This window comes from Mixophyes fleayi, chromosome 3 (genome assembly GCF_038048845.1).
Source record: "Mixophyes fleayi isolate aMixFle1 chromosome 3, aMixFle1.hap1, whole genome shotgun sequence".
Classification (NCBI taxonomy): domain Eukaryota; kingdom Metazoa; phylum Chordata; class Amphibia; order Anura; family Limnodynastidae; genus Mixophyes; species Mixophyes fleayi.
The window spans coordinates 138,862,941-138,935,029 of NC_134404.1; the positions used below are offsets into that span (position 1 = coordinate 138,862,941).

At 40.9% G+C, this 72,089-nt stretch overlaps 1 protein-coding gene across 2 annotated transcripts; it reads right to left on the reverse strand.

The window, feature by feature from the left end:
* Positions 1 to 7,764: 7,764 nt before the first annotated feature.
* Positions 7,765 to 39,324, reverse strand: EPHB3 (EPH receptor B3). Of its 2 annotated transcripts, none has more exons than XM_075202461.1 (16): positions 38,822 to 39,324; positions 20,230 to 20,294; positions 19,124 to 19,796; positions 18,762 to 18,917; positions 17,794 to 18,123; positions 17,495 to 17,619; positions 17,134 to 17,296; positions 16,167 to 16,272; positions 15,968 to 16,020; positions 13,540 to 13,662; positions 13,099 to 13,346; positions 11,611 to 11,826; positions 9,975 to 10,124; positions 9,664 to 9,857; positions 9,197 to 9,352; positions 7,765 to 9,042 (listed from the first exon to the last, which is right to left on the reverse strand). In XM_075202461.1, the coding sequence occupies exons 1-16, from the start codon at positions 38,874 to 38,876 to the stop codon at positions 8,934 to 8,936; spliced, it is 2,922 nt and encodes a 973-aa protein (XP_075058562.1). In that variant the 5' UTR covers positions 38,877 to 39,324; the 3' UTR covers positions 7,765 to 8,933. The 2 variants fall into 2 exon arrangements, with proteins under 2 accessions (XP_075058562.1, XP_075058561.1); XM_075202460.1 differs by having other exon boundaries at positions 15,968 to 16,023.
* Between the last annotated feature and the right edge of the window lie 32,765 nt (positions 39,325 to 72,089).

Genomic DNA, 72,089 nt, shown 5'->3' on the forward strand with positions numbered 1-72,089 from the left:
GTGGACTGAGAATCAGGTACCAAAGACTTTCCAGACCTGGTTGCAGGCATTCCTAACAATGGCTAGTATTAATGGGGACCTATAGAAATGTTCATTATCTAAGTATATACAAACTATATTAGAGATTATAGGGTACTGGCATGGTGGTATAATGATACAACATTTAGCCAGAGGAAGGAAGTGCACCCAGCTATGCCATGGCATTGCATAGATTTGGATATATGACCATCGTTGATGATCTATATGTATCTCAACCTGTAGTTATTACTCTAAAATGCACAAATTCATTAAAATACAACAACCACCTCTTCCCAAGTGAAGTAAACTAGACTACTTCAGTTTATTGAAATAAGACTTTTGATCAGGGGAAGTATCCGATGTCTTCCTTTTGTGACACACAACTATTCAATAATAAATTACTGTAAATGCATGGGTGAAAACAATGTTGAATACTCCAGGCACTGTTGCCTGGATTATTTGAAAGAACAAAAAAAGAAGAAAAAAAAAGAAAAGAGCCACCCCACTCTCTTCTTGGAGAATGGGGTAGCTTTTTGTATTGGTTTGGGACTGCGTTCATGTCTATTATCAAACCCCTTACCCCACAATTTTTCTTAAGTTGCATACAAAGTGACATGGGAACTCTCTGAATATGTGCTTTGCAGGGGACAAAATATCTAAGGTAGCAAAGCAATGAAATAGTTAACGGTCAGAGTATTAAAAGGGCAGGCTGAGAGAATAATGTGTCTGGTAAGGGCAGTTTTTTTTTTTTTTTGTAAAATGCTAATTAAAACAGTGAATTATCGACAGATTAACCCCACAGATCCTGTTTTTGTTGTTCTTTTGTCTTCTAATCCATGCTAGTTTAGTGGAGGGAGCAGTCACAAGATCTACAGACTTTTGACAGTGCCCAAGTCTTCCCATGAGGAATTTCACATGTTCGTTATTAGATGTACCCCCTAAACATGCAACAGAATGATACCCCCTAAACCACCTTCAAATAAAACCAGCAAAACAAGTCTCCGCCTAAAATATATCGTGCACAGACAGCAGTAAGTATATTGGGCAGATATACAGGACTAATGATAAGTGTAATAATTTAAATTATTTTGAAGACATGCATTTTGACAGCTTGTCTATTTTAACATGCCTGCCATTACTTTCTTGTATTCTCATCTTTGATAGATTTTATCCATAACAAAAAAAGACAAACAAAGCTCAGCATTTTTAACAGTGCTGTGTACAGTTTTGTACATAACAACCCTGACTTTCTAGTTTCATCATTGGAGCTGCCACTGGTAAGCTAGGCATGCTTATTCTTTACCCAACATTTGCCTTTCTACTCATTCTCTACAGTCATCCCTTATCCCTGGTTCCATCTAACCCCTGCAGTAGCTAACTTGCTGTCTCCTTGCAGCTCCTCTCCAGTGACAGGGCTGTGACGTTATTAATTATATTACATTAGCGGTGCTGCAGGGAGCCTCTCTGCCTAGGAGCCGGGTACCTGGAGCAAATGACAGCCGCTGTGGGGCCCCGACATGTTGGGAATGGAGGCAGACAGGTTGCTTACAAGGTTGTCCGTTGCCATATCCTTAATTACATGCAGAGGTCTCTCTCCACAACACCTCACATCTCAAGAGCAGCTGCTGCCTAGAAATGGCACCTGCTACCTCCCTTAATTCACTGTGGAGGCCCCCTCCTCTAATAAATTTGTTTGAGACTAGGGCTGGTGGGGCCCCACTCTGCTGTTGGGCCCCATACTGCTGTACTCCCCTGATGGTGGCCCTGGCAGTTTACACCGTAATGACCAGGCAGCATTGTGTAACGTTGGTTTTACTGGGCATAACTTTGTTTGGAGGGGGTTTCATATTTAGAGGCATATTGTATTACATGGTTTTTATTTTATGCACATTAGTCTCTAATGTTTCATATTTTACATAATTCTCCCCATTGTTTGTTTAATGCAATTAGCACAACCCCGCTAAAAAATCCTCTAAAATGTATTTGCCTAGTTTCCCAGATTATGTAATAAATATATATACTTTTGTCTAGGTTTGATAATCAAGAGCAACTGTATGATTCCCCCCCCCCCCCCCCGATATAAAATTTTTCAAAAACACTAATAAGATCCAATGTACATAGTACAACAATTCCTATTAGTTCCATCTTGCATGGATACATCAGCAATGTTTTGCATTGGAGGCCTGATTCAGGCCCCTCATGATATTAATAGGGCCCATTCTGATGTTACATGGATTTCAGATTACAAATTAAAAAGTACATAGCACTTGGCATTTGACACATTTTGAACGCTGTAATGACCATGGGGATAGGACCCACTCTTTATTGCTCCTGGGCCAACCAACCGACCTTTCAGCAATAAGGGGACATGGCTTACAAACAATTAGGGCCATGCACCCCCATTTATGTGCAGCAATTAGAGACATTGTCTGCTTTTTGATACCCTTACTTTCTTGCCCTAATCCAGTGTATCTACCTCTCCAGAAGACACTGCCGTTAGCAGGATGGCTCCCAGCTGCCGTTGTTTACAGGCATGCAGACTCTGCAGCTATATGTGAATGTCTCAATCCATCCAGTCTTGTTCAGAAGTGTTCTATGTTCAATTAAATAGGACTGGACTGGCTGAATCCTCCTGCAGTGCTGTAGTTAGCAGCATGTGACCCAGCAATTTGCTACTAAATAGGATGGACGGAGATGGGGAGAATATAAAGAAGTGGAGTTTTCCCCAAAACTGTATACTCCCCCCTCCACTGGAACAAGCTCCCTCCCTCCGTCAGAACTTCCCCCAATCTGTCCAGTTTCTAACGGTGTTTAAAAACCCACCTTTTTCTTAAAGCCTTTCAGTCTCCTACTTAACTTCCTACCTGCTCTTCTGACTCTTCCCCTTCATTCCCCTCCCCCTCTCTATTCCTCCCTCTCTCCCCTGTGTCTCTGTCAGTCTACCCCACCCCTTAGATTGTACGCTCCTTTGAGCAGGGTCTTCTCTCCTCCTGTCTTCTCCACTTTCAACTCTCCTCGCCAGCTTCCCTGCTTCCTCCTCGAGGACCCTCTTCCCCCGCCCCCTCCTCTTCCCCCTGAGGGTCTCCCTCTCATCCGTGCCCTCCCTCCTAGGTGCCGTTGTTGGCAGACCATCCCCTCTCCTCTTCCCCCCCCCTCTAGCTGTGCCCTGAGCTCACTGAGTTATTGTGATTATTGTTTACTGTACTGTCTCACCTCGTATTGTAATTTCGTTTGTCCCTGTACGGCGCCGCGGACACCTAGTGGCGCCCTATAAATAAAAAATAATAATAATAATAATAATAATAATAATAATAATAAATAATATACTCCTTTAAATTAGAAGATGCTTTTACAGTGAACATTAGAAAAGATTATTGGTGCAGTCTTTTCAACCACAGTACTGCGTACAATTGTCCAAATACACATCAATGTCAGACAAACACCATAACTTAGCTATAATTCTGCCCGGTATAACTTCTTCAGCTATTGCAGAGGGTATTGTTGCTATGGTACCCGGCAATGCCATCCAGTCATTACAGAGGCTCCCGTTCTGCTCTGGTGAGCATGCGAAGGGGCCAGTGCATGCAGTGTTACACCCCATTTGGGCTTTCTGTTCCACAAAGGACATATCATCCATTACTTTTGGATGTTATGTCCCTGGCATTAACCTAGTGATACAAGGCTTTCAGCACACAGGTATCAAATGCAGCACCCTCTATTTGGCAAATCTAAGCACCCGTGTGTCACTAGCCTCTGTGATTGATTGCCATGGAAAATAATTCCAGCAACCAGCATTTGTTGAAGACCACAATGATTGTGTCAGAAGTATAATCTGTTATTTATTGCTGAAAAGTTGCCAATCTTTCAAATATATTTCGATATCCATCTAGATTAGGATCACAATGAAATTTAAAAGATCTGTGCAAAGGCCAAAACACACAAGTATTATTTAAGGTAAAGTCTAACATTGAGAGATGCCTTCAGGTTGTTCTGAAGTAAGACTAAAATGCTGATGTTGACTGATTGCAACTGAAAAACTTGTGTATATTTTAGTTTAGTTCACCTGCTTGCATTTAGGTTCTGCTCATAAGTATTCTATTGTTTATACTAACAAGAGGACTGAATTTATTCTTGATTCTTGGTGTTTGGCTTGCGTTTGATAACATTTTTCCCCAGAGGGGTTTTGGTATGCATTCTTGAAAGCCTTTCTGTCTTGCAATAGGTTGTGAACTTTTCTTACAGCATCTAACATTTGTGCTTCAGATGCTCGAGAGGTTTGAAAGTCTACACTACTTGTGCACCTTGAACTGCATAATCTTTGTTTATTGTACTATTTTAATACCTTACAATACAGTAAACATTTAAATCAGATTTCTTTATTTAAAAACAAAAAAACAACCCCATATGCAAGCATTAGTTTAATAGTTTAACTAATCAACTAAACTCTCAGCACCTTTTTAGAGGGGCCTCCTTGACATACTTATAAAGTGTCAATACCATGCACACCCAAACACCACTGGCTGTAGTGGTGTAAGCATGCCAAATTATGTGCTAACGAGATGACTGATGAATTGTAGAATATGAATATATATATATATATATATATATATATATATATATATATATATATATATATATATATATATATATATATATATATATATATATATATATATATATATATATATATATATATATATATAGAGAGAGAGAGAGAGATAGAGATATAGTGACACGATGATCTAAAGTCGTCCCAAAGTGCGGCTCATCGTTTCATTTGGTTGGTCGTATGTTGTGTATGCACTTATGCTCATGATCTCCATAGAGTTTACAGGGTCATGTTCTTTTCAGGCGATGCTACCGATGAATGTCCACGTGAATAAATGTAGAGTATTGTAGAAAGAATAATTCATTTGTTTGTTCAGAGACAGAATGTCATAGAAGCTAACAAAATTCGTTAGGACTTATGGATAGCTATAACGAGGCGGTTTTAATCAGTGTGACAATGTGACAATAATGAGGCATATTCAATTAGGTTTCCTGCCCGCAGTGACTGGAAACCTAATTGAATATGCCCTAATGAATGAATGAATATTGTGCTGTCATTCTCTGAAGACCAGAGGACCAGATGAAGAGCACAGATCTGAAAAGTAAAGCAGTATCAGTGTGTATACATGAATCGTCAGACTGATCAGACTTTTCAGTCGTAGGTTCAATCGTTAGAGATAACACGTCGGTCGGATAATTCTTCAGTGTGTACCTAGCCTTAGATAGACATTAGGACCGTATATTTACAACACCTTCCAGTGTACTGACACTCACCTTAAACAAAACAAAAAAAACATCAAAAAGGAAAAATAAAAAATTGTGTTTCACAGCTTTGGCAACCAATAGCACCTGAAAGCCTGATAATTAAGGGGGAAAAAAAGCTTCTAGAGACAGGGTGGTCTTTACAGATTAAGTCCAGTCAAGCTGAGCCAACTGATGTGTAATATTGCTGCTGTAAATAACAGCTCTATTCATTCCATGCAGTACTCCAGAAACTTAAATTGCAGCCTTGACAATAGTTGCAGGAGAACTAGGATAAACTAATCACATGCCTTACCCATGTAGACTTATTCGTGTCGAGTAAGCAGTTTCATGACCCACTAAACACTGGAACAGAAAACGAAGACATTACGTTAATAATGTGTTCTACATGACAGCCCATTATAAATACCTGACATCTGAGTACAACACAAGTGTCCTGTCGGGTTGAAGTCAAGCAAACCACTTTCTCTAAAAACGCTACTGGAATTTGCCCTAACAGCTATCCCGGAGAAATATATGAAAGGACTGGAATCAGGAGGTACTTCAGAAAGAGGTTATGGCTCAGTGATTAAATGTGCCTGCTGTAACAAAAAACATGACACTGGGACATTCAGGGATTCAATTCAGAGTCTCCAAAATGTCATGACCTTTGTGTCTCAAGTAACATAAGACTCACTGATGCCAAAACACACTGTCCAATATCATGCTCGGCACATAACTCAAAAATAAAATACAAAATATTAAAGAAAAAAAAAAATTAACAAAAACCCCAAAGGATGACAAGGCCAAAATAGTTACCCAGCTGCCAGTAACAGTTTCAAAAGAGACTGGGGGGGGGGTAACACCGAAGGAGCACAATTGTCTCTATTGTATAAAGCACATATAGTTTAACAATACATTGTGGTTGCGGAATGATGCCTATATCAACCAGCTTCAGTTTTGACACATTAGTATATTAAAAAGGTTTATCATTTTATCCCCCAACATAAGTATATCAGGATAACTGCTGTGATTTCAAAGCCAAAAGGTTTAAACTTAAAATAGGACTTAAAACTTGAAAATATATAAAAGCAATTCCTCACTGCTAGAAGGAAGGCCATGTGGCGTTAAATGAGGATACATTATTTTTCTTGTGAAAATAGTGTATAAACGATACTTTGTTTTGTTCTGTATAAATCACAGCACCTTACTATAGGAACAAAATTTTGCAAAATATAGCACTGGCAGTCAAGATGTTAAAACATAAGTATAAACCTGGGTCCTTTTAGTTATTTGGATACTCGGCTGCTCCCAGTCCTTATATGTACAAAAAACACTATTGTTAGACTTTTTTCATGTACAGACAAGCAATATCAAGTAGACACTGGTACGATTTAAAAAAAGCAAACCTCTTACCTGTAAAACTGGCGAGGTCATTGCATGGGAACATGTTACACACATACTATAAAAAGATAATTGTCTGAACTGAAGATACTATATGGGCATACACCTTTGGATATATGTTTTGTCAATGTTGCTAACTTTGGCATATTATTTGACTTCCCATAAGGTAAGTAATGGCGCTTGTCCCATAAACGAGACCATACCACAATTCCTATCAATAAGAATATAACCGTGCAGCTATTGTTTTTCAATCAATTTTTTTTAATCAATTTCCATTACTTTGAAAATGTCATTTACTGTGTAAATGGACTAAAGTGAAACTGTAGAAACATTTCAATCAAATATAGTTAGTAAAAAGATGGCAAAAAATAAATAAAACCTTTAAATATTCTACATGCTCCAACCCAAATCTTGTGCATAATTTAAAGATCTACCATTCCGTTTATATTCCCACTCCCCTATCCGCCATATAACATCATGAACGGTTTTGGCTAGTCTCCCAGTGTTAGTCTCTCACAGTCAGTTGACAGCTTTTCCTTATTCCTTACCAAAAACACTCACCTTTCCTAGACAAGCTTGTTGACAATACAGTGCTCAAATCTTCCTCTGACAGGAGTAATTGAAGCTCACAGTGTGCTTAAGAAAGTGCATGTTCCCAACACGCAAAATACTGAAATTACTTGTCTGATTCACTGAATCTCGTCCAGATTTGAATGAATGTATGTATTAAACTCAACCTTTATTTGACCTCATACATGCAGCAATGAAATCTGTCAAAGCTGTTGCAGGCTTCTGGTTAGAGTACAAAATGTTGTCTGAGAAAAATGGGTTTACTTTAAGGTGCACCCACCACCTATACACCGTGGAGGCAAACGTCTTTATGTAGCCAATCAAATAATTTAGAACTGGCGAGTCATGATATTGGTCAGAATGTTTCTCTGTGATGCCACGGATGCTACTGAACAGCCCTTTGTCAAGCAAAACACGACCCCCCCACTCCAAGTCAAACATGGGACATTCTTACAGTTCAGACACATGAGAAAAGAAACAGGATTCAAGTATTTTCCTTAAATAATTTAATTGAAAAAGTATTTCTTAAAAAAACAACATCAATTATAAAATGTAAAGTTATGATGACATTTTCCACTCTGAATACATCCCCATATCATTGAAAGTGTGAGTACACTTACAAAACGAACAGCGTAACATGGTTGCAGGATGGGGTCGGATCGGCAAAACATGAAGCGAGTTACGAGTTTAAAAGAACCAAGACAGAAAATAAAAACAAAACAAGTATGTGTATTTGGGGAGAGGCAAAGAGGCTAGAGATGGCAGATGCCAGTAAAGATGGAAGAAATAGGATGAAGAGAGTCAGGCAGAATAAAAGGGGATAAAAATAGAAGTGACGGAGTTGTACAGCACTACTTCCTTACCTATGAGGCACAAGAGTTTCTGAACAGACACAATGGCCTTTATAAAGGTAAAACATGTAGCCAAGGAGTGTATTGTATTAGTTAACAGAACAGATTAATAACTATGGGCCAATATGTCCAAATCACAGAAACCCACACAGAAAGGTCTCTTTACAACCTCACTTCTGTAGGGTGTGAGCAGGCACTCTATATTCTGCATGCAGGTATAAACTTTATTAAAACAAAAAAAACCAAAAAAACAAACAAAAAGGAGGGGAGAATTGGGGATAATGGACGTCTGCTGTCGATACATACAGAATAAAACAAAATAGCTAGCTCTGCAACCCTGCACCTTTGTTATGGTCATAGAGGTTTTGAAGTAAGTGGAAGACACTTTAAATATATTGCCTTTCTTGTACTCTCATTGGACCCTCTACTTACTCTTACACTGCTCATAATTACACATACACCATACATTCATACTCCACACTCTTCACATTCATGCTTTTCATTCTCATACGCACATTATTCACAAAAAAAACATTGAGATTGATGCCCCTACCAAAAAAAAAAAAAATGGAGAAAGTAGGAGTGTAATATACAATCTAACCTGCCTACAGCAGCAGATCACTATGAAGTGCAAGTAATCAGCAAGCAGAGGGCTGAGAGTTCTTTTGTGCAAAGGGACTGTGACTCCACTCAAAACCTCACTATCCAGGTTGTCTTGTGCTCCCTTGAGCTCCCGTAGAGCCCTATGAAGTCCATATTATTTCTTCAATATGAAGAGCTTTGTCACATGGTGTAGTGATCTCACACCTGAACTGGAAGAGTTTGGCTCATTTGCAGCCTCATGTCTTGGACACTATGGAGAAGCTTCTTTTGATGACCAGCTAGCGTCACCCCGATACGGAGCAAATCCCTAAAAAAAAAAAAAAAAAAAAAGGGTAAACAAGATTTAAAATGTTCTTACAACTCTTCTAGTTACATAATAAATTCTTAGCTAAAGCCAGGAATGCCATTCCTAGCAAAATATCCCTAACACCCTAGCTGTCCATGTCTACCTGGATACTTACTCAGCTGTCATTTGAGCAACCAAGTGGAAAGAGGTAAATCCAGCACTCAGAAATTTATCTTGATACTGGCCCATCTTGATGGCCTCCAACCAGTCACCCACAGTGGGAAAAGTTGTGTAATCTGGTACCGTACGGTCTAGAAGTTGCTGGGAAACACTAACAGAAACAATACACTGTCAGAACAAAGTCCAATGAGAGGCAATATATATATATATATATATATATATATATATATATATATATATATATATATATATATATATATATATATATATATATATATATATATATATATATGCGCGAGAGAGAGCAATGCAAAAAACGACTAGTGGTAGTAAGAGACAGAGGGATTACAGTTATGGGCAATGGGGAAAGAAAGAGGATTATCAATAAAAAAACAGCAAGCAAGGGCCAGGTATTGTACAGGTATCATTTCTACAATGTACAAATGCTGTATGCAGACTAACCCTGCTTGTGCTGGACTGGTCACTTTCAGACTTGCTGCATTGCGTATCAACTTGTCCAAAGAGCTGACAATCTGTGAAAATTTAGGCCTTAAGTTGCGATCACGGAGCCAGCAGTCGAGCATGAGCTGGTGCAGAGCAGATGGGCAATCCATTGGAGGTGGCAGACGATAGTCCTGCTCTACAGCATTAATTACCTACAAAAAGGAAACATGTTTACATTAGATTATGGATTCTCTGCGGTATTGTATCCACTTAAGGGCCTAACTCAACTTTGTCACTGATCAGGCAGCTTTTACCAGGGCTCCACTTACATCTTGATTTGACATGTCCCAGTATGGTCGCTCACCATACGACATCACTTCCCACATGACAATGCCATAACTCCAAACATCACTTGCAGACGTGAATTTTCGATAAGAGATTGCTTCTGGAGCAGTCCAGCGAATTGGAATTTTCCCTCCCTGTTTAGAAAAGAAGACACATTTAAAAAAATTTAAAGGGACACTAGTACCAAAACAATATAAACACAGCTATTTTTTTAGAATTGAACTTAACCTTAATTTTGGCTTTACTACGCTTGTTTCAGCTAAAAATGAAATAGTGATATATTCATTGTATGCATTCTTACACCACTTACATTTTTAAACTTCAGTACCCTGTAGTACAGTCTCACTTTAGGCTGATGTGAATCAATAGGAATAAATTAAAATTGTTTACTTTAAACTTGTAGTTGCAATAGAGCAGTCCGGGAAGGGGGGAGGGGGGGGGGGGACATCATGTAGTTGATAAAAATGAAATGGGCAAGGTTACAAAGTTTGGGCTAACAGAGTAGGAACCAATCCAGAGATTGAATGGTTGCACTGGTCTGCACAGCCTGGGAGTGCTATATGTATCCACTCAAAGTCATCCAGATTGTTTTCTCCATGCAGTGGGACAACATTACACAGTGCTTTGAAAGGTGTCTATTGACACACATGGCATGACTTGCCGCAGAAGTGTTTTCTGTGCCACAATCACCAGCACCTGCAAATAGCGAGTACAGTAAAGGAGCCTTCAGCCAGCAAAACACAGAAGGTGCACTCATCAGTAATCTGTATGTCCTCTCTTGTGTATGACCAATGGAAATATTTGTCTCAAGCCATCATAGATGCTACAACACAAAGACCTATTGTTCCTCTTATATACCAAGCACAATAGCTGGAGTGTACCCAAATAATACTGCTAGTGACACAAAGATAATGTACACCTGTGGCCTCATTAAATAAAACGATAAGAACATGGGTAACTAAAGTACAGAAAGGAAAAAAAGATTAAAAAAAAGGAAAGGAGAAAAAAAAAGAAAAAATGAGGCAAATAAAAAGTATTTAAATAATAAATATGATGTTGAATAGTAAACAAACCTGGAGGCAAAGCAACGAAGGCAGGCAAGCTAATGGAAAGGTTTAATCACGTTAACTTAATGATCCATGTGAGTGGTGCCGACGTCCCAGCATACTCAGCACTCCGACATGGATCTTGTAAGTTCAACAAATAGATTTAATATTTATATTAGGTAGTTATAGTGACAGATGAGGATAGAATTTGGCCTGGGGTGTTTAGATTTTAGTAGGGTCCTGGACACAATCCAGACAATAAACTTGTTCAGAAACTAAAAAGGTTACAGTGAAAAAAAAAATAATTGTACAAGTTGGCACCCAGGAAGAAGGTAAATAAAATGTGCAATGGTTCATGGAAATTGGTGGCACAGAGAAGAATACGAGTGCTTACATACGCTTAGAAAAAGCCAAGACAGCCTCCTGTGGCTTCGTTAAATACATTTCTGTGATGCTTTCTGCATTCCCATCTGCACACAGCACTTTTCTCACACCCATCCACACATACCCCATGACATGTCCTTTTCACAATGGGACCTATGTCCACATCAATTCTTTCACAAACATTTCTTACCAAAGAGCTGGTGTAAGTGGGGTCAGATCGGCTGTTTTCCAGGAATCTGGACAGACCAAAGTCAGACACCTTACAGACAAGGTTGCTGTTCACAAGGATGTTACGAGCAGCAAGATCACGATGAACATAGTTCATCTCTGCCAAATACTTCATTCCTGACGCAATGCCACGTAGTATTCCCACTAGCTGGATAACGGTGAACTGTCCATCATTCATCTAATCAGAAGGAAATAACTATTAGGTTTAAATACTAACATTATAGAAAAATAGTTTTTTTTTTTATAAAGACAAACTTAAAGATGATACTTTTCTATAGAAATTTTACACCTTCCCAAAACTTATGTTTTCCCCCCCCCCCCTCTCCCCCTACAGGTCCCCTCAATCCCTAGTGCATTTTAATGGATCATTCCTTTGATTTTACACTACCTTTTCCAACATCTTACTGATACAGAATGTTGTGTTGTCAAATAGCGTTTTAATAGTGCAAAGGTTACAAAATATATACATATGGTGTATATGAATGGATGAATATCTGCTCAGATTCAGTTAAGGTCAAGTTTGATTATTCCACCCACGCAACATTAAACCTATGTTACTGAGAAGATGTGATTTTTTGGGAAATCATGTGTAAAAAAATTTATTTACAGGAACAAATATTTAACAAAATAATACACCATGGTAAATTGCAAACTATTGTGTGTTTCTATTTTTCTTGAAGTTTGGGGGGCTTAGACATTTTCCTCCTTATACACTTTCCACAATTTACAACCATAGTTCTTATTAGATGTACTTAATGCAAAGCATTTTTATATAGGGCATACTTTATATTTAATGGTCATGTACATTCTAGCAAGTTTTCAACAAATACAATCTTGTCCTACTACATGGCTATGCAAGCCCTCCTCCATCATTATCATTCCTGATATCATCCTTTCCTTTACAAACAAGGAGACAATGACATGTATTCCACTGAGGCAGTCCTAGAATATATTTGTATGCACTTTCCAAAGCACATTATCATGCGCATACGCTGCATACTAGACTACATTCAAATGAGAGGTGTTCTGCTGCACACACTGAATATGTTCAGTTACACCATAACAATGCAGGAGTAGACTGCAACTCAGATCATTGTTTAACTAAATGACTCCAGAATATGTCCATAAGCCAGAAGAGTAGCCAGAGGAAAACACAGTCACTGTTTACCTTTTTAAATTAAGATGTGTTACTATGACTCCCAAATACATTTATATGTATAATTCACTGTGCAGAGGACAGTTTTACAGTTGTCTTGACAGGAAAGAATATAAATGACTTATTTGATCATACTAGCACTTTAACCTTAATGTTTCCATTCTTCATATCTTCTAGTTCTCCACATAACCACCCACACACTGTCCCAAAGTCGGCAGTTCCCTATACAATCTTATTTGGGAAATGAATGCAAGTCACTCCTCCTTCTATATGCATGCATTATAATTAATTCACCCTTAAGAAAGAATCAAGTGCTCCGTTCTCCATAAACTCTGTTAGGATCATCACTGGTCGACTCCTGGTCACAACTCCCTCTAGTCGTATGATGTTTGGATGATCGAACTGTCCCATAATGCTCGCTTCCCCCAGAAAGTCACGTCTTTGCTGTTCTGTATAGCCTGCTTTTAGTGTCTTGATTGCCACCAGCTGCTCCCGACGTCCCGCCTGCTTCAGTCTTCCACGACAAACCTCCCCAAACTCACCTAGAAATGAGGCGATAAGAAATCAATCTGCCCATTCTTCTCTGTATTGTAATAGATCACATTTCACTTATTATATTCACGATAAGGTTATGTCTGCACTATGCGCTTCTACATCTCTCACTGCATCATTAAGTGAAAAACTAGAAGCATCTGACTTTAACTGATATGCAGTGAATGTGTTTAGGAGACAAACCTGCACCAATCACTTCTTCAATCTTCACACACGAAATGTCAATTTCTTTAGCAAAGTCTCGCACAGCTTCATTAGGATCCTCATAAGTAAATGGATCAATGTAAAGCTTCATGCCAGGAACCACTGTGAGAACAAGAAGTATCAAGTATCTTTGTCACTCTACACTGTCTTTAATAGCAGAACTACAAAATCATCCGTAAAAAAGACACTCAAGAAAGTCTTACTGGAAACCATAAAAGCCAAAAACGTTAACAAAAACAAAATTATAATAAAATAATACTACATGCAAATCGCTATTTAATAAAGTGTTGTATGGACAAATGTACATCAATGGTTACCGAGTTTTCCTTATTTATGAAAAAGGTTACAATAAGTTAGCTTAAATTGAATAAAACATGAATCTGCTATTGTACTTTCGCCCTAGATTTGCACTAAGGGCCATCTATTAAGTAAATCAGATAGATGTGTTTGCTGCAGACAAGACAGGCTTGTTCCCAAGCATTGTCCATGGCAAGGCTTTTGAATGAAAGAGCAATTTTGTGTTACCAAGAAACCGTCTTATGGCCTTTATATGGTTAAAAAAAAAAAAATCCATTCTTGTGGACTAATTTTATTTAAAAGGTCTGTATATCTACATTCATACATTTTTTGGAGTGCCAAATGATTTCTTGTGTCATCTTTTCATGAAGAGGAGAAATAATATACATTCTAAGTAGATTAGGTACATAAACCTGGACAGTTAAAATAATGCCCAGTTTTCGTGTATATATAACATTTGGCCGCAATGAGTAGTACACAGAGAGCATGGTTTTTATTTTCCAACAAAATCTTTTGTATAAACTGTGGTGTATTCAAGTCCAACCATCAACATGTAGTCAGACCAAAACCTGGAGCTCAAAGTGAGTGGGCACAATCGCAATCGTTACTATTAAAGTGAAATCTAAGAGTACTGGACCTATAAAATGATCACTGAATGTAGAGAAAAGGAGTGTCGCAGTATCTAGCACCAATCAAGTGTCCTGGGTGTGAAAGCAATATATGAAGACTAATGTAGAGTTACTCAGATAACAAAACATAGAAGTCTACAGATGGCATCAAGTTAAAAAAAAGCAGGAAAGACAACAAGGTACCTGGTTTGCAACCAGTAACTGGTGCAAGCAGAAAGGTGGTATTATTTACAGTTCCTAATAACAAGCCAACATGGAGACCACACACAATACAAGAGGAGTGGCACTTACAATGAGGGGAGAGGTGCAGCCACTCAAGTGGGAAAGTAGAAGTAGTATTTATGGGCAATAGTTGAGAAGAAATTATGTGATTTAAAACTACCAAATAACTGTACAGCACTGTGGAAGGTCTTCTGGACATAGCGCACTGCCAAAACCACATGTCGCTCACAACTGCTAATCACTGTAATGACTGGTTGTACACGATTTGTAACCAACCAATACACAGAATGTTGGCAATATTTAACAGAAACACTCCCAAATATATGGAAACATTTTAGAATATTTGGATTTCACATAAAACTATTAATGGGAAAGGTATTTCTCAATGTATATCAGTCTTCCTGTCTTTTGAGGAAATTGCTGATGTTCTAAGTTTTGAACTCTTTGGAATGGCTAATACCAGAGAATAGATTGTCATCAGCCGCATTGCAAATGTTAATATGTCAAGCATCTAAATATGTTCTGTCACCATATAGGAAGCAATGGGTGACCACAAAACATTAAGATATGGCCGGTGACCTGAACTGACAGAGCATTTCAATCAGTCCATGTATGTAGCCACCTTTACACAAACATCTGTGAATGTTACCACATACCGTATAATAAATTTTAGGTATAAAAGCATCTAAAGTTTTATGCAAATCATACTGTAAAGGGTCTAGAAGTGTTGGATTGTGAATATGTCATGAGGTATACCACAAAAAAGCAGTGACCATCACAATCCTATGCTATTGTTGATAAGCTATAATACAGCAGAACAAGAGAAAACCATATGGAACAGGTAATAAATGGAGAGAGCATGTAAAATATAGGCAGCAGATGCGATTATTTACAAGCTGGGAGAGACACAACTAGTAAAGTCGTTTTAACAACTGCCAATTACTACTGAGCACCACAGGATGTCAATTACAAAGTGCTAAGCAATGCATAGTGAGAGGAGACAATGTGCAGCCACCCAGAACAAGCAGGTCAGCAGTAACTACCAGAAGGTAGGTCATCACATGCTACACCCAGTCAGACTATCATAATGTCCAAACAGAAAGGGAGATTTAAAATCACAGGTTAATATGAGGGCACCAGGCGAAAAAACACTTCAAGCTACAATCACACCATCTGTGTGTGATAAAAAGAAGAAGGTAATCTCAGAAAAGATTAACACCAATCTATGCCAATTCTCTTGTTTAGTAAGCTATACTCACTGTATTGCTGCAGTTTCTCTGTGTATTCAGATTCCGGATCATTCCTCTGCTTTCTGCTGAAAAAAAGGATCAACAAAGATCAGTCAAAATTCTGAACACTATTCACTCTCATAACAAACTATAGGTCTGCAAATGATAGCTGTGCCACACCCAGTTTACTTAACCCTTTATAACCTCTCCACCCCAGCATACCACTCACCTGAAACAAACAATTACAATAACGACTACTGCAATTATAAAAATCAGCCCAGCGGTCACAGAGCCAACAACCATCGGGACCTGCTCCTGAAGACTGCTCCGATCCCCTGTGGGGGAAATAGGGAAGGAAAAAAGGGAGGAGGGGAAATGAGGGATCAGTGGGCACAGGAAAAATGGGGAAGTGAGAAATTACAGGGATAGAGGGTGTGGAATCTGTGGGCAGAGGGGATACCAGGAGTAAGGATTGTTTGTCAACAGGGTGAATAAAGGAACTGAGAGGCAAGAGGGGAAATAGCAATCAGAGGATGGAGGGAGAAGGCAAGAAGCTGTGAGCACAGGATGGGTAAGAGCAGCAGATCTGATGTGCATGTATAGGTAGGGAGTTCTATTCAAGAATATGAAAATCACTTGAAGGGTGAGAGTAGGCAGCATGAAGTCAGAGGGCAATGCAGCTCTCACAAAAAACATGGAGGACCATAAAAGAGGAGTTTTGCAAACGATACATTATATGAACACTGGAAGGGAATACACTTATGTGGACAGGTGTACTGAGAGTTCAGTAAACACAGTATGGTACCAACATGCAGCTTGGCATGAGGGGTAGTAGTCTAAAGCTTCCACAAATAGAACTATGGGATATGCTGAGTGATTGTTCATCTGGTTATGGTCATCCACATGCAATAGATTGTGGCGGACAACCTCTTTAGGAGTAAAGCTGGCATAGCAGAAGATGGGTTAAACAAATAAGCAGACTACTATGGTCCAGTGAATAATTGCCACAGATATGGGTGGGACATTGTGGGTAGTATTGAGTTACCAATACAAACTGAATGCTTAAAGGACATCATTAAGTAGTGTAGGGACAACAAGTGAGCAGGCTAGCCAAGGTCACAGGAAAAGTTTTGGTGATGTTAAGGATGATTGATTTGTGAAAAAGATCAGTAGTTAATGAAGGGAAATTCACGCACCGTCTTCAGCTATGGTCGGGAACTCTCGTGGCTCACTGTATGCTCCATATCCAGCCACTGTACGAGCACGAACTTGAACCACATACACAGTGTCTGGAAACAAGCCCTCCATGCGCACACCGTTGCGCTGACTGGTCACTGTGTTTCCTGCACCACTGTGACCCTGAGCGGGACAAATACAAGGAAATATAAGGCACATAAGCTTATAAATGGATGACAGCCACAACAAACAAAAAGATATAGGCAAGTGCAGATATTTGAAAAAAGGAAACCTGAAAGAAAAGAGGAAAGCTCCGGGATGAGATTGAAAGTTGACAAACAGGACTTAAATGAATGGTGAATAGTTGATTGCTATGCTCACCTTTGCATAATACTTTATCTCATAATCCAAAATGATGCCATTGGGCCTCTCAGGGGGACCCCAAGACAGCGTCAGAGAACTTGCTGAGCTGCCGTGAGCTTGCACAATAGGAACCGATGAAGGAGCTGAAGAGAAAGTGTACAGACATTTACTGTAAATTCAATATGCTTTCCTTTCCCTGACCAAACTGATAAGTGTACAAGTGCACCCAAGCTATTTCCACTTCTGACCACCTTCTTATGCTATCCCTATCACATTTTCTCCTGAATGTTTCAATGTTTTGTTCCCCTCTCACTCACCTGCTTGGTTGGTTGTTATATTTACAGAATAATAATTTGGAGGGTGGAGGCTCTTGCTAGAAACCCCATTAATAGCCTGAATTTCAAAGCTGTACTTCGTATGTGCTTGGAGATGACTGACAGAGACACGTCGCAGCTTGACCCCAAGTTGACGTGGCCAAAACTGAACGTTATCATCGCAGCGAGAGCATGTTTGTTCCGAGCACTTTTTACAGATCACATTATATGAAGTATCTTTTCGACCACCTAAAACGGAAGGTTCTCCCCACTCTAGGATAACGGAGGTCTCATTCACATTGGAAATCACATGTCGTGGTCCTGAAGGCACAGCTGAAAGCAAGAAGAAGAGATTAAGTATTGCAAGGACAGCAGAAACCACTCCCCATAACCTAGTTCCTATTCCAGCTTTACACCACAGTTTATCTCCTCAATATCATGTGCCCTTTACCGTCTATGGCTATTACACCTCAGTCTTGTGTAACAGGTAATTGTTTGGGTTAATATATTTAAAATGGCACAATAGTGTGAATGTTATAACAGCAAATAGTGAGGTGTAAGTATGTTTGTATTGGTTGTACACAGAGATCTCGATATACTGGACCATGCACTAGGCATGGATTATCAATGAAAATTATGATATTAGTAGAACTAACAAAGCCCTCTCCATTTAGATTGTGGGCCCAATAATAAGGTTGACATTTCAAGAATTAGAAGAAGTGAATGTAGAGTCTGCCCACTGGAGCAGATGTATGTACAAGAGAAGCAGGAAATAAGATTAACAATATACATGGTTCCAAACTCTGAGCAAGCTGAATTGGGAGTTTTAACAGACTTAAAATTCTTATGGTTATGACACTAAGAACAATGACAAGTCAAGGTGTTCGATCGATTCATTGTCTCTGTTTTAGGCCAAATTCACATTTCCAACTTCTCGCCACACTTTGACCGATGGTTTTGTGCTCTCTTACATGTGCATGGCATATCAGGGGACTCGTTGTCAGCTCTGTAGAAGCCACTGTAGCAGGCACAGACAGTCGCTGCAGAAGTATTGGCTTTGCTGTTTGCTGGACAGGGAATGCATGGTTCCACCCCTTGCTCTAGCTTGTACGTGTTACTGCTACAGGCTGGCAAAGAAAAACAAAAATGTTAAAGCTTAAAAAATAAAATATGGGGAGTTAATACTACTAAAATGAGGGAAAAGGGAAAGAGAAAATGACACAAAATTACATTTGCTACTTGAAAAGTTTTCTGCTGTATTTTCTTTGTACAGATCAGCAGCCCTGAAAACACTCCCCTTCAGACATCTGAACAGATCCATATTCTGAATTACCTTGGCACTGTGTCTCCTTTGCAGTTGCTTCATAACCAGGCTTACAGGTGCAGGATCCCACAGGTACCATCCATTCCCCATCTCCATTGCAGTATAGCCTGAGCGGGACAGAAACTTCCACGGCATTAGGCACACAGACACCGGGTGCAATAACCAACGAAGTGGGTTCAGCACCTGTCAGAGTCTCTGGGAAACTTGCAAATCCTGCTAAAGTGCGCGGGCATTTCTTATAGAAAACACGCAATGAAATTAAAGAAACACAGGCACCCAGGTCCTGAAACGCCAAGTAAAAGCCAGCACGGGACAGGGGTCCAAAGCTCCGAACTTTGGTGTTGGCACGTGCAGAGTCACGGCTTTTGAAAGTCTCATCGGGTGCAATAGTGTCCACTTTAATGTATGGGTTCTCCATCCAAAAGGGACTGTTAGCAGATGCAGAGTCTGTATCAGACTCATAGTAAAATAAATTAAATGTCTCTTTGCAGGAGCCTGGAATGTTTGGAAGGCTATTACAGTCTCGTACAGTGAACTTCAACTCGACATAGACACGTTGTACATTCTGTCGAGGGATGAACTGTGTTCGTAGCCAGTTATTCTGATTCAGCATCTGCACATTACACACCTGATAAGTCCGTATCGGGTTTAATGCATCGTCATATCCACTCACTTCTTCCCACTACAAAAGAACAAAATATATTTTTAATTACTACCTTATTTTGTGTTACTACCAGAACTTCTGGGTTGCCAATACTTAGCACCTCAAGGCTCCGGAAACACCAACACTGTACTTGACATTTCTGCCATGCAGAGAGCTCAGGGAAGTTTGAAAATAAACTTAACACGCAGAGGATTCAGCCCATTGGACAAGCAGGGATACCAACTATTTGGTGCCCAGAGTTTACATTCACACTTCTCCCAGCCTCAAAAAATTGTATTTTAAAGCATTAGATAGGACAAGTGCCTCTTACTTAAGGTGAAGTTCATCCTTAAAGAAAAAGATAATACTTTGACAAACCAGAAACAAATAAGGAATTTAAAGGAAATAGAAAAAACAGGCGATTAAGGAGGACAGAACGGTGAAAGGAGAAAAAGGGGATGGTGTTGCTTACTCCAGATTCAGGATGTGTAACCCATGCCAGCTCTGATGTTGTCCATCGAGTGTCCAAGAGAGTCTCTGCACAAGTAAAAACAGATCCCATAAGCAAAGGGTAAACTGGTCAGGTATTGATAAAAAACTTAATTTTTCAGAAATTTCTCATTCATAAGACGACTGACATTTTCTCAAAGCACAGACACAAGACATACAAGTTGTCCAGTGCCACATTATAGTTCAGTTTCCTAAATACATACATGAATAAATAAAATACATCACCACTTGGGAGTGTAGAGCATGTACCAGACTGCTGAATCTCACATTCTATATTAAAGAGGTATATAGGGCACACATCTGCTCCAGCTTTAACCTTGCTGGATGGATATCAGAAGCCGGACAAACCTCACATACTGCTGTAAGTAGAGTAGACTTATGGTGCAACATTTTCACCTACTTTGAAGGCCCACATCATGAAGACAAAGGCCAGCCTTCTATAATCAGTTTGACAACAATGAGAATAGCAACATAAAAAGGATAATTCAGAGTTCGGTTAGATCTGTTGCTGCTGCTACTGTACACACCTTGCACAGCAGTCTGTCTCACTGGGTGATATCCATTGCTCCATTTGCAAAGCTCAGACTACCTAGCCCTGGGCAGCAGACGCTGCATTTGAGGCACTAATATTTCTTGGTAAAATGTAACTACAATGACACTACAATCTACCATCAACTGATGCCTATAATTTTTTTTTAATTATTATTATTATTAATAAAGAACAAAGAAGGGCCATTTTTCTCTCTCTTTTTTTTTTAAAATAAATATTAAACCCCTTTAAAGAAGATCACTTGGAGGCTCTCTCACTGTTCGCATGCCCTTATGCAGCTATAGAAGTGCATTTCCATATTACATGGACAATATACTTCAACATTTCCCAGACACCAGTTGCTAATGATAGTGTAGGAGTGTAGACCATTGGTTCTCAAACTAACCACAAATAAGTCTCAGCTATACCAAAGAATCATTGTATTCTCCACAGGGTGTACAAATATCAGTTTTATTCACAGCCTACAAATGGTAAAATGCTATGCATACGGTAGCGCAATCTTGATCATGGTACATAAATGTATTTAAATACCAAAACAAAAGCGCTGAATGCACACAGAAATGTATCATACATTACATGTGTTTTATTTAAGCTGCATGTTTATGATCTTACAGATTTCCCATGGAACTCTTCTCCCCTCCTCAATTTTACTTCCTCTTATCATGTTTTTGTGCTGAAAAGAAAGCCTCAATTGAAATGATGGGAATACTCACATGTTGCAACCACAGTTTTATCCCCCAACACACCACAACACCAGAGACAAGCATCAAAACAATTATATCCTGGTTACAATGTTGTGTGTGTATACATATTTACTGTATATTAATATTAAGACCACCACATTCACCTTTAAGCAAAATAAATAAATCCCTTCAGCAAGGAGCAAAAAAATAAATAAAATAAAACTACATATTCATGAAACCAATCTAAAATCCATACAGTCTATAAATATGATGAATTCAGAGTTTCGTATTACTTTGGTGTCTACAATATGATGTGCCGAAGTACTGGGCGAAAAAAACAGACATACAATCTCAGCTTTATAGCACAACTACTGACCAATAAATCAGCAAATGTAGCTGCCTTGCCAATCCAAGTGAAAAAAATAAAAACAGTTTTTAACCACTAAATAATAATACAGACCTGCAAAATAAATCTTTCTGCTAACACAAAAATAAATAAACACACAAATTATACTACAGACTGTTAACTTAACACTGCTACTAAACTTAACACCAACATAACAATATAGTTATATTTAAGATTGTATAGAATATAAAATATTTTGGAAATTTGTTTTCTGTTAATGCAATGCTAGTAAACACGAAATAAAAAACAAGCAATAATCATCAGATAAAGACCTGGATTTTCAAAAGTGGTATGACTCATCACTTGTGTGATTTTACGCTGATTCCGTGCATTTTAAAAGCATGATAAATAAGACAAAAACTCAGCTGAACAGGACAAACACATAAGTCTATGGTACCAGTTCCATATCTGGGAACGTTGCATGTTTTTGTATGAGACCTAGCAGCTGTGGTGTACATTAAAGCCCAATTCAAAGAGGTTTGTAAAATTGTCAGTCGGAAGAAAAAAATAAAAGTCAATTTCAAGCCAAATATATCTAGAAAACAAAACATGTTTTGCAAAATAATACACACTGGATAAGAACATTACATTTCTTGTTATATATTATCTTTCCAAATACACAGAAGTTCTACTTGCATACTGTGCAGGGTCAGAAAAGAATGTTGATGCCCAATTTGTTTTGCTATTTTTTTTGTTTGTGAAGAATAGCCTTTTGGATCATTTATTTTTAATATGGAGTCTTTAAAAACAGAAAATTCTTTATAGTGTTTCTCATGTTACACAAAAAAAAAAAAAAAAAGATAATATTTGCCTCTGAATTTAATGGCTTTGTTTCTTCGTATTTAACAGATTCTAAAGAAGAATTTTTAGAAAAATCAAACAATTTTTAACACTTTACATTTAATGGAAAATAAAATTGTGTAATAGACGTTTCACTCTGGACAGTTAAAGAATTCAAATACTTTGTTTTCTAAAGCTCACTCTTCCAAGAGTACCTAAAGCAACAGGGGGCCACAAGTTGGACCAGCTGCTTGGAGATCATTTTCTGATTTCTAGATACTAGTCAGCGAAACAAATGCAGATGTAATCTTGCATATGAAGGAACTATGGCCAAAGACATGACAGGGAGCCAATATTTGATCCAGGATAGCTGTACTCTACTTATGCCTCCCCGTGTTTGTGTTTTGAGCCTCGTATACATGAGCGCCAATAGGGTGTCCATAGTGTGCTGCCCTGAGGGTGCTTTCAACGCAGTGCAAAAACAGGTGTGCAAGGCCTAACAAGGTCCCCAATTCCATCCCATGTGATGGAGCAGAGGGAGGGCCATTTCTACCCTATTGGCATCCATTGTCTAAAAAAAATCCTGAGAATCTGAGATTAGGTAGAACATTATTATTTCTCTCATGTTCCAGCCATTTACCAAAACAGGAAAATCAATGGTACTCCAATCTTTGGAAGTATCATTATTCATGCCCTCAGTGAGTCATTTCACAGAGAGTTTAGACCAGCTGCCAAGACTACATTTCTCCGCTACAAAGTCACTTTACCGCTTTAGAGAGACCGTGTTATGCAGATTTCAACATTCTGCCCCTTTGACTTTAATTAACATTTGCATTAGCTTTGACTATTCAAAAACCCAAGTAAAAAGGACACATCCAGTAATGTCGGATGTAAAAGGAAAGCCGCTTTTCCTCCCTGGTGACTTATGAAAATCAAGCAAGGAAAGTTAACCTTTAGCCCATACCAAAAAGGAAATGCACTTTAAAAGGGAAATTATCATAAAAAAATATTTGCGCATTTAAGGACAGCAATTTGCAGTGATGCCCTATGACATGCATTTTCCTTAAAATATATTCTTAAAAGAAAAACTTGTATTTGTGAAAGTTCAGTAGCATGGTACACAGATTTGCAGAGTTAACACACACCATAGGCATCTATGGAGGCGGCATACGTTGCTTCTCAAGGGAGTGCTCCATTTACAGTCATTTAGGGTTAGCAGGGTTAGGGAAGATTATATGAAGTATAGTCCTGGTGATGACATTATTAAACCTTTATTTATATAGCGCCAACATATTATACTTAACAGAGAAATTTTAATCATTCCCATCAGTCCTTGCCCCAGTGAAGTTTACAGTCTACATTCTCTACCACACATTGTAGGAAGGAGCCCCACACACACACACACACACACACACACACACACATTCAGACTTCGAGCCTTGGTTGGAATGGAATCCATGGCCCCAGTATTGGGGGGGGGGGGGGGGGGCAGGAGCAACCTCTGCTCCACCAAATTATATTATTGATGCATTTCAGCAACATTAAAGTTTTAAACAGAGACCTCTATCCCAATAATAGGTACAACAGCATGCCCCTGCTATCCTACTTACATTACTGGGAATATTAGCAGGACTTTATACATCTTGTTTCTGCAACTACAGACGGGAAAAGGAGCTTCCCTTAATGGTGGGGATCCCGTTGGGGGACGCCAGTCATTGATTACTTGGGAATGGGCTTTGTTTACTCTAACTAGGTGGGCGTTCGCCTTTAAAAGGACACAGACTCCATTTACAAACAGGCTGTATATTTCTACATGAGCTCAATATAACACATGCAGTATTAATAGTATTAAGTAGAAACTGTCAAACCTAATTAAGTACTTTGAAAAAGAATAAAAGCAGTTTTAAACCAAGAAAAATAAAATGTACAGGACGCTTATGAGGCAGCATCAAGTAATCTGAAGATATGAAAAGACAAGTTGTGGTCAAAAAGATTTGTCAGCAAGCTAAATTTTATTTAGCTCCTATTGAGTATGTCAGCAGCTGACACAAATATCATAAAATTAGTATTTGTTGCCATTTAAATCAGACGTTAAATTGAACAATTACTTTTTCTTGTGCTAACCAAGAGCTATACTATCAGATGTTTATTATACCTCCATAAACAACTTGCTCACATCAATGTGTAGCGTCCGTAAACCTGGACATACTATGTATTGGTCTATGTATTGTTATATGCTATCTACCGACATGAGCATCAACTACTGCAGGAGGACACCAAATGTGATATTTAGAGGCACTCCCTAATGAGTACGTATTTACCTCTCTAGCTCAGTTAATGCAATGAGGAAACATAGTTGCATGTAGCTATTGCAAGTTAGTGAAATTTCCCTCCACTTATACAAATACCATAATTGAAACAAAGTTGGATCCCTAAGCAAAGGCTGAGATTTCTGTACAGTGAAATATGGACTTCCCAGTAATTTACCCCATGCAGGGCCGGATTAACCCAAGGGCTAACTGGGCTACAGCCCAGGGGCCTCAGGCATCCAGGGGGCCCTTGAAAGTACTCAAAAGCATTATTGATCGGTCGGGGGCACCCCCAGCACGATCAATGCTGCTGAGCACTTTCACTGCTGCCCTTCCCTGCCGCGCTGTAGTCTCCTTACTGAGGAGATCTCGTGAGTCTCACTCTCACGAGATTTCCTCAGTAAAGAGCGTACAGCACGCCGGGGAAGGACCGCAATGCCAGAAGGAGAAGGAGGTAAGTGCCTTGGGGGTGGCTCGGATCACGGGGGGGGGGGGGGGGGGGGGGGGGGGGGGGGGAGGGGTGGGGGGCCCTCACGGGGGAATGGAGGCCCCCTTAGCCCAGGGGCCTCCATTCCCTTAATCCGGCCCTGACCACATGTGGCACAGTACAGTCAGCCAGACATCTGCATGCAATACATACATTTACAAAATTGCAGGGTTGTCAAGAATCCCATTGTTTGTATTTATATATATTTGGAACACTTAGCACTATAAACATGTGCAAATAAAACGTATCTTTGCCTGTGAGGGTATTTTGGGATCAATGTTTATCTGTCACCATTTTAGAAGAAATAACACAAAAAAGATAAATGAAGGGTGGGTCTACAGAATTGAGAGAGAATTGTTACTTAAGATGTTTACTGTAGCAATATTACAATCCAAATAGCAGTAAGATGAATTGTATACAAAATGATGTAAGTGTGTTGGACTATTTTTTTCCCCTGCACAAATTGTCATTAGTAGCCTCAGAAGAAAGATATATCACAAGACAAACATGAACACTGACGACACCAATGCAAACTTAGCAGACCAATTATGATTTCTAGCAGACTGGCCCAGCACTACATCATGTAAACAAGTGCAGCCAAATTGTTATAAACTACCAAAAACTGATCACTCTCAAATAGAAAATTAGTCACATAAATGAGATTATTAGCTCCTGCACTCTACATTGTGACACTTGTGAACTAGATATGTATAACTTAGCACTACCTATGTAAAACCCCAAAAATACATTCCAACCATTCATAATCAGAGCGATGTTTCAGTTTTGTAAAGGCATTGGTTTCCCTGGGAATAAACTTATTATTGCGTGTGTAAATATATTCTTCCTAAAAATACTTTTAGGCAATCTGTGCAACAATACAAATGTATGTACCTGTAAATCTTACTGGCTAGATCTTCCAGTGTAGTGATACCAATTCAATACTACTACTACCCTTTATTTATATAACTTTAACATTAAAATGTTCTGTAAGGCACTTTGCAAAATAATTCACATCAATCCCTGCCCCAAAGGAAGATAGAACAAACTCAGTAGAACACAACCACATACTAATAATATCTATTGGTCTGTTTCCTCCCTCAGTCCAAAAACAAACACATGAAGAACATAAAAACTCCACCATAAGTTTCCTTTTCGGAATTATACCCATGTTTTAGCAACTTCACTCCCTGAAAGGTATACTGTCACTATACACAGATGGCATTTTTTGTAGCTTTGGGATCACATGCATTCTGCGTGACATTCAGGCATTTTTTAGGAAGCTGGGAAAAGAACATGTGGCCATTTTTTTTTCTTTATGTCAGAGCAGGGGGTACCTGACCCGCCACCAACTATACACAATAGATCACTTGTAATTATTAACTAATGCTGGCATACATGACTGATTAAACCAGAAATGCAGAGGTAGCTGGATCAGCTCTCCCCTGCTTAAACATGGCTGTTCCTAGGCTGAAAGATGTCAGGATTCTATGGCCCAATCAGGAAGTACTATACCCACACTGATCCTGAATGAATGTAGAACATGATCAGATGCCTGAAACCCAAATAAAAAAAATAAAAAAAAACAGTTCCCAAGCACAGCTCTGGAACTGAAGCACTAGAAAGGAGGAGGGGCCTCCAAACTGTAGCCATTTACCCCTGCAGTTTATATACTGTAGGGATATAGGAAGTGGTTAAAGAATAAAACTTAATATGTTTTGGTTCATTTTACCCATTCATGTATAATAAGTATCTGCTTTTCTTAACTTTACACCTCCAAGTTTTCCTTGTCCAAACTTTCTTCCAAAAAAAAAAAAAAAAACAACCTCTCCCTCTAAAATATAATCTCCATCTGTAATCAGCATTTTGTGGTCACTAGAATTTTTAGATCACGAACAGTCACATTGAAGAAAATGTGGGACTGCACATAATGTAAAAGTTCATTGCTTAGAGGTACCGACATTTCTAAAAATGTGCAAGTGAAAATGCATGCTATACCCCCAATGATGGGATCAACAGGAAAAACATGCATTAATCAGCAAAAGTGGCTATTGGTGACCATTTACATATATGCATGGATGTTTGCTTCACATAATTAGATTTCCTTCCACAGTCCAAAAACATACTGACAGGTTAATTAGCTTCCTATGAAATTAACCTTGGTGTGTGATTGTTTGCCTGTGGTAGAGAAATTACATTGTAAGCTTCATGGGGGCAGTTAATCTGAATGAATACATTTTCTGTACAGTTCTACATAATTTGTACTGTATAAATGATAATAACTGGTTTCTCCATTACTAGCTTACTCATGAACAATTGCACTGCAATATCTCCTGTGAAGTCATGGGGTAGTTGACAATGTATTAATCCTGTATGACTGTACTATAGCTTCCCACAGCAAGCGCTGCAGGCACGACATAAAAACAATTGAATATTTGAATGTTCCCATTTAAGCGGGAGGTGAATGTGGAGTGTTGGAGGACCACAACCGGCCTCTACAGACTTCCACCAGAAAGCACGACTGCATCAGAATAGTTTTTGTAGAAGGATTCTTTATTAGCATTACATTACACATGTGTTGCCAAAGTACAATGATAGGATTTGCGAAGGGTTTGGTACAAAACAGAAGGTGGTGGGGGAAGGGAGGAGCAAAGAAAGTTCTCATCTCTCATTTCTGGTATTGTGCAGACTGCTGCTAATCCTCTAGCTTCTCACAGTGCTTAAAATTTGTAGCTAAAAAATAAACTGGAAAAAGCTGAGAATATATATATTATTAATAAAATGAGATATGCTGGGGAGGATATTAAAAATGAGCAACTATGAAGTCAAGTAGTGCCAGAACTGTGCTCCAGCCCAAATCAAATCAAGCCCTGGCTGCTCCCCTTTCCCCAAGCAGGGTACTAGTTTTAACTAGGTACAATGCCGTGGGAAGTCATTTATTTATAGTGTTAATTTTCAGCCATTACACAACCACTTAGTACTAAAACGTTACAACGTAGAAGTATAAAAGGCAGTATACATGCCCCTGCGTACAGGATTTCACTCTTCTCAAGGTTTCCAAGTCTGTCTGTAACTATCTTCACTTGATGGTCATGATCCTGTATTTAACGATTGTCTGCTAGATTGTTGCCAGAACACATTTAGTGTTACAACACAGTCACACAACATTTGGTAAGCCATGAACTACAACAGGGGACGCTGTATAGACGAGGTTATATACAAAAAACACAGGTACATGAACATTCTGCCCCAAGAAGTATTTCTTTCTACAACATAAGGTTTCACTGTAATTTCTAACCCTGGCTACGTTTCAAGTTGGACACATTTTTCTCATTAAAATAGAGAAGAAAAAAAAAAAAGAAAGAAAAAGAAAGGACTGGATTTGGTGCAGATTGCTGTGTAAAACAGGGAAAGCTAATCCTAACACAGCCCCCTCCATCAGACAGTCCCAGGGGGAACCCCCCTCCCTACAGGACAGCTCTGCTCAGAAAAGGGCCCCTGTCGAGGGGGAGGTGTGAGCACACATGTACAAGCGTTTGCAGGCCTTTTTTTTTTCCTTTTTATAAAATGTATGTCTTTTTGCCTGCCTTTCGCCATGCTTAAACGGCTCAAGTGGGTTAAACGTAAGGACACTGAATGTTTGGACCAAACAATAAATCATACCAGAGCTTTTTTCATTTTAATATTCTTGGCACCGATTAATTTTAAAATGAATGAACACATCAGCTTGATAAGACAAGACCCACATGCTCCAACTTTAAACTTACCACACTAAACATGATGGCTCAAGATGTTCCACTGAAGCAAACTCTGCCAAGAAATGCCCTGGCAAACTGAGCAAAAGTTAAACATTTCAGATTTGCACAAAAGGTCCCACACAGAACAGGGTATATAGTGTTAAGTGCACACAACTTTATGTATTATATATTCAGCCCCCAGCGATTTCTCTCCCTTACAGTTCCCTGACTTTTTGCAGTTACATTACATTGGTCATTATAAATCCCGCATGGAGTTGCTATAGTAACAATCTGGGAATTGTGCCAAGTTGAACTTTGATATTTGTTGTATCATATTGTTGTTACATTATTCTGGGCAAAGTGCCAGGACAAAGTATGACAGACAGAAGATCGATGTCATCTAGTAGTAATGTGACGAATAAACCAAAAATCATTGCAGACATATGCAAAAAAGTATGTGTTTATCCATCAGCCATATCAAGCACCATGGCTTCATTTAGAGTTTGATGCAAGTCCGACTCGGGGCTGCGAAAATGCGCTTTGCTGCACTGTGCGCATGCCACCACAATTTGATTTAAACTTAATTTGCCCATCGGCTGTTCACCTGGAGAAGTGAACTGGTGGCATGCACACTATAGTTCCTTACAGTAACAGTGTGCCCATGCAAGGGTATCACGTCCCCTTGGAACTGCTGCTAATCAGTACGAACGTTTGTTGATCTAAAAAAAAAAGTTCTGCAGCTCAAAATAAAATGAATTAAGTCATAATTTTGCAGACAATTTTTAGGTTTATGTTCCAGTTGCAAAGTTGAAGCCAACACTAAATGAGGCTCTAAATGTTCAACCATGTATCAAATATGCAACCAATATCAAAGTACCAGAATGTTTTTATTTTATTTGTAAGCAAAAGACAATTAAAACTCTGCAACCAGCATCAATTGACATGTGAAAGTCGAAAAGAAAATAAAAAATCAATTAATGAGAGCTATAAACAGAAATCCTTTGTTCTGTCAATGTGGTATTGATTTGAAAGATAGAGATATTGCACACACACACCGATCAGCCACAGCATTAAAGCCACCTGCCAAAACTGCTCTGACCAGTCAAGGCATGGACTCCACAAGACCTCTGAAGGTGTCCTGTGGTGTCTGGCAGCAGATCCAAGTCCTGTAACTTGTGAGGTGAGGCTTCCATGGGTCTGATTTGTGTTTCCAGCACATCGCAAAGATGCTCGATCAGATTGAGAACTGGGGAATTTGGAGGCCAAGTCAACAGCCTGAACTCTTTGTCATGTTCCTCAAACCATTCCTCTACAAGTTCTGCAGTGCGGCTGGGCGCATTATCCTGCTAAAATAATCCACTGCTATCAGGGAATACAGCTGCCATGAAGTGGTGTAAGTGACCTGCAACAAAGTTTAGGTAGGTGGTAAGTGTGAAAGTAAAACCCACATGAATGCAAGGACTCAAAGTTTCCCAGGAGAACGTTGCCCAGAGCATCACACTGCCTCTCTGCAGACTTGCCATCTTCCCATAGTGTAGTGTATCATAGTGTATCACCGTACATATGATATAAAAGAAAACAATTCATCAGACCAGGCCACTTTCTTCCACTGCAACATGGTCCAGTTCTGATGTTCACGTGCCCATTCTAGGCACTTTCGGCATCAATCAGCATGGGCAAGCTGATTGGTCTGTGGTTACACCTTTATATCACAGCCAACATTAACTTTTCAGTAATTTGTGCTACAGTAGCTGTTCTGTGGGATTGGATCAGATGGGATAACTTTTGCTCCCCAGTTGCATCAATGAGCCTTGGGTGCATCCATGACCCTGTCGCTAGTTCAGCAGTTGTCCTTCCTTGGACCATTTTTGGTAGGTACTAACCACTGCATACTAGGAACCACCCCCCAAGACCGGCCAGTTTAGAGATACTCTGATAAGGACCAAATTGTGATGGCTAGACATTTGGGTCAAAGTTGCTTACCCATTTCTGCTGCTTCCAATACATCAAAACTTCAAGAACTGACTGTTCACTCTCTGCCTAATATATCCTACTCCTTTAGAGGTGCCATTGTAATAAGATATTCAATGTTATTCACTTCACTTGTCAGTGGTTTTAATGTGGCCAATGTGTGTGCGCGCACAATATATATTATATATACACACACACTATAATGACAAAAATATTTGGCCACACCTGTTAAATAGTGTACCAATCAGATCAGACCCGTTGTGTATAAAATCAAGCACCTGGCTATGCAGTCTACATTTGTAATAATTTGGGATACAAAATGGGTCATTCTAAAGAGCTCATTGACTTAAAACGTGGTACTGTGATAGGATACCACTTTTGCTACAAGACAGTTCGTGAAATTTCATCCCTGCTGAATATTTCACAGGCAACTGCAAGTGACATTATTAGAAAGTGGAATGGTTTAGGAACAACTACTCAGCCACAAAGCGGAAGACCACGTAAAAGTAATGTAAGCACAGAATGTGTGCGTCAGGAGCTTAGTGGAATGGGTTTCCATGATCGAGCAGCTGCATGCAAGTCTCACATCACCAAGAGCAATGCCAAGCGTCGGATGAAGTGGTGTACAGCACACCGACACTGGACTGTAGAACAGTAGAAACATGTTCTGTGGAGTAACGAATCATGATTCTCTGTTTGTTGGATATCGGGAGAACTCTTACTGCATTATGCCAAATGTGAAGTTTGGTGGAGAAGGGATAATGGTATGGGGCTGTTTTTCAGGGTTTTTATCTCCAGTGAAGGGCAATCTTAATGCTTCAGCATACCAAGTCATTATGGACAATGCTATGCTCCCAAGTTTGTGGCAACAGTTTGGGGAAGGCCCTTTTCTATTCCAACACGACTGTCTCCCAGTGCACAAAGCAAGAACTACAGAGACATAGTTTGATGAGTTTGGTGTGGAAGAACTTGACTGGCCCACATATAGCTCCGACCTCAACCCCATCGAACAACTTGGAGATTAAGCGGAACGTAGATTGCGAGCCAGACCTCCTCGAACATCAGTGCCTGACCTCATAAATGCTCTATAGAATAAATGGGCACAAATTCCCACAGAAACACTCCAACATCTTGTGGAAAGCCTTCCAAGAAGAATGAAAGCTGTATCGCTGCAAAAAAATGGGGACCAACTCAATATTTAAATATATGTATTTGATTACAATGTCATTACAGTCCCTGTAGGTGTAATGGTCAAACATCTGAATACTTTTGTCTATAGTAGTTTATATACGCACACACAAATATTCACAACTCCTCTTGTTAATTACCCAGACACCACAAACTCACCACTGCCATGGAGCTTCCACTTCAACTGCAGTTTCAAATCTTCCATTGCCTAGCTCAGGACTGTGAGTTAGACAGTGGAAGATTTGAAAACAGATGTTCCACCCGCTCCGCTTCATGCCGAAGTCCACTAAGAGGGTCAGACAGTGGGAGATTCAAAAGTGGTTTAAGTGAAGTGGTGCCCATATAATTAACAAGTACCCAGTCTACTGTAGTGTACATTGCTGCAGTCAACTGACAAGTCAGCAACTTGATATGGGGGACGGACTTCCACAACAATATGGAGCAGGGGCAAACACAGGATTTGTAGAGGGGGGTTTCCACACCACGCCGCCAGTGGGTGTGACCAACATGCATGGGAGTGTGGCTATAATTTTAGACAGTGCTTGGCTGCTCTCCAACTCTTCCTATCCCCATAATATACATGGGCTCTCCCTTTTCAAACAGAGCCATGTGAAGAGGGAGCAGGGTCCAGCCACCTCAAATAAACAGTGCCCCAGGCATGGAGAGGGGTTTACAGGCACTAGGAAACCCTCTCTCGGTTTGCCTATGTGGAGGTTTATAGTGAGCAGTAGGAAGTATCTTCAAAGAAGCAAAACGAATTGAAAGTTTAGAACGAGTAGGGAAATTAATAAAGTAAATACTAACAAATAAATGCCTTTAATACATTGCTGGGGCTTGTTTTAGACTTTTCTTTTGTTCAACCATGCTAAAGAATGTGTTTGTTACCAATGGTTTAGAAAATTTATAGACAAGCAATTGAAGGCATATATGTGTCAAATGGTTTAAGAATTTCCAGCTGTTCAAGAAAAATGTATACACACACACACACTTATACACACACACTAGAATAGGTCCGAGAGGGAAGAAATGAGTAATAAAAACAAGTCACAATAGACAAAAGAAACAAAAACCCACAAAAAACGAACACCCTACACTCAAATATGTAAACAAGCATTTGACCCTACACTCCTCCTATGACTACAGAGTTGTTTAACTCTATATTTAAGAAAACAGATTATTCACAAATTCCAATGAGGTAAACCTCAAACTGCCCAAACCAGAAGGAAAGAAAAAGGGTGTGATCAGCGCACACACACACACACAACTTCAAGGCCCTGATGCAGCAAAACATATTAGAGTGAGCCAGTACTAGTTGCCCCAAATTCAAAGGCACAGTACCATCTGTGAGTCTAGACATGTACAATGGTTTCACGTTTCAAGATGTATCATCAGCACTGATCTTGTGCACGCAGGAAGCAGAAGAATTAATGAAGAAGACTCATGCTAAATCCATATCGCAAGGACAAATCAGGAATTTACTCTTTAAAGAAACATTGCATTGTGTCAGTGTGCTTATTTTGTCTCTTAGATTGTCAGGGAGCTTAATGGGGACACCCACTTATCACTGGATGTTGGGAAAATAAAAAAATAAAATTAATTTACCAACCATTATTTATAGAGCACTATATTACAAAGTGCTTTACAGAGAGTATTTGATCACTCACATCAGTCAACGCCACAGTGAAGCTTACAATCTAAATTCCTTACCAGACACATATACAAACAGGGGGAACATACAAACTCCACACAGATCGTGCCCTGGTTGGAATCAAACCAATGGCTCAAACGCTATGACAGGGAATCTAACCACTGTCACCCCTACACCGCCTTTAATAATCTCTGATGTCTGATAAATTGCTAAATTCCAATTCCACATTTAAAAAGAGGACATTGACATGATACCCACCATCCCCCTATTACCCACACTTCCCTGAATTATGGAGATCTGGATGCCGAGAGATGGCCTCCCATAATTAAGGCAAGGGGAGAAAAAATGGTTAAGAAATTTAAACAAATTGTACTATAAAGCTTTGTTCACACCTATCTGATGTTAATGTGTTTTATACTCATTTAGTAACTCCTGAAAAGTGCAGTAATTAAAGGGAAAAAAAAGGAATGGTTTCTTATGGGCGTGTTTCCATCATTGTGTGCGAACATTTTAATGCAGCATTCAAAATTGTAGAAAGCTGCAAAACCTATTTCTCATGTGTTAACACATGCACTATGTTAGATAAAGAGCAAAGCAACAAAAGCGAGTTAAAACTCATCACGAATATAAAAAAAAAAAAAGTCCCTAAAACACATGTTAAGTTTCATGCATTTTACCCATTTTCTAGCACATATATGTGCAAGAGCCAAATAGGCTGAATTAGCTTTTACAGAATTCTTACATGGTTATAAGGAGAATGTGCCCCTTTAATGTCTCAAATTGTGAAGGGAAAGATTAGGAGTATAATTAAAAAAAAAAAATTTCCCCAGCAAATGTTAGGATAAACACAGTACCCCCCTTGAGAATAAACTGCTAATAGGTAAAATGGGTAGACTGCGCTTCACCTGCTGAATAAAGTAAAAAAAAAACCTGAAGAATGTGACAAAAGTACATATGCTGCCAACATACATTAATGAAAGCAAAGCTCACCATGCAGACACACAGAACACCACCTAAATATCCCATCTACTTTAGACTAAACCAACACAAATAAGCAGCCAGCATCTACCAACACATCAAATGAATGGGCAAATCACTTGTACCCTCCTCCAACAGAAACTGCAAACCAATACCACAGGAATGCGAAAACATCCCAAGGCATATGTAGCTCAGAAACACTACCAAAAGGAGTCAACACCCCAACATACTACAGACCAACAGTCAACACCACCACCATCTGTGTGAAAAGGAGCCAAAAGTCTCACACATACACAATAAACTGTCCACAGGGACATATTAAAACAAAGGAAACTGGGTGGTGTAAAAATCTGCAACACACCAATGCTGCTATCCCTTCCACTTTCTCACTTGTCCACAAATTGAATTGGAATCTCAAAGTCACAACATAGATCCTGTCAGGGTTAATCTAGATCAGCATACTCAGGATAATGTACAAAAACATTCCTTAACCTTGTATATTTATGTGCACATTTAAGGGAGAGATACCATCAGTTCATGGTTAGAAGGGGATTTTTTCCAGGTGTCTTAATGTATCATTACACAGTACCAACATGTTTTAACCAAACAAGAGATATCTCAGAGAACAATCCGTTAATAATGGATAGGATATGTAACCAGTAGCAACCATATTACAGCTTTGGTCAAATTAAGTTAAATATCTAACATTGAGATTCATAATCTGCAGGACATTTGCCTAAAGTTATTACATAAACCAGAATTAAATTCTTACTTTTTCTTGCTTTTACAGTTATGTTTTGATGACTACCATGAAGACACTGTCTATCAATTTACCAAGAATATGTGATTGAAATATGCATAGAATATACAAAAACAGGCATTAAAATGTACTGCGTCACAGCGCTCATAACTTATAGTACAAAATGGGGCATATGATGTGGCCATCCTACACTACTATCAATTCATCAGGCACAAACTAATGTCACTATGGCTAGTAAACAGATAGGCTGCATTCAAATTATCTGAAAATCACAAAATGCCTACATCCATTGTGTACACTTCTCAACAAAGTACACTGTAACACTTGGGGAGAAGTTAAATATCTATCACTTAAGATCATTAAAGCTGACCAAATGGGTGTAGACAGCTCTGAGCCAAAATGTATATTAGTCTGTGGGGCGGTTCAACAAAACAAAATCGTATGAAGTGTGTCTAGATAGATCAACTAAAATAAATGCAGACAACCTGGATATTATTTAGGTGCAAAAAACAAACAAGCCCTTCCACACCTAGGACATCATCCACAAAAAAAGTCCTATATATAGTCCTCAAATAACACCAACATCTTCCTTCCATCTATTTTGGTGTTATTTGCAGCCGAAACTGTTAGAGCAAAACCAATGTAAATAGCAGCATAATTATAAAGAAAGATCCAAAATGAAACCATCATACTTGTACACTGCACTTTAAGTTTATTTAGTAAAACCTGATAAATATAATTTGTTTCCTTCAATATTTTTCCCAACAACTCATCACTTCTAGTAAATGCAAATAGATTTGCAAGAAACAAAAGAATGACAAGTCACATGATCATGCACTTCACCTGAGCAAATCAATGTTGAATAATTACATGGAAGGCAACATGTAGGAGCCCAATGACTCACAACCCAGACAAGGAGCATTAAAAAAGGTGAAAAACTTTAGAACTAAACAAAACCCTAAGCAAAAAAAAACCCCAAAAAAACAAGAACAACATTTAGATATTAAATACATTGGATATTGTATAAATGCATTCTACAAATAGAAAAGAAAAGTAGAACTTTAAGGCCTCATACACCTATCATCAATTTTGCATGTTGAATAGCAGGTAAAATGGGCATTGGAAGCATTGTTTTCCATTTTCATGCCCCTTTGTCATATTACTCGTGTTCAGGAATGTTGCTTTTTGTCCCCTCAAATACAGCCTGCTTTTTTACGCATTGGAGAAGCACAGATGATCTCCCTAACGCAAGTAAAACCGCATGTCATACACATTTTACATGTGGTTCCACCTGCATTTTTACACCACACACATGCCAGTGGCTATATGCCCTTTGTACACTCACAAACAGTTGAGCAACGTGCATAAATGATTAATACAAAATAGGTCAAATACTGCAAAAAGAAATAAAGAAATTGAGAGAGGCTTATTTGTTGATTCTAGAATGTTAAGTCAGAAAACAAACTATCCACTGTAAACAACTTATGGAGAGAGCAAATGGTTGGCTAATTTACTTTGGTAATCTGATTTAAGCTAAATTTCCTAGAGGTGTCTAAAGTGGAAGTAGTCACCAATTGTTTTCTTAACCTTAACCACACCCTGTTCTTATCAGATACCCCAAAGGATAAAGGCAAAAAAGAGTGGAGATAGAGAGGCTTTTTGGCAGAAAGCAATAAATCAGTGTTCGTAACACACAAAAGGTAGAATAGTCAGAAGAAATCAAACTTTACAGGCTAGATAACACTTATCAATCATTTAAACATGAGTCATTCAACAAGTACCTGGCACTGCATAATTCTGTTAGAAAAAGTTCATGTACAATGAGTCTGTTGTTCCAACATATCCGTGAATAAGAGCTGCCAGAAACTTGAATTAGCACTGAAATAATCTTACTTCCAACTGTATTCTATAATAGTATCTTATCAAGAGTAATGTCACTTCTAACAAGTCTGTGTGTCTGGCTCTTGATTACCAGTCTGTGCACCTGGATTAACCCATCATTATCTGGACTCAATAGACATGTCCATTAAAATGCACTAAAGCAACATATCAACATTAAAAAGGTCATAACATCAAAATATACCCCACTATTAATTTACATTTAAAAGAAAATAAATGGTGATGATGAAAGAAACTTGTATGTAAATGGTATTAATAAGGTGCAGGAGCAGGTCGTGTAATGCCCAGCCCTATTCCTCACATCCAACAAACAGCAGTTTCATAAGGATAGCAAACTATAATGTAGATTTTGTATAAAAACGGGGTAAATGTTTAAATCGGAAAATACAAAGAGTATATTATCTTGTTACATGTGAACAAAGACGGGAATGGCAAGCATAGCCCACATTGCACTAAAACTTGTTATTTTAAGAGTGTGGTGAATTGCTCACATCTCTCAGGAACAGGATCAAAGGTAAAGAACCTTTTACTCTGCTGGGTCCCCTATCACTCAGTACACCATTTATACAGGGAAAAATAAGTTAGACCTCCAGGCAGAGTACTAATTATTCAGGAAAACACCATGGTAATCAGGCTAGGACAACCTGTGGCTACCTAGCTGCTGTACACACGGCCAAAGTCATGCTGGGACTTGTAGTTCCACTACTGCTGGACAAGAAGAATGTAGCTTTGATGTGGCTTATTAGTAGGGAACTAGTGCAGGTAAACATGCAACAAGGAGCAAGAGATCCACTATTGCGTATCACAGACTAGTACTACACAAAGGCAGAGGTTACACATCAGTACTGACCGCCCACCTACTGCACCTCCAGCCCCTGGTGGGAGAGGGGGCAAGAGCCACAGGTGTCATTACACACATAGTAACAACATATAGCCCCTTCCCTGTATAATAAGGCAGAACACGGCTTCCTCCATCACCTGGGATATGTAACCAGACAACTCCTAATGGTGCAGAAAGTCCAGCTCTCACTATATCTGCCAGGACCACCTAGTAATCCGCCCCATCCCCGGGGTAAGCGGGTGTCCAGCATCATGTGCCCCGTATTAGGGAGGCTGAGCACGTAGTGTGCAGAGCAGGAGATGTACACAGACCAGTCTCACCTTCCAGTCCTCTCACACCCGCCAGCAGCAGCACCGACATCACCAACACCAGCATTTCTGGGGGACCCGCGGACACAACACCCGGAATTTCAGGAGCAGCAGATCACCCGCTCATCCGAGTCACCGGGCTCCTGAACACCCCGCTCTGGTGGATCAGACCCCACTGTCCACAACCCCGCTGTTATCCTCCAGCTATACTACCCGGCTGTGTGTGGCTCCCACGGGTATATCCGAGTTCTTCTGCCCCAGGCGGGTGTAGCCTGGTCCGACGTCTCCGCCCGGGTGCGCCCAGCGGGTGTACGCGAGTTTCTTTGTTCCTCCTCACTGCGGGTGTATTAGGCAGACTAAGGCTTCCCTGGGGTACGCTCGTGTCACTTTGTCCCCCCCGCGGGTGTTTACAGTCTCTTGGGGCCCCCCGCGGGTGTACTCGGGTAACTCCCGACCTCACACTGGCGAATCCCGCACTGCAGCCACAGCTCAGTCTGGGGGAAGGGGCGCGTCAATCACGGAGCAGGCCCCGCCCACATGCCCTGTCAGCAATCACCTCTCCTATAGCTGGTGTGCTACCAGCGGAGGCTTCACCCAGCTCTACGCGGGGCACGTGGGGAACAGAGCAGTGTGGGCGTGTCTTAGTAAAAAAAAGATGAATTGAGTTGGGTGGGGTATGGTACGTTGACACTCCGCCTCTGCTTTTTATTGGTTACTCTCTTTGTTGCCAAGGTAATAGGATGGGAGATGTCAATCACAATACCGTATACGATTCGGCTAGCGACCTCTTGTGGCTAAGAGACAACACGGCAAGCAAATAAATTGCAAGAGGAAGAAATAAAGAGGGAGTGCAGGAAATAGGAAAAGAATAATGAAAAGTGTGGGGAATCATTAGAGGCGATCTATCATCGTGCTCATGTGAGAACACAGCTTTCATTTGCCTACAACTTCTACAGTACATTTACTTCTAGACTTCATTTTAAACCGCCTGTTATAATGCAGCCAAGGCTCTGTTTTGTGCAAGTTATTTTTGCAATGAAGTTGGGTTTACATTCCTAAACAGCATACATACTGTTAAACAAAATGTGATACAGAAAAAAAGTCGGAAAACAAAAAAATGTTTCTCTCCTGCCATGTACAAAATGGCCGTGTTTGACGTTTTACATGTTTTCACTGTCCAAGCAAAATTTCTTTGTGATGCCCATATTGCTAGATAGCAGATATCTACAATAAAGGAATGGTATCATTGACATTGTCTTTGATGGAAAATATATAGCATAATGTGCACATGTTAAAGGCAATGGAGGCTGCCATTTTGTTTGCTGTACCAATATCTATGCAAAATAAATTTGCTAGGAACCAGAGACCAGTTGCTGAACTTGATTATAATGTAATTGTTTTGCAATTTGATTACTTTTCACTTAACTTGTAAAGTCCCAGTAATAATTATGAACACTTAATCAGATATGCTGAATAAGAACTAATTTACTGAGCAATTATTCAATACTTTAAAATGCTTTAAAACTTTGGACTGACCCTAGCAATTAGGGACTGTTGGCAGCTATGCTCTTATTCCTGATGAACTGATAGTCTGTGTTCTTATAACTATTGGTTAGCAGTGGTTCCCAAACTGTGCACCTAGGTTCCCTGGGGGGCCTTGGAGATCTCACAGGGGTGCCACGGACAGGGCCGGAGGTAAGCAAGGTAATTCTTGGTAATTATTTTGGCTTAGGGGTGCCTTGAAAAAGTTTTAGAGACCCTAAGGGTGCCTTGAACTAAAAAAGTTTGGAATCCCCTGGGTTAAGGTAAAACAAACCACTGTGTATAGGTAAATTTGTGTATTTATATCATACTTGCCAACATTTTTTTTTTTCTTCCGGGAGATGCCGGCTGGGACGTGGGCGTGCAGGGGGCGGGGCTGCGAAATTGCGTCATTTTGGCCCCGCCCCCGTGACGGAATGACGCAAATCGCGTCATTTTACAGTGGGGGCGGGGCTAAACGCCGCGATTCCGGGTGAATCGCGGCGTTTAAACTAAATTTTTCCCCCTTCCTATCAGGGAGATTGCCACACTCGTCCGGGAGACTCTCGCAAAATGCGGGAGTCTCCCGGACAATGCGGGAGAGTTGGCAAGTATGATTTATATCTGATGGCTCCAGGTCTCAATTCACCTTTCAGAACAATCCATAGAAACATTTATGTTTTGAGTTAATAATTTGTAGTTTTTTTCTTTTTGGTTTATTTGTTAACATATGTTATTGAAACACATCATATTAGAACACAATTATAGACACAGATATATAAGAATGTTCCCATATAAAATGGTCGTAATGTGTATCCTGATTTGCAGACTTCACAGCAACCATCTCCAAGCGTGTGTAAATATATTAGATAAATATAACAAAAGGAACACACAAAAAGGACCAAAATAATCAAAACATACTGAAAAATCTGCAAAGGCAGACACTGATTTATAGAAACATTGAGAAAGGTAAATAGTCTCCAGAAAGCAGAGGTCTCATCCAATATAATGACTATGAAGGCTGAATTCAGTCCAATATTGCCTGTCCCGTCTAATTGCCTTAGTACGAGTGAAGTTAGATTGTCATGTGTCAGTAAAAGAAGAAATCAGTAAAGATATGGCATTTCACACAGCAAGGTTTTTGGACCGCTTGGTTATAATTTCTCAACAACATTATCCCCTAAATCAGGACATCATAATTAGCTTTAGTAAAATTCAGTTTAGTTAAATATGCATCAGGTGAAGGTACAAGGTGAAGTGAAGATGTCATACAGTTAATTATTTACACACTTGCAGGACTATCTATGTCTAGCCTTCTTATTGGTATTATCTGATAGTTAATGGGAAACTGCCATTTGTTCCACTTTCCTTTTCTTTCATGCGCTAGGCAAGACTCATTATTCAGTTCCTGATAGTGCTCTGAAAACACACAAGACTATAGGAAATAATAGTTCACTTTTTAAGCGCTCCTCAGTATAAGCAGCCTAAACTTCACTTAAGGTACCATCAAAATCTCATATGATCACACAAAAAATAAAGATTCAGTTTCTGGAGCTACTTTTTTTCGCCATGTCAAAAATAAAACATATATTTCATTATTGTTATTATTACAGAAAATAGCTGATAGTGATGATCTTCAAACCTGGAAACGAGAAAAAAAAAAGATATATAATGAGTAACATAAACCATAAAATAAAATTACATTAATACAGTGTCAGTCCCTGCGAAGTGATTTGTTTCCAATATGTCTAAACAGAAACACACCTTGCTGCTTGCAGTCACACTATAGATTTTGCTTTAGTGAACCAAAACATCAACAATTATGTTCAGCGTATTAACTGCACTTACTCATAATGGAGAGGCTACAAATATTAAATATGAAAAACACATAGGGACCATATAGTGAAGTTCTGTTTTCAGCCTCTGACTTCTCAAAATAATTTTCTAATCACGCTCACATTCTTAAATGAAACAATTCCTTTATCATAAAATTTCTTCTCACGATACAACAAATGTATTCCTTGAACTTCAGTTGTAATCACCACTGACTCCTCTACTCTGTTGCTCATCTGACCTTTACCTCATTAAGTACAATATTCCAGCTCTCTTCTGAAACTCCTCAGAGGTCAGACAAGACAACAATACAAAAAGTTCCTGGTGCATAAACCTTTCAAACACAATTTTATTTCACCTAATATCTGCACTTCCAAAACGTTTATATAATTGTGCATTAAAATAAAATAAAAGAGTCTCCAGCAGTATGGTTGGTCTCTTACCAGAAACTTGTGGTAACAAATGTAGTATCACCAGGGGAGGGTTGGCAAATTTTAGCCCGGGGGAAAAGATTTGACAGCCTATTAAAAGCATTTTACAGGAAAAAAAATGCAGGTGGCGAAGTGACCCAGCCCAAGATAGTCCAATATGGGACCGGCCCTGGGGGGGGGGCATATGCCCCCCAGCCCAGCTTGCCCCTGAGTATCACAGAGTGCTGTCAGATGACACACAATCTCCCAGGACCCATTTAATTTTACCTGATGTCTGCTCTTTTGGAGAACCGGTAGGTTAGTCGTCTTACTTCATCAAATCATTTTGGAAAAAAGCAGTTCTCAAGATGGTGGGGAACACACTTCCTGATTGTCTTCTTAAAGGTCCCTTATCCAATTGGAAGAGATATATTATATACTGCAGTCAGATTCAGAATACACTGCCATATAATGAAATCTAATGCTTAAAACATAGCACCTGGCTGTACAATATGTTCCTTTATGTCACATTTCTATAAGAGAAGATTGCATGAGGCAAAACACATAAACAAGTGGGGGGTCCTATAACTTATACTGACATTCTTTTATTTTACCCTGCTACCTAATATGTCATAGGGTAGTAACTGTAACCAGGCAAGCATCACTGGTAAAACAGAAAAATACCATTCTATTTGTAGTAATAAAGCTAATACACAAATACCTGTAAAAATAGCATAGATCATTTCTTTTGCACGGGAAATGCTGCTGTCTCTCCTGGCTAAGGGGGAATCTTAAGTATTTGAAAATAATAGTAACCTGTATGTTGTTAATACAAAATGGTTGAAACCAATGCTCCTTGGTAACCAAAGAGATATAATAACCTGTTTCTTACGTGGTCCAGCTACATTTCAGGAATAACACTGTTATTACTGCAGACTAATTCAGAGTTGAAGGTTTAAAGTATCTATATGAAAAAATACATACCAAGTGTCAGGACTTAATAGTATCTATAATCCTGAAACCCAAAGTTCCCTGGTAACCAAAGAAAAAACGCATAAACCCACTATAGAGACACCACAACTTCCGTGGGGCAATAGCAACCTGGTGGCAATAGGGATCCACCCTTTTTGAATATATTTCTAAAAGTATTTTTGTTCTACATGCAATCTCCTATTACGCAGGACAAATTCAATAATACTCATACAAAAAATCTTGGACAACGAAAATTCAGTAGGGCAAGACTGGACACAGCAGTCTATAGTAAAGGAAAATGAATACAGGTGGCTCAGTGACCCAGCCCAAGGTAGCCCATTATGGGACTGGCCCACTGGGCAGATGTCCCCCTGCCCCCCAGCACAGCCTGCCCCTGCTAATGTTCAAATCATTGAAGAATCTCTTTTCATTTTTATCTATCTACATAATTATTATTTTGCCTCTAAGAACCATTTGAATTCAGAAAGCAGAATTTTGGCTTTTAGGGTGTAACATATCAAGGATAAAAATCCATTTAATCTTCTTAGCAAGATCAACTTTAGTATATTTTTTCCTCCACTGTCCTCTGACTATGCTGATCCCACATATATTTTTTAGGCATTAGTGCTACAGTTATGTTCAGCTTTACAATGTGCTGATGCAGCATGTTTGTGAAAACCTTTTTTTTAATATTTCTCAAACATTCCAAAAAATTTTCTTTTAATTTTCTAGACATTCTTCCAACTAATTGTTTCCCACATTCCAACAAGTAGATTACATTTTTAGCATTACTAGTTATAAAATCATGGATTTTGTGTCTCCTCTTTGTAACCTGTGAAACAAAATCTACAATTTTGCTCTCCCTATTCTTACAGGCCCTACACAAAAGAAAAGTACCACTTCTATGGAAACCCACTGATGTAACACAATAGAATTTTTTATTCTGGGGCAGAAATGGTACTTCTCACAAACTGATTTTCAAGTATTTTTGTTTTTTTGTATATAAATTTGGTTTCTCTCTAACATATTTAGTTATTATTTGGGCCAATCTTTTTTAAAACTTTTTCAATCTGTTTGCGATGTTGGTTATATTGAATTATAAAAGGTACATTTATCCCCTGTTCTTCACTCTTTTGAATGTTAAGGGCTGGTAACAATCGTCAATTGGTTTCCTCAGCTTCCCTTTTTGCCCTGTTCATTGTTTCTAGCTTAGAACTGACCTGGCAACTTATTTGCTTGAATTTGGAAAACATCATCTTTCAAACAATTTTCCTGATTCATTTGAATTCACTGTTAGGGATACTCATCATTCAGTTGATATGATGGTTACTGTTAGTGTATGAATTGCAATCTGTAGGCTTTTCATAATTCCTAGTACGTAAATTTCTAGTCTAAGAAATTAACTTCAATTTTACTTTCATTGAAGGCTAAACTGATATTGAACTAATTCTGATTTTGCTGATTACAAACAAATTTCAAGGGACTTTTCATCTCTACTGCAAATGAAAAAAACATAATCAATATACTAAAAACAAGACATCAGATTTGTCCTCTATGGGTGACACTTCATACTATAAGATCTTCCTAAAAATCTATACAAATGTTGACACAGCTTGGGGCGAACCTGGTGCCCATTGCTGTTCCGTTCCCCTGTAAATCATTTTTTTATCCTCAAGGCAAAAAAAGTTATTTTTGAATATAAACTCTATTCCCTCTTCTATGAATGATTTCTAATTTTCTGGGATTATGACAGAAATTTGAAAATTAATTCTATAGCCTCTAACCCTTTCCGATGATCAATAATGGTATATAGTGAGCTAACATATACTCCTCTTGCCACTAAATGTTCTTGTTCTTATTTAGTATAGTCATTGTGTATTTTAAATATACTTTAATCATCTTCAATATAGATTGTAGTTGGTAATATAGTGTGAAAGAATCTAGGTGATTGAATCAGTACCCTCCATAATATGCCATCCTGGCGGTTGAGTTAATGTTTATGAAAGTTTGGCACTATATATAAGACAATATATATTAGACTGGGATGGAGTTTTTTTAAATTGGATATATTCCTGCTCTTTATCTATAATTACATTCATTACAGTATATTTGTTCATTAAATGCTCTAATATTTTGGTAATTCTCTTAGTGGCATCGCTTTTTAGCTTACAGTACTTTTACTGATCGTCCAACAGTCTTTTGATTTCTTTATTATACTTATCAATAGCCATCACTGCATACTCCTCTCCCCATTTGCTGGTTTACTTATAATATTCTTATTAGTCTTTATTTTAGCTATATTAAAATAATTCTCAGAAATTTGGATTTTCTCAAGATCTTGTTTTTACCACTTTTTCAAATAAGTCAACATAACATCCCCTGTTAGAACCAGGATTAGATGAATTCCTTTTTAAATGTGGAACCTTTCTCTGTGTTGTAATGATTTCCATTAATATATTTAGTGAAACATTTCTTGAAGTAGATTTGTAAATAAATATGTGTCAAAACCTCTCATTCTTAATAGGTGCAAACCTTAAATCTTTCTTTATACCACCGTCTCCATCTACATTATATTTCTTTGTCTAATTTTCTTCTTTATTTTTAAGCTTAGTTTTGTCGTCCCCCCCCCTCTCCTTTTTCCCCCCCATTTTTCTATATTTTGAGGGTAGTTCATTCTCGGTTAATCTTGATCTAAAAATGTCTCTCATCTATCCTCCAGTATACATTGATTGTAAATGGATACTGGGGGACCGTCTCAAAAACTCCTTCTGTCTGTTTCTATAGAAAGTTCTGTTATTTGTTTTTTTTTCCTGCGCCAGAGTCTTTTGTAGCATAACTTAGCACAATACCTTTGAGTGGCTTTTATTGGTCTCGATTCTTGTGGTATATAGGATTGTTCATATACAGCACCGTTACTCAATTCTACTTTGTCTCTTGTGTTTCTTTCGTATTGGAAATCTCTTTTTTATTTCTATCTAATCGATTAATTTGATGCCTTAAGTGTCGTAATTTCTTCCTCCAATTCTCTTAAATCATTCCTCCTTTCCCTGATCGTCAGGTCCATTAATGAGACGGACTTCTAATAAATGAAACCATTCCTTTCAAAAATGTTCATATTCAGACATAAATGTTGGTAGTTTTTTTTATTCGTCTGAACTATGAGCAATTTTGCAAGAAAGCTGGAATACTGTACTTAATGAGGTGAAGTTCAGAGGAGCAACGGAGTAGTGGAGACAGTGGTGATTACAACCTTCAGGGAATAAGATTGCAATATAGTGAGAAGAATTTTTGGTGATAAAGAAATTATTTCATTTTAGAATGTGAGTGTCATGAGAAAATAATTTTGAGAAGTTAGAGGTTAAAATCAAAACTTCAGTATATGTTCTCTAGTGTTTTTTGTATTCCATACTTGAAATTTTGAACCCCTCCATTACTTTTGTGTAAGTGCAAGTGTACAATATACATAAGTAGGGGAGGGCTGGCACACTTTAACTCGGGGGGCACGGCTCGACTCAGCATCCTATTTTAAAGGAAAACATTGCAGGTGTCCCAGTGGCCAAGCCCAAGGTAGCCCATTTTGAGACCGGCCCGGGGGGGTAGATGCCCCCCTGCCCTCCAGCCCAGCCTGCCCCTGTACATAAATATACTCGATATACATGTTCAGTTCACTAAAGCAAATCACAAGTGTGACTGCAAGCAGTGAGGAGTTTTTTCGTTTAGACACATTGGAAACAAATCATGGTGTAGGGATTGACACAACAATACTGGCTACATTTTGAATGCATGTTGGTCTGTAAACACAGACTACTATGCAGATTAAATTAATTTGCTGCCAAAGCCTTACTGTCAGATTGGCAGAATTTAAAACACATATATTCACAAAGCTGTAGTTGTATTGTGGAGGGACAGAAGATGCCAGAGCCGGTGCCCGTGAAGAGGGCGAAGATATCCGGCAGCGCTGTGCCCCTGGAGGGGCTGAAGAGGTCCCCGATGGTGCCCAGCAGGAAGAAAGAAGAGAAGAAGAACTTACCCGTCCATCGATCCAGCGGCGGTGAGTATAACTTCTTTCTTGCAGGTCCTGTGCGCGGGGGAAGGATGAGCCAATCAGGGCTCATCTTTCCCCGCTGGCCAATCAGCGGCCGGATGCGCGAGCCAATCGCGGCTCGCGCCCGGCCATTCAAAAGATTGGCGCCGACGCGAGCCAATCAGCGCTCGCGCCGGCTAATGACGTCACGCCGGCGACTATATAAGTCGCCGGGTGGCGCCATTTTGGCAGAAGTCCGTCGGTGGAGAAGAGAGAGGACGTCTCTGCAAGACGTCCAGCAACAAGACCAGCGGCAGCGGCGGCAGGGGGCCCTTGTAAGGGCCGTGAGCTACCCTGCCGCCAGAAGACTTCAAGCAAGCCGCCGGAGCGGAGATCGTCGGCGGGGAGCCCTTGTCAGGGCTGAGAGCGCCCCCGCCAAGCCCCCCTCAACAGCGCCGAACCGGAGAAGAGGCGCCGCCGGTTGGAGGGTCTGGAAGACCCGGAGAAGGCGGAAGAAGACGGCGTGGCAAGCTGAGACTCCTGCGCAGAGCAGGTAAGTATACTCAGCGTTAATTCGGGCACTAGGCCCGTGGGCACAGTCGGGCACAAGGCCCGTTGGCACTGTAAAGTAGGGGCACAAGGCCCAGGGACCTGGGCACTAGGCCCCAACGAGTTTAGTGGGCCAGTAGGCCATGGTATTGATATAAAGGGGACAAGCCCCTGTTAGTTAGAGAGGGGGACTCAGAGCCCCAGGTGTACAAGGGCACAAGGCCCTTAGGTAGTTAGTGGCCTAGAGGCCATAGGAAGGCCAGAGGGCCTGGTTAGAGGCTGGTAGCCTGTAGGCTATTAAGGGCACAAGGCCCTCAGTTAGTTAGGGAGGCCACAGGCCTCGGTAGGCAGGGGCTAGGACCCCCTAGGTAGTAGGGCATAAGGCCCTAGTGAGTGGGCTCAGAGCCCTGAGGTAGAGAGGGGGCTGAGGCCCAGGAAACAGAGCAGAAGGCTCTGTGTGAAGCTGGGCAGAGACCCATGGTGTGTAGGGCATAAGGCCCTGGTGGTGTGTGGTAGAGGCGTGAGAGCCTCGTGAGAGTAGGCGCGGTCCTGTGTGAGGTGAGCACACGTGGTTAGGAGGTACGGTCGAGCGTAGGCTCCTGTGGTGCTGTAGCAACCTGCTGGTTGGCTAGCAGCGGTGTGTTCGGGTAAGTAGCGGGCAAGGTACTGTATACTGTATCTATTTATTCTGTCTGTGTGGCGAGTGTAGTTTACATTACAGTATTTTGGTGTGCTTTCTAACTGTGTCCAGGGGCAAGACGTCAGGCCCCCATTAAAGGTAGGCTCTTGTTTCCTGTGGTTTTCCTGTGTTAACCCGTGCTGTGGGGGACAAGTGTAAGTACCAGCATACACATAGTCAGGGGAGAACACACGTAGTTTTCCTGTCCCTTAGGTCCCCGGGGTCACACTGGTACCCAGAGGGGGGTGGCTGAGTGAGTTGGTGGCAGTACAGCACACCTTGAGGCAGTTCCAGGGGCGGCCGTGGTTCTGATCAAGGGTCCTCAAGGCCGGTTCCGTGCAGGTGGACCTGTGGTTCCGGACGTAGGGACACGTGTGAGATACCCGAGTACAGGCAGTCGGGCGGTTCAGTTCGATCGGCTGTTCCGTGCGGCAGTCGGCCCGCGGGTTAGTGTGCTGTTCTACTGAGCCTCAGCCGGGCTTAAAGAACCCGTACTTAGGGCCTGTGTGTGACTCCATAGCAAGAAGGCAGCTTCTTGGTACGACCTGGGTGAGGGGGTTAGGAACCGCCCTCCGGTTTAGGCTGTGAACACCGGCTGGTGTTCCCCGTAGCGTGTAACTAGTAGTTCCGTTAGTGCACCACATTTAGTTAGTCCTAGTGTTTGACTTAGTTGCGTTGCCGACCATTAGAACGTTGTTAGGGTCGGGTCGCCGTTGTAGTTAGTCCAGTTTTGTGGGTGCCATCTTAGTTTCACGGAGAGCGTAGAGGGAGGCTGTGTGTTCTTGTCATCCGCAGGAGTCGGGAAGGTGCAGGAGAACCGGATCGGAAGTGGGAGTGTCCCGGTGAGTATCACGCTCGATTCCCCCTTTCGGTTAGGCCCTCACCGGCAGGTGTGTGAGGCACTTGAGGCGGGATTAGTCCTCGGATTAGTCTTGGCCTTCAGTGCCTGTAGTCCCCCGCGTCTTGGCAAGAACAAAGTGAGGAGGCGGCAAGGAGCTTGGACTGACTGTGCCCTTGTTCTTTGCCGTAATCTCGGACAGCCCTTACCTGGTAGGCACGGCCGTAATCTCTGCCTCTATCTTAGAGGGACGTGATTGGAGGTGACTGCGGCTGCGGATCTGCTGGGATTGGATCGCAGCTGGGAAATCGGAAGCGGACTGGAGGTGACCATCGTTTACAAGGTGAGTTCTTTTCTGTTGCGTCTGTCCCTGTCTTTCCCCGCAGGGGGCGTTACATTTTGGCGTAGTCGGCAGGATCAACGATGGCTCATCGGGGGATCATTCCGCTGTACGAGGGATACAGCTGTGTCATCTCTCGTGACGAAGTGGCAGCGTTCACGAAGCAAATCCTGGAACGTTGTGAGACAAGGAAGAAGAAGAACAAAGGTACTAAACGGCAACCGGTGGAAGAAATGCTGTGCTGGAAGTGTGGGTTGCCTGGACACTTCGCATACCAGTGCCCAGTTGCCGAGGAGCTCTTTGATGAATGGGAGGACGAAGAAGTCTCCGATGAATGGGAAGACGTAGAAGTCTTCGAGTGGAAGGACGAGGAAGCCTTCCATCCATGGTCTCAAGAGAAGTCGGAATCTGGAGGGAAGGATCGGCAGAGCCTGCTGACTGTCGGATCGCAGGTGATCGTCCCGTCCAAGCAAGATTCGCGACAGGAATACCCGCGTCAGCCGGATGCTGGAGCTGGGGTATTGGAGACGTCGGATACGTCAGACGACTTGTCCGTGGCTGTGGAAGAGTTGGTCCCTGAAGACGAAGGGAGAACTGAGCAGACCCTCCACGGGGCAACGCTGTGTCCGGAGACATGTGAAGATGTCTGCCCGGTGGTACCTGAGAGGATGGAAGCCATCAGTACCCCGGAAGAGAGAGCTGCTGAAGAAGTACTGCCTGACGAAGACTGTACTTTAGAGAGCGCAGCTGGAGAGTGGTGGATGTTGTCACCTTCTGAAGAAGCTTCCCGCACAACCGAGGAGGTATCGGACGGATGGGAGGTTCCGGCATGCGCCGAGGAAGAGACTCCCTGGATACCGACTTCGGGCGAGGAAGTTGCCAGGATGGTGTGGATCCTGCGCGAGAGGGCTTTACCGCGAAGGACCCGGTGGACGCAAGTCAGGGATGCCGGTAAGTGACCCTTGGAGGTGGACGTAGAGTAGAAGACGTTGATTGTGGGGACCACAATGGAAAAAAACGGCGGAAATGTGGAGGGACAGAAGATGCCAGAGCCGGTGCCCGTGAAGAGGGCGAAGATATCCGGCAGCGCTGTGCCCCTGGAAGAAAGAAGAGAAGAAGAACTTACCCGTCCATCGATCCAGCGGCGGTGAGTATAACTTCTTTCTTGCAGGTCCTGTGCGCGGGGGAAGGATGAGCCAATCAGGGCTCATCTTTCCCCGCTGGCCAATCAGCGGCCGGATGCGCGAGCCAATCGCGGCTCGCGCCCGGCCATTCAAAAGATTGGCGCCAACGCGAGCCAATCAGCGCTCGCGCCGGCTAATGACGTCACGCCGGCGACTATATAAGTCGCCGGGTGGCGCCATTTTGGCAGAAGTCCGTCGGCGGAGAAGAGAGAGGACGTCTCTGCAAGACGTCCAGCAACAAGACCAGCGGCAGCGGCGGCAGGGGGCCCTTGTAAGGGCCGTGAGCTACCCTGCCGCCAGAAGACTTCAAGCAAGCCGCCGGAGCGGAGATCGTCGGCGGGGAGCCCTTGTCAGGGCTGAGAGCGCCCCCGCCAAGCCCCCCTCAACAGCGCCGAACCGGAGAAGAGGCGCCGCCGGTTGGAGGGTCTGGAAGACCCGGAGAAGGCGGAAGAAGACGGCGTGGCAAGCTGAGACTCCTGCGCAGAGCAGGTAAGTATACTCAGCGTTAATTCGGGCACTAGGCCCGTGGGCACAGTCGGGCACAAGGCCCGTTGGCACTGTAAAGTAGGGGCACAAGGCCCAGGGACCTGGGCACTAGGCCCCAACGAGTTTAGTGGGCCAGTAGGCCATGGTATTGATATAAAGGGGACAAGCCCCTGTTAGTTAGAGAGGGGGACTCAGAGCCCCAGGTGTACAAGGGCACAAGGCCCTTAGGTAGTTAGTGGCCTAGAGGCCATAGGAAGGCCAGAGGGCCTGGTTAGAGGCTGGTAGCCTGTAGGCTATTAAGGGCACAAGGCCCTCAGTTAGTTAGGGAGGCCACAGGCCTCGGTAGGCAGGGGCTAGGACCCCCTAGGTAGTAGGGCATAAGGCCCTAGTGAGTGGGCTCAGAGCCCTGAGGTAGAGAGGGGGCTGAGGCCCAGGAAACAGAGCAGAAGGCTCTGTGTGAAGCTGGGCAGAGACCCATGGTGTGTAGGGCATAAGGCCCTGGTGGTGTGTGGTAGAGGCGTGAGAGCCTCGTGAGAGTAGGCGCGGTCCTGTGTGAGGTGAGCACACGTGGTTAGGAGGTACGGTCGAGCGTAGGCTCCTGTGGTGCTGTAGCAACCTGCTGGTTGGCTAGCAGCGGTGTGTTCGGGTAAGTAGCGGGCAAGGTACTGTATACTGTATCTATTTATTCTGTCTGTGTGGCGAGTGTAGTTTACATTACAGTATTTTGGTGTGCTTTCTAACTGTGTCCAGGGGCAAGACGTCAGGCCCCCATTAAAGGTAGGCTCTTGTTTCCTGTGGTTTTCCTGTGTTAACCCGTGCTGTGGGGGACAAGTGTAAGTACCAGCATACACATAGTCAGGGGAGAACACACGTAGTTTTCCTGTCCCTTAGGTCCCCGGGGTCACACTGGTACCCAGAGGGGGGTGGCTGAGTGAGTTGGTGGCAGTACAGCACACCTTGAGGCAGTTCCAGGGGCGGCCGTGGTTCTGATCAAGGGTCCTCAAGGCCGGTTCCGTGCAGGTGGACCTGTGGTTCCGGACGTAGGGACACGTGTGAGATACCCGAGTACAGGCAGTCGGGCGGTTCAGTTCGATCGGCTGTTCCGTGCGGCAGTCGGCCCGCGGGTTAGTGTGCTGTTCTACTGAGCCTCAGCCGGGCTTAAAGAACCCGTACTTAGGGCCTGTGTGTGACTCCATAGCAAGAAGGCAGCTTCTTGGTACGACCTGGGTGAGGGGGTTAGGAACCGCCCTCCGGTTTAGGCTGTGAACACCGGCTGGTGTTCCCCGTAGCGTGTAACTAGTAGTTCCGTTAGTGCACCACATTTAGTTAGTCCTAGTGTTTGACTTAGTTGCGTTGCCGACCATTAGAACGTTGTTAGGGTCGGGTCGCCGTTGTAGTTAGTCCAGTTTTGTGGGTGCCATCTTAGTTTCACGGAGAGCGTAGAGGGAGGCTGTGTGTTCTTGTCATCCGCAGGAGTCGGGAAGGTGCAGGAGAACCGGATCGGAAGTGGGAGTGTCCCGGTGAGTATCACGCTCGATTCCCCCTTTCGGTTAGGCCCTCACCGGCAGGTGTGTGAGGCACTTGAGGCGGGATTAGTCCTCGGATTAGTCTTGGCCTTCAGTGCCTGTAGTCCCCCGCGTCTTGGCAAGAACAAAGTGAGGAGGCGGCAAGGAGCTTGGACTGACTGTGCCCTTGTTCTTTGCCGTAATCTCGGACAGCCCTTACCTGGTAGGCACGGCCGTAATCTCTGCCTCTATCTTAGAGGGACGTGATTGGAGGTGACTGCGGCTGCGGATCTGCTGGGATTGGATCGCAGCTGGGAAATCGGAAGCGGACTGGAGGTGACCATCGTTTACAAGGTGAGTTCTTTTCTGTTGCGTCTGTCCCTGTCTTTCCCCGCAGGGGGCGTTACAGTATTGAGACCAAACATGCCCCTCATAGCCCAAACACTTTGCCCTCTCGCCGCTTTCACTGTCACTACACCTGGGTTTTCATGAGTCCTGGCTGGCCTATCTACCTTCCTTCAGGACAACACAGAGTGGACTTACAGGTAAAGTTGTAAATGTTCTGTTCTTCAAAGTGATCCTGTCAGCTAGACATAGCTGAGGCATCCATTTTATTATCTATATTAGTATTCTGCTTATCAATTTGCTAGGAACCAGTGAACGCCTGACTTGCTGATATAAATGAGAAGAAAACAGTTACACTGCCATTTCTGGCATTGCACTAACAATAGTGTGATTCACTTTCTTCCAGTGTATGTATACAGTGGATAAACATTTAACAATCACAAATGTTCAATGCTTCAATATACCCTTAACAGTGTGACTTTCAATCCATCTAAAAGAGTATATACAGATGCACTAAGATCATCATCATTTATTTATATAGCGCCAGTAACTCATTCACATCAGTCCCTGCCCCATTGGAGCTTACAGTCTAAATTCCCTAACACACATACCCAGACAGACACACAGACTAGCGTTAATTTGTTAGCAGCCAATTAACCGACCAGTATGTTTTTGGAGTGTGGGAGGAAACCGGAGCACCTGGAGGAAACCCACGCAAACACGGGAAGAACATACAAACTCCTCACAGATAAGGCCATGGTCGGGAATTGAACTCATGACCCCAACGCTGTAAGGCAGAAGTGCTAACCACTTAGCCACCTTGCTGTCCATGTGGCTTCTCTTTGCAAGAGCCTGTTTCTTCTTCAGGCAGAGAGATCTATAAAATAAAGAAAGAAAAGGGATGTTCCATAGTTCAATCAAAATATTTTATCCAATGTTTCAGCAATCAAGTGAAATTATTCGTACCAGATTGAAAACAATAAGAGCAAGTAGATATAAAATACAATCAGTATCTCTTTGGAGCCATGAAAGTGTTTTTACTGCATCAAAGCTGCCTCCATGGACCAACTGAAGTGAAGTTTGAATGCCAAGCTCACAGTGTTTCATCAGGGGGATGACATGACACTTAGGGCCAGATTTACTAAGCTGCGGGTTTGAAAAAGTGGGGATGTTGCCTATAGCAACCAATCAGATTCTAGCTTTAATTTATTAAGTACCTTCTACAAAATGATAGCTAGAATCTGATTGGTTTCTATTGGCAAACCCGCAGCTTAGTAAATCTAGCCCTTAGAGTTCAAAGTGTAAATACTACTAGGTTGCGGTAACAAGCAATAGAACAGTGGAAAAAGTGTATGGTAATTCTACAGTAAAAATAGGTATTGAGCATGAGTGATACCAGTTAGCCAATAAGTACTCACAATCTATCAGGATTTTTATAACATATTATCTAAAACATTGTGACCATCTTTTCTCATTGATATAGGAGAGTGTTTTGATCTCATTTGATGAATATTTCTATTGACTAATCAGTAAATGTTATTGAAAGGAAAAACAGCACAGAATTAAGAAGGGGCCAATCACCAATAATGGTTGTATCTACTACAATAAACCAATCTTATGCTCCAAAATATGAGCTTACAACTTATTATTATTCATGTTCATAAGGTTCACAGTATGCAAGCTAATAGTAATTCATTTGTATAGCACCTGACACCAAGTGCAAATGTTTTAAATGCAAAAGTACTTTCAATATCCGTGAATGTTATCCAAACCAAGCGGACTCCCTTTAATTAGCCCGATCTCAGGGGCAGGCTGGACTGGGGGCAGGGGTGCATCTGCCCCCCCGGGCTGGTCTCATAGTGGGCTACCTTGGGCTGGGTCACTGGGCCACCTGCATTTTTGCTTTTATCATAGGCTGCTAAGTTAAGTCTTGCTGAAATTATCACAAATACAGCTGGATTCTAAAAAAATGAAACGTACAGGGGGCGCTTCCATGGTGCATCATCTGAAATAGAATTTTAGAAACTGCAGGTTCTACATATACAAGGTTCAGTGAAGCTGTGGGTTAATAATGATATTAGCCTAATGGAAGGAATGATAAAGAGGTAAATGTTTTGCTATGAATGAAAGAAATTGATTGCAAAGAGATTAGTGCTCTGATTGAATTTGTGCACAAATAATGGAAAGACCGGAGAGGATTCACCAATGTTGTCATGATAATGTTATTAAGTTGCCCTATAAAAATTGTGTTGTGCTGGATCCACCCCTCCTAATGAAGTCGCTTTAGACGAAACACATAGAGTGATTTGATGAGGATCACTGTCTGTGAGGGTTGCTCTTTGCTGGGTGATCCGCAGAGATGACAGGAGCAAACCTGCAAGTGACTATGATAGGATGAAATTTGTATTATTTCTGGTAAGCAATATTTCTGTTTTTTAATAAAATTGTATTTCGGATAACGCACCATAGAAGCGCCCCCTGTTTGGGGTTAATTATTTTTTTTTTATTATTCAGATTAATTTAATTATCATATAGTATATCTGCATAAACAATTTTTATTGTATATTTATATATATATATATATATATATATATATATATATATATATATATATATATATATATATATATATACATACACACATGCATATTGTGACAGAGGCTCTTGGAAAGTAGTAAATGGCAGGGGTATGTAAGCCCTGAATTTCTGTAGTTTGTGTTTTAAAGGCCCATTTTGGGTTTTCCAACAAGCCAGCAAGTTGCTAGTAATGAAGAGTTGCATGTGATGAAATGCTCTTAAAAAGCTGCTAGGCAGTTCATTGACTCTCTCATTACATGGGGAGGAGGTCAGATGGCTCCTGAGAGATATTACAATGTATGATCTGTAAGTTTTGTTGTTTTTTTATATGTGTAGGACACTAGGTCCCTCACTTTAGATAGGGTGTGCCTGTGTATTAGTTATAAGCCAGATGGCAAGGATTTTGTTTAGGTTTAGTCTTATTGTCATGCTAGTGAATAAAACTACCTGAGGCTATTTAAACTTGAGCACTGGACTGGTGTAAGTGAAGTGCAGCCGTCTAACCGCAGGAGATGGTACCCATAACCCAATCTTATGACTGTATATATATATATATATATATATATATATGTACATATGTAAAAATGATCACATAACTCATATATAAATGCTCTTTTGTTTTTAATCTGGTACAAATAATTTCACTTGAGTGGTAAATCTTCTCTTTCTCTCTTTCTTTTGGTGATAGGTCCTCATGCCTGAAAGCAAAACAACCTAACAAGATTGCAAAAAAAATCATATGGGACATAACATTGTGCTTTATTATAAATATTATACACAAGTGACGTGTAATGTAACACCCACTCCAGGTCTGAGATGGGTGTTGCAGGAATGTGGTGTGCGTGTTCGTCACTTCTCCTCTTACTGCTCCTCATGACGCAGTACCTCTACCCAAATCTTCTCTCACAAACAAGTAAACACGAACAATGCAATAAATGCAAGCAGTAGTAATGAAAAATACAAATAAACGTCTTAAATATAAAGCTCTGAGGCAGTATAATCTCTCAATATAATTTACTTAAATATTAACTTTTGTTGACACAATAATAATTCAACGGTGTGTGTAATGGGTATCAATAACACGCACACCCCTTCGCACATCTTCCCCAAACGTATGCCACACGCCTAATGCTAACTAGGAAATAAAAAATATTGTAACTGTACTGCTAACAGGGGGTTCCATTGGTGCACTTAACGTTGAATAACCCAGTTATATTTGAATGTCTCTAGTGTAGCTCTGTATTGATTAACTTCCTCAATCCTCCATAAATGATGTAACAACTTCTTATCTTATCAGCATCTTTTTCTAATGTAGATATGTAATGTGTCAGCTGCACAATTCAGGAACAGTAGAAGGTTACTGTGTACATTATGTGTATACGTGTTTTACTGAGGGGCAGGCTGGGCTGGGGGGCATCTGCCCCCTTTGCCGGTCCCATAGTGGGCTACCTTGGGCTGAGTCACTGGGCCACCTGCATTTTTTTTCATTAAAATAGGCTACTTAGTCAATTCTTGCCCCCCCGGGCCAAAATCTGCCAGCCCTCCCCTGCTGAGGGGTACACCTGTGTGTCAGCGGCATACCCACAGCGATGCAGAGGGACAGCAGGTTTCTGCAACAGACTCGATCTTGATTGCAGTCCTCCCAGCTCACACTCTATTCACCCCGGTCAGGAGACTCCCTCTCTGACCAGGGACTCGCTTTACTCTCAGTGCCACACACATTTCTCTATGCTGACTGACTGCAGTTATAACATTCCCCACAGTCCGAGTAATACAGCACTAAACACTTCCCACTTTCAGGGTAATACTGTACCCCCAGGTCTCTCCAAGTGGATTCTGCACTGTCCCTCTCTGTGACCTACTGGCCTCTCTCTCTCACCAAGCTGCTCTCAATCTCCTGGAGTCTGCTCACTTTCTTCAAGGATTATCTCCCATTCAAGAAGGGCAGACAGCTCCTAAATGGGATCACTGCTCACTGGCTGGTCCTCTCCTTGTCAGACATTTGCGCATGCAGCACCTTCTCCTAGACACAAAGTATGCTGGGAGATGTAGTTCTTCCCGGCACCCATTCGTAACCTCTGCAACAGAACAGGGTTACTGTAAAATACATTATTATTTTTGGTGAGTAGTAATGTCATCACCTATATTTAGAGAGTAGTGATTTCACTCCTGTAAAATATAACATATTTGGAGAGTAGTAATGTCACTTGTGTCACATGACTCATCAAATGAATAGATGCCAGAGAATGTAAACACACCTGGATATGAGGATCACCTCATACAAGGAACTTGCATTGTTTCAAACTGAAGTGGTGTAATAAGGAATAATGTAGCCATCTACTGTAAAATAAAAATTATATTATAAGTCACTTCAAAATTCTGTGGCATGTATACCATCCCATATCCAAACTCCTGGCTACTAATATATTTATAATGTATAGTGGGGAGTACATTATTTCTATCATATTGATTGCCGACACTCCTATTTATTCTACATTCTATGTAAAGGGGGAAAAAAAGATATACAGCTGCTATTTAAATGATAATTGTCAGCAGAAAGGAACTACTGCAGCAACAGTTGGACCCAGTGTTTAGGTGCCGCGATGAGGTGAAGAAGTCTATGAAACGCTCTCATGAAAGAAGGTCATGTAACACCTCATTTATTCACAGGTGTATTTTATGTTTTGTATACTTTATAGACTGTTGTGGCATCATGCAGCAGGTATCAGATCTGTGCACCAGGTACAGTGTAACCTTTAGTGACACAGTACTTTTCATTGCCTAAAGCACCTTTCAGGTGTAAATTAGTATTAAATGAGGTGTATAGCCTGGCTAGTAATCGTTTAAAGTATGATCCATTAGATGACTCAAACAGAGACCAGACCACGGGGTCATCCACACACACCTGTTTTGAGTGATGTACAAATACCTCAGAGAAATATGTGATACTGCTAACGAAACTAAAGGTATGAACATATGAAGTTTAAATGCTTTGCATCCAGATGAAAGGAGTGTTTATTCTTGCTGGTATAGCATTTGGGCTGGATATTACTGCTACAGGAATACAATTCCATTTTAGGAATTCAATTCCATTTCTTTACAATATGAAGTCTGCCAAATATAAATTGATTAAGACAAATGTTGCTTTCCCATATAATAAAGCTTGGTGATGTCACTTTAATCAGTGCTACTAGAATTTTCGATAGAGAGCCTGAGAAGTGCTTTATGGCAGGGTTACCAATAACAGTTTGCATTATCTGATGGGACGAGTTTGGCGTAAAAGAGGCATTCCCTTCTAAGTGCAAACTAGCCACTTGATATACTTATATATTACATTTTTATAGGGAAGAGCATTTCTAGGCCCTTCAACCGATGAATCAAAAAACATATAAACACACAAAAGTGGCACATGCAATAAAGATAGTCTTGATGTCCCCTCATAATTAATTTAAAATAAATTATTCTAAACTGAGCAATAATATAGGAGAAAGTGTAAAAGTTTAAATTAATAAATGGAGTTGTCCGAGAAAGGAAGTAAGTTGGACCTTGATGTGACATTTTGTAGAGAATTTGCTAACGGATTGAACAATGAAGTCAGAGTTCACCATGAGATGCTCTTGGGGGACCATTACACACACTTGTGCAAAAATAGAAGTTGTGTTCTGTGACTTAACCTTACTATTTTTTAAAAATAAGACAAAGTAAGGGAAAGATGGCACAGCCCAGAAACACTGGTGTAGCACATGGTATGTGTATTTAATTGTCATGGTCTTATTTTTCCCAGTCAAAATGAAGAAGAGGATGTAAATAAAAGAACATAAGCTTATGGCCGGGCCATGTAATAACAAATTTAGGGCTAGATTTACCAAGCTGCGGGTTTGAAAAAGTGGGGATGTTGCCTATAGCAACCAATCAGATTCTAGCTGTCATTTTGTAGAAGGTACTAAATAAATGAAAGCTAGAACCTGATTGGTTGCTATAGGCAACATCCCCACTTTTGCAAACCCGCAGCTTAGTAAATCTAGCCCTTAGTGTGTATTCCCTCACAATGCCTTGAGCAGAGCCAACTCTTGACAGTGATGCTTCCCACACTGTTTTGTTTTAATGGAAGGGCAGAGCTTTAATCTGAATATTTTTCTGTTTTTCAATGGAACTTACAGTATCTAGTCCGATACTTGTTAAACATCCATTAGCAGAACTACATGGGTTCAGTTGCGTGCAACAGAAATCAGGCCTGGAACCCCAAAAGCGATTGAGGAATAGACTGCAGTGGTTGTGGCCTAATTGTGCCTCTATAAGTATGAACCTGAAATGTCCTAATTTGTAAGCATCAGGAATGCAGGAAAATAACTGGTTTAGTAGATTATTGTTTTTTCAAGATATTTTTTTTACTTAAACATGTGTTAGCCATTTGGATATGAGATAATAATTTATTTAGTGAATGTATCTGTTAGCAAACTAATCAGCCATACTACTCGATAAAGCAAAGTAAGAGTTCTTGTTTGTTCTGTTGTCAATCTTTGTGTAGCCCAGCACATATGCAAACGTTGCTAGGCAAATTAATTGATAGCATAAGACAACCATCTGGGGTTACATGTTTATTATACTGCTAATATTTGTAGTTAACTTGTTCATGGACTTTGCACTCAAGGATGATGCTACAATCTATGATCATAGCTGGCATCTATATTGCTAATCATACAGATGAACAGTTTTTTATTTTAAATTCTGAAAGCATTTGCAGTATATATATATATATATATATATATATATATAAATGATAAATTCCTTATTCCATAAAAGAAGAAGTCAATGTTTTGGGCTTCACACAGTTCTTTATTAAGAGTCTTATCCGCACCCCACAAACAAGCTAAAAGATCTCGAAAGTCAGCTTACGGCCCTAACCTCCCAGAATCACACACACCTGGGGTGTGTGCGATGCCCATACCACAAGATCTCGGCCCTGAAAGGTCAGCTTAATGAGCTGCTATCCAAAATGGCTGATAACTCATTGCTGTGGTTGAAGCAACAATACCATGAAGAAGGGGACAAGGCGGAAAACTTTCTCGCATGTAAACTGAAGATGAGCCGTACAAGTACACAATTAGCGGCTCTGAAATCGGCAGATGGCTCCTATATCTGTGATCTGAAATACATCGCCCAGCGCTTCCGGGATTACTACACATCTTTATATAACCTCCTTTCATTTACAGATGATCCCATTCAACTAAAAAGAGACATCAAATAATTCCTGCAGACCTGTCATCTCCCCAGGCTCCAGAGACACTAATTGGACTCTCTCAAAATAACAATGGAAGAGATTGTGGATGCGATCAAACAGCGCCACCACCTGAGCAGGGATAGTTATGATCCCTAAACCCGACAGAAACCCTACTGACGCAGAAAGCTATAGACCAACATCATTACTCAATGTCGATCTGAAACTGTACTGCCTTCACCAGTCCACCCGGACCAGGCAGGTTTTGTACCTAACCGACAAGCTTCAGATAACACTAGAAGGATCATAAACTTGCTACACAGCGCAAACAGATTTTTCTCTCCTTGCACTAGTGGTTGCTCTGGACACTCTAAAAGCTTTCAACCAAATGGCATGGCCCTTTATGCAACAAACGTTGCTAAGCATGGGCATCCAGGGAGCATTCTGTAGGGCAACATCTGCCACAGTGCTAGCAAACGGTTTTATGTCCACCCCCTTTCCTTTCAATACTGGCACCCGGCAGGGCTTTGCCCGATTGCCCCTGCTTTTTGCCTTAATCGTGGAACCACTAGCATCCCGTATTTGGCTGATTAAGGATATGTCTGGGGTCTGAACTGGCTGGGAACATAAGACCGCCCTGTACACAGACAATTTTATTCTTACACTCACAAATCCTCATATCACCTTGCCAACCTTTTTCAAGAAATCCACACTTATAGTAGACTTTCCAATTACAATATCAACACTGACAAAACTGAAGTCCTTGATTTGAATGTTCCACCTCTTTTTGCTGGCAATCCCAGAAACTCAAATACCTGGAGACATACATTACCTCACCAAGCAGTACTCCCAGTTGGACTCAGGCAATGTCCCATATCTTATAGATTCCTGCAAAGCCGATCTCACCCACTGGACTAAACTCACCATTTCCTGGTTTGGCTGTATAGCATCCGTTAAGATGAGCATCCTACATAGACTATTGTATGTTTGGCAGACTGCCCTATACATATTTCTGCACATATCCTGAACAACCTGCAGAAAAAAAGTTTTTCTGGGTGGGACGTTAATCTACAGTCCGCCTGAGAATACTTCACAAACACCAGACATGTTGAGGCCTGGGTGTCCCCCACTTACAAAAATACTATCAGGCTACACACCTTACTCAATGTGTATTTTGGTACTCCCCACCACACCAGCAAGTATGAACACGTATTGAGTCCGATCTCCTACACTTCTATTCTCCTTATTCCCTACTTTGGATGACCCCAAGACAGCGACCCAAAGTGGTCAACCTCATTCCTACAGTCAAATTCTCCTTGACTATCTGGACTATTTCTGCCAGGAAAGATTATAGCCTCTTTCAAAACAGGACAAGTCACAATCTCTTATTTATCTGGGATTTAGCTCCAATGCGCTTATTCTCCACATTCTCAGCCCTCAGCACAACACTAGCTCTCCCCAAACGCATTGCGCCCTCATTATCCGTTTGGATCCAGATGGTACTGATTCCCTGCTTCAGCTTACCTTTGATGAAGAGACTGTGGTTAATGAGGCACTCTGCTGCACATATGGTGGGATTGACCAAAAATACGTTCCTATTGGCAGGAAATACACACACTTATAGAATCGATCACTGAAGTCAGTCCGTATTCCCGACTCGATCCTATACACACTTTTGCCCAGACCTATCCCTAACACCCCTCACCCCACACAGAAATTAATTCGACACATTCTGAATGTGACAAAGCGATCCATTGGAAAAATGTCACCCCGCCTTCATCTCCGCAACTATACAAAGTATATGGTCGTATATACTTTGTATAGTTGCGGAGATGGAGTTGAGAACCACAACACTGACAACGACTTACCCGACTTGACAAGGGTGAAGCTGTCAATGACAAGGGTGAAGCTGTCAATGACGAAAGAATGGTAAGGGCGAAGAGTTCAAATGACTACCTCCCAGAATCGCAAGGAAAGAAGAAGCCGGCACACAGAGGGAGTAATGTAAGGGTTCACCAAATGTAGACAGTAGAAGGCTTGCTATCATCATCATCATCATCATCATCATCATTTATTTATATAGCGCCACTAATTCCGCAGCGCTGTACAGAGAACTCATTCACATCAGTCCCTGCTCCATTGGAGCTTACAGTCTAAATTCCCTAATATAGACACACACACACAGACAGACAGAGAGGGAGAGACTAGGGTCAATTTTTGATAGCAGCCAATTAACCTACCAGTATGTTTTTGGAGTGTGGGAGGAAACCGGAGCACCCGGAGGAAACCCACGCAAACACAGGGAGAACATACAAACTCCTCAAAGATAAAGCCATGGTCGGGAATTGAACTCATGACCCCAGCGCTGTGAGGCACAAGTGCTAACCACTAGGCCACTGTGCTGCTATAAAATATTGTACTTCCGGTGCCTACCTGCTTTACTCCCTTAACACCGCTAATAATAGTATAGTCCCAGAAAGTCACGTGACTTTCTATGTGGCCGCTTCTTCATTCCTCGTGATTCTGGGAGGTATTAATTAGAAACCTTCGCCCTTACCATTCTTTCGTCATTGACAGTTTCGCCCTTGTCAAGTCGGGTAAGTCGTTGTCTGTGTTTTAGTCACGTTAGTGACTACACTGAGATGGAAAGTACCGCAGCCACCATATGTAATACTCCTTCCATTTTCAGGGCTGTGTGGACAACTTTCTATAACATAGAGCCCCCTCTGACCTCTGATTGGGCACTCTCAAGAGATTTTTTTTTTTTATTGAAAAAGTAACTTTATTTGTATAAAGGTACAAAAACACACTATACATTGCATTCAAGTTTACGCAGCACATCGTAACACATAATCATTCATACATTTAGTACAATACAAGGCATGAAGTACAAGATATGACATCCTACCCTATACATTGAGTACAACACTAACCATGGAAACTTTAACGATATAACATTTCAAAAAAAGACAATGGATGTGAGGGGACGATAGGTGAGAGGGGTAGGGTGGAGAAGTCACAAGCCCGAAGCTTTATTGAGACAGACACAATTATAGGGAAGGGTGCATAAATTAAGGAATGACCTTCAATAACACTTCAAACAGTAATAGGGGAATGGCTTGGAGGGGGTAAGGGAGGGGAAGCACAAGCCAAAGGTTTTAATGATAGAAAACACACATCGGGGAAGAAGGAGAAGAGGGAGACAGCAATCAATCATCTTTCTTTTCCTCAGGACTGTCAAGGGTGTTATAGTCTCTTAGCAGGCTGTGGATCCGCCTGTGATAGTCTTGGATGGTCATCTTCTCCCATTTCAAAATTAGACGATTCCTGGCAAGCCACATTGCATCCTTAAAACAGTTCATAAGGCGCCAGGGCTCCTGGATTGCCCCAATGGTGTGGGTCCCAGGAAATAATCCATAAAATACTGAATGGTATGAAAAGCAAGTCCTGGGCAGTCCCAAAAAATATGCTGTGCTGTTTCCCTTTTTCTGATACAAAATGGTCAGTGAAAATATCTGCACAGGTTCCGGGAGTGCATGAATGTCCTGAGAGGCAGACACCCCTGGATAGCCATCCATGCAATGTCTTTATGTCTATTAGTCAGCCTCTTAGAGGCCACATTCTCCCACATGTGTTTTGCTGTAGCAACAAGGAGCCTTGGAACAGACTCCATAATGTATTTCACTCTGATGAGCTTGTGGACAGTTTTTGGCTTCCACAAGTCTGGTTTAAGTCCCTCCAGATGGTGATCCCTCACAAATTGTCCAACATCCAGGTAAAACCATGGTGTAGTCCTGTTGTAAGAGAAGGAGCTGCCCCACTTGTCCCAACCAAGGGTCCTCCAAAGAGGTAGGAGGAAAAAGCAAGACATGGACTTCTCAGCAGAGCAATTGTTCTTTTCAATAAGAGTTCTGTGGATGCAGTTACAAACGAAGAAGGCTCGCAGCATGGTGGGGATATCCGGGATCCCTTTCCCACCTTTGAGGGGCTCCTTGTGCATAACCGACCGCTTCACTCTGTCCATTTTGGAGCCCCAGATGAAGTGGAAGACTGCCCTTGTGATGGTTTTGCAGACGGCAGCAAGAGGTGGCCAAGCTAGGGCCGTGTACTGCAAAACGGGAAGGAACTCATTGCGTAGTACCAGTGTTTTCCCTTCGATGGTAAGGTCTCTGAGGGTCTCTCTCTTCCCAACACTTCAGGGCCGCCGCCTCTCCACCAAACCAAACTCAAAGAATTTTGATGAAGTCCGACTTGATTGTGAAGGGGAATGCAGATATATCACTTAACTAATGTCTTTGGTGACATTCCTTTTTCTCGCCTATCCCCTGACCCTCCCCTCCTTTCTTTCCTACTTACCTGGAACCCCCTTTCCCATATGTGAGAAAAACCCACCCTGAGGTTCTAATCTTGTTTTCTTTCTTGTCATTGATCTCCCTCCCCCTGTGTTAGTTCCCCACACCCTGGCTTAGGGATATGTTATGTTTATGGTCCTGTTGATATTCTGTCCTACAGATTTTCATATCAGTAATTACATGATCATTATTCTCTAGAATGTGTTTTCTTTTTGATCACCATTTATTTATATAGCACCACTAAATCCGCAGCGCTGTACAGAGAACTCACTCACATCAGTCCCTGCCCCATTGGAGCTCACAGTCTAAATTCCTTAACTCACACACACACAGATATGCCTAACAAAATTAATAACAAAAAAAAAAACTCAAGAACAATAAAAAAATATAAAAATTGGGCAAAGCTGATGAGTTTGGCAATAATTTGCCCAGTAATAAGTTGCTGATGGTGTACTATTGCCCTGATAACCACAGGAAGATTTTCTAGCATCTAAGCAGCTATTATGATTACAGCAGGCGCCTCTGTCTCAGAAACCCTTAAAGCCAGGGAGAAAGGATGATTACAGCAGTATATGAAACTGAATAGTGCATGATGTATTCATGGCCCTTCTTCCATTTCCTATATCACCTGTATAGACTGTCCTATAGAATACATGTTCATCTGGGAGCCGTATTGTCCAAATCAGTGGCGGATCCAGGGGGGGGGGCGATCGGGGCATTCGCCCCACCTAGCAGCAAAAAGCTAGGTCTCAGCCGCCGATTAAAACGGGAGGGGCGGGGCTAAACGTGGGCCAGCCAATCAGAGTGGTCCCAGTCGGCAACCACAACGGGAGGGGGCGGGGCCAATCGCGGGCGGAAGGCGGGGTTAACGCAGGCCAGCCAATCAGAGCAAAGGAGGGGCGTGATTATGCAAAATCGCCCCCCCCTAAGCATAAAGTCCAGATCCGCTCCTGGTCCAAATGCAGAAAGTTCTGGCAAAATGTCAATCTTCGCACGAGGAGCGATTCCAGGTGTAAAATTTGCAATGAACTTGGCCAGAGAATCTTAGATCAACATCTAGTAATCTGCAGGCCTCTCTTGCTTATGCTTAGATCAGTGTTCATGACTCTACCATCAGAAACACACTAGACAAAAATCAATAGAAAAAAGTAAGGCAGTATCTGCTTCCCACTAATAGGACCATGAGTCCTAGCTCCCAGAGACACAACTAGGGCATGGGGGGCCCAGATGCAACAATATATTTTGCCTATCCTCCACTCCCCTCGTCCCAAAAATATATAAACATATAATAGCACCTTTTTTCCTGTTTACTTCTGGTGTCACCACCTCATCTCTCCATTTCAGCTCTATTTTAGCAACCCAAACTACATGCCATAGTATCTACCCTCCCCCCCCCCCCCCCCCACACACACATCATGCCATCTAAAATGAAACATCTGTACATCCAATGTCTAACTCTAACACATCAGTCAGTGTTAGATATGGGACACAGGAGTTAGCAGCCATGCAGGCTGTTCTCAAATGTATCTTTATACCAAATATATTAACAGTAGTGCCCACCTCAAGTTTGAAACAGGCAGAAAATAAGTCTATATCATATGTGTATATAATGTAAGTTGTACTGTTTAACAAGCGGAAAATGTTATTGTTAACAAATATCCTTATGTTATCTGTTCAAATGTGTGTGTGCACTGGTTATAGTTGAGAATCACTGGCTGTCTAATATCAATACAACAATCAGCTAGTTTTAATTACAATGCTTTATATGCCTTCCATGGTGCAGGAATGTTACAACTAATAGTATGCAGATGCAAGCAGACATACGTTTACAAACTGGTAAAAGTGGTAGAGAGGACCCTGCGTGTGAGGCAGCCTAATAACTTTAAAATAGTAACATTTGGAAAACAGACAGCTTAACTGTTACATCTTGACATTTGACAATAAAGTTTGTTGATTTTATTCATCTCCCTTTAAGATCATTTACTATAATAATTTGGAAGCTTACATTAAAGGCTTTTAGACTGGTTTTACTACATTCGTAAAGTGAGAAAATAGTCTTTGTGATCCCTTATCAGCAAAAATTCCATTAGCATAAGTAGTATGTCCACATACACAGGCTGGGTTATACGAGACACAAACAGAGACTGCATGAGAAGCTTCACTTTCATCACAGATGCATGCCATGGTTAATATGTTTACCAAGCTCTTGCTATACAATAAACATAACTTTAAAGAAGACATATGTGGAGGCAGAAGAAAGAGGAATGCTTGAACCAAAGCATTGTAACCCCAGTAATTAAAGAGGGCGTGTTATACTGGTTACTTAGGTATCCTGCAGAATTTTATGAGGAATGGTTTTCAGAGGGGTTTTGGAATACACTTATAGATAACGAATTCCTGTTTAATGACAGCAATTTAGATTAACAGAAAAAGCCTGGAGAGGGGTTACATGCAAAACTAATTTGTGAAATTGTTGTATGTTTAATGTTCAAGAAATGTGTATTTTTCTCATATGAAATCAATCGGGCTGACTAACCACTTATCTTCTAGCAGATTATTTATGGACAGTGCTGATAGATGAAATGTGAGCAATTGTACATTGGGTATACCATTAATACATTGTTATAGCAGAAAATAAGCAAACACATATGCTGTGAAAGTAAAAGGTATAAATGCATGTTATAAGTATACATGGCAACTACAGATTTCCAACTTTACAAGAGTACTCCGCTAAGCTGCCTGTCATGATGGTATCCAAATCAGGAGAAAACACAGGATGGCCATGAGAGGTGGGGGTTAACCTTTGCCTTTTGTCAGACAAAAACCACTATAATACATTGATCATATGGAAATGTAGGAGGGTTCTGCATCGGCTGAAACTGCTACTTTAGCAGCTGGGCTTTTTTATTCCACTTGAGGGATTTCGGTATTTATTGACTTGGGGGAGTTTGGACACCTAAAATCCCACCTCTCTAAAAACACCTGTAAGTAGGATACAGAACTCCTGTGAGTGTGTAGATAGATGGTGCAGTGCTAAACATGGATAACTTTTATATGCTTAAAAGGTATCTTGCTTTTTTAATATCCACCTTTACTAAGACACAACCTATAGAAAATTCTATTCCATTACTCCCTGGAGAATTTCCAAAAAGGACGGGACATCTCTGCAGAACCTGACTGAATGGCCATGAGTGGTGTTCTGATTAAAGCTGTGCACTCTAAAGGTTTAAGCAAAGACTATGTATGGCAGTTTCTAATTGCTCTGTTCGAGATAAGTTGCATAAGTATAATTTAATGTTCTCTGAGATAACTGGGGGCCTGATTCATTAAGGATCTTCACTTAAGAAACTTCTTATTTAAGTCTCCTGGACAAAACCATGTTACAATGCAAGGGGTGCAAATTAGTATTCTGTTTTGCACATAAGTTAAATACTGACTGTTATTATGTAGCACATAAATACTTGATAGCTTATTTGTACACTGAAATTTAAAGTTGATATTTGTGTGCTACACGAAAAAACAGTCAGTATTTAACTTATGTGCAAAACAGAATACTAATTTGCACCCCTTACATAGTAACATGGTTTTGTCCAGGAGACCTAAATAAGAAGTTTCTTAAGTTAAGATCCTTAATGAATTAGGCCCTTGATTGGTATAACCAAAAGTGCTGTTAACTGATGTCATTACTTCTCAGTTGTTTGTCAAAATAGAAATAAAAGATTCAAAAAGAAAGAGGAGTTAGCTAGTCAACTTTGATGCAGAATGGTTTATTAGGTTCTCTAAGTGGGTGGGAGGTCGTTAAAGTAGTGTACACAGGAAGGAACAAAGAATCAGTGTCAGAGACAAGCAGTATAAAAAAAGAAAAGTAGTAAACAATCAATATCAATCATCTAAAAAACTAAGTGACATCAGTCAATGCAATACATTCAGGCTACTATATAGAACATGCCTTACAGCATAATCTTAAAAATTTCCTCCAATGGGCCAAGACCTCTCAGACCTTTGCAGATAGATGGGACATTGTATTTCCATTTTAGTAGCAAATTCATGGGGAAATTATATTCTGAACCAGAAATGTTCCATGAATCCATTGCTGTCCATGCTAAACCGAAGGTGGGTCATAAATGTATTATAAATTCATGGTTGAACCAAGACAATTATGCAAATGGAGCTATTGAGAATGACCTTGGGCCACTCTATTATTTGCTGCAATTAAACGCTATTGAAGTAGACCAGTTGTTCCCAAACTGTGCGCCTAGGCTCCCTGGGGTGCCTTGGCAATCTCACAGGGGTGCCTCGGCCAGGACCAGTGGTAAGCAAGGCGGGGGACCACTTAGTAATTATTTTGGCTTAGGGGTGCCTTGAAAAAATTATGGAGACCCTAAGTGTGCCTTGAACCGAAAAAGTTTGGGATCCACTGAAGTAGACAATAAACATTTGTTCATTATTAGGAAGTATCTGAAAAGACTTGTACGTGAAAGGACCAGGTCAATTGTAGATGAGACTGGTTCTTTACCACACTTTTTAAATTTAGCACCTGTTGGCATCAGTTGCGGGGGAATTGGTACCTAGCGGGTGAGTAAGGAAGTTACTCAGGTTAAAGAACTTCTGTCAATATCCCTGGCACCTGGTATGTGGCATATTTACATGGGTGGAGTAGTGAAATTTAATTAAGGAAAGAAGCCCCAGGCTGGATCATGAAAGGTGTATGTGATCATATGCATAGACAGGGGAAAGGGGGATGTGGTAAGTTTACCAACAATGACAAAATACTTGGCATTCATTATGGATTGCCAGGAAGAATGTGTTCTTTAATAAGCAATGCATTATTATTTAAGGTAGATTTTACTGTGTCTTGTTTAGCTGCAGTCAGTGTGTGGGAGTTGTTAAGTGACTAAAAGGAATATAGGATGTGATGCTCCTGCAAGGCAAGGTAACACAAGAAGGCAGCAGACTGGGAGTAAAATGATATTTTACAGTTAAATGGCTTTGTTTGAGAAAGGCAGGTGGTGTGTAATGTGTTACAATAAGAGGCATGAGGCCAAATCAACTATTTATTCTTCATGGGGATAAGGTGTTCCCAATACCAATCTTACAGCATGGTGTGACGGTGTGAAGACTGCTAAGTGGGGAGATATGCACATTATACCAGGGTAACACCAGAGCTGACCAGGACAGTTATAGCAGGGGATTGTATAAACAGGGTTGGGAAATGAAACGATAACACTTCACAGAAGCAGCTCTATCATACAGGATTGTCACATAGTGCTATAAAGTAATTCTACAAGACTCCGTGAAGCTGATAGGACTTGATCATTCACTTCTTGGGTATTACTAAGAGGCAGCAAAGAGAGATAGATATACATAGGGTCAGAATAATATATATCTCTGCAGCATGTGATTCATGGTGTGTCCCACATCTCCTGCTGTTGAGGGATCCGTAAGATTCCCGGTACAGCGTTGGACTGGGTTATTGTCACCAATACTGGGCTGGTAGCTGAGGGATATTACACTATAAAACCCTGACCACACCAGTGGGGCTGATACTTGTTTTGCTGCAGCCCTAACAGCACAAAGGGTGAATGGATGCCAAGTGTCTGTTTGAGTTTGAGCTGCAATGTCCCAGCAATGTACATCATCCCTAAGCACTTTTGCTCAGTAATTGCATTACATAACTGCAATATGATGTAAACTTTTTTTCTGAAAAGAATAAAATCTGACATTGCTGTGCAGTAAGAGAGGCCGAGGCGGTGTAGGCTGTGATACAATGTATAATTGCCATCTGTCCCTAATTTCCAAGCTCAGAACTTATAGAATTCTTCCTGGAATTGTTTGTACCCGGAAAATGTCCCCAATTTTCAGTATTGGACAAATGTACAATAAAAACATTCTGCGCGCTAGCTGGAATTGTTGGCATCTATTTGTATTCTTTAGACTTTATAAGTTAATATTCATTAAGGTTAACTAGTTAAAATGCAAAACTTTAAATTATAATTCGGTTCAGCAAAGATCACATGAAGGGGAGTGTAGTACTCTGACGTCTGCCAAGACAATATAGTGTGAGTCGTGCTCAGATGCACCTGCTCAGCACCGACGGGCCCCTATAAATTATTGTAGAATGTAAGCAATTATGACAATGTTGATTCAGTATGTCAGCTTTGTAAGAGGATGTTTTAATATTTAGAGCTTTAGCTGCTTTCTATCATTTCCAATTTCTTTTTAAGGAGTTTAACTGAAAAGTTATGTGTAAATATTTTCTGGGCTTATCTTGACTAGTTATGCAATCATAGTAACATAAGGTTCATTTTAAGACACACAAAAATACTGCACAAGTGACCTCCATGTACATCCCAGGAACAAGGTCTGCCTTCATTACCACCAATTATGTTAAAGTGGTAATTCTCATAAAACCCATCTTACATGATGCTACACTAAAGTCTGGATTAC

Excerpts from the sequence above, each read along its gene's own strand:
- EPHB3 (XM_075202460.1), bottom strand. The coding sequence starts at position 38,876 with ATGCTGGTGTTGGTGATGTCGGTGCTGCTGCTGGCGGGTGTGAGAGGA. Across the intron at positions 16,273-17,133 it reads CCCGACCATAGCTGAAGACG|GGGATCGGAGCAGTCTTCAG; the intron begins GTGCGTGAATTT and ends TTTCCCCCACAG. Across the intron at positions 16,024-16,166 it reads ATTGTAATTGTTTGTTTCAG|CAGAAAGCAGAGGAATGATC; the intron begins GTGAGTGGTATG and ends CCTTTTTTTCAG.